At 38.6% G+C, this 72089-nt stretch overlaps 1 protein-coding gene across 1 annotated transcript; it reads right to left on the bottom strand.

Moving 5' to 3' along the window:
• Nucleotides 1-15243: 15243 nt before the first annotated feature.
• Nucleotides 15244-58792, bottom strand: LOC149786353 (uncharacterized). The gene is made up of 3 exons (XM_089978190.1): nucleotides 58712-58792; nucleotides 54562-55245; nucleotides 15244-19776 (listed from the first exon to the last, which is right to left on the bottom strand). The coding sequence occupies exons 1-3, from the start codon at nucleotides 58758-58760 to the stop codon at nucleotides 19496-19498; spliced, it is 1014 nt and encodes a 337-aa protein (XP_089834316.1). The 5' UTR covers nucleotides 58761-58792; the 3' UTR covers nucleotides 15244-19495.
• Between the last annotated feature and the right edge of the window lie 13297 nt (nucleotides 58793-72089).

The raw sequence follows: 72089 nt of genomic DNA, 5'->3' as shown, positions 1-72089 counted from the left end.
GCGAGGATTTTGGCGAGGAAAATCAGCAATAGCCAAACTTGCTAAGGCAGCAAAAGTAAAGCAATCTGTCGCTGAATCGTGGCTATCGAGGCAAGCAGTCTGGCAAATTTATCTTCCTCCGCCTAAGAAAATATCATATGCGAGTTTCTCTGTCAGCGTCCCTAATGAAGTCCATCAGGCTGATCTTATGTTTCTTCCTTACGATACCGTTGACGGAGTTATATACAAATATGTTCTGACGGTTGTTGATATTGCAAGTAGGTACAAGGAAGCAGAACCGTTATCGAATAAAACAGCAACAGATATTGCTAAGGCGTTTAGCGAAATTTATTCACGATCTCCATTAACATGGCCGAAGCTTCTCCAGGTTGATCCGGGTCGAGAATTTCTTGGCGCGGTTACTTCACTGATGAAAAAGAATAATGTTAAAATCCGTCGCGGTATTGTAGGTGTTCATCACAATCAAGCTATCGTTGAGAGATTCAATAAAACTCTTGCAGAACGATTATTCGGATATCAGTACGCGAGAGAATTTATTCAAGATAAACGATCTCACGATTGGGTAACAAGATTACCTCACGTGATTAACGCACTAAATAACGAAGTAACACGAACAATAGCAATGAAACCCGCAATTGCAATTACAAAAACAAAAATACCACTAAAGCGAGATTCTACTATTCCACCTGTGCTAGGTAGCGTTATTGTAAGGTATTTGTATAAGGAAGGAGAAGCCGAGGGTGGCAGAAAAAGAGCAACTGATCCAAACTGGAGTGTTACGACACATAAAATATCAGCTGTAACAAGATCATCAGGAAGGCCAGCGATTTATTTTCTAGATTCACTAGCGCCACAACGCGGATTTACCAAGGAGGAATTACAAATAATACCAAGAGATACTCAATTACCGCCATCTTCGTTAATGTGAAATCTAATCCTACCCAACTGAGATAATTTTCTTACTCGAGACACAGCTAGATAAACTAAATTTGACCAGGAAATTCTATCATCGACAATCCAGACTTGACTATCTACTGTTAATCCCTGTGACGAGTGTATCGTTGCTGCGTATCCGAGTTTCCATGGCGATCTTTCTGCGTTTATTGCATCATTGACAAGATTAATATCAACGAAAATAATATCATTTAAAACTAATATTTTTTCTTCTCCGCATGGCAAAATAACATTGATATTTTGTTTCCTAGTATCAGTTGGCCTATAACACAACGGCACCTGCAACGTTGGAAATTTCTCACAGTGAAGCTTAAATAGTATTTCTTGAATATTATCACGAATAATTTTTCTGCTAGCAACGATCAAATGATCTGGACGCCACAAATTTAGAAAATTATCCATCGAAGTTTCGTCAATTATTTTTCTCATCACATCACATTGAAATTTATTAGGTTGCAATCGAATCATTTTTTTAAACTCGGTCAGTAAAATATCATTAGATCTATAATCAGCGTCAATTTCTTCATAATAATCTACAAAATTTCTAAGCCACCTGTGAGGAGATTCACCATCAATAGGATCAGGTTGGCCGTGATCTCCGCACATTATTACTGCGGTGTTTTTCTCTTCCAACCAACTTAGGAATGATTTTAGTATAACTAAATTTACTGTGCAAATTTCATCAAATATTATAATCGTATTAACGTACTTGTTTCCCATTCGAGCTGGATCCCACAATCCACCACTATATTTGAAATAACTGTGATAAGTACAAGAATTAACGCCACGTTGTTTTATTTCTCTCGCTAGTCTGTGAGTTGGAGTCAACACGATCATATCAGAGTTTGAAAATAAGTTTATTGCTCGTGTTGTTTTACCACTACCACCAGGACCATTTAGGTAAACGAATTTGTTTCGTGAAATTGGATCAAACACTGATACTGCTGTTGATACTTCATCACATTGGTCTTTATGAAACTTATCGCAATCTTCTACATCCGCGTCCTCACAATAATCTAGAATATCCTCGTTTTTTATTCTCCAAGTTCCCCAGGAACCATCGGTGATTAAATTTTCCAATCTACATTGAAATTTCTTATTGATATAAAATGAATCCGTTGCAACCCTTACCGCGATATCAGAAAATTTATTTATCATCGACAGCAAATTAATACTCACATAAGCGAGCATTGATGATCTTAAATGAGTATACTGCGCGGATTCTCCATCGAGATAAGTGATCACTGTTCCTAATTTTTCTCCATCAATAATAATATTTTCTCTGTTGCAGAATATTCCGCGCGATACTGTATCGGCAATAATAAAATCCACCTCGGCATCATTGATAAATAACCTAGCATGGCGATGTTTATGATCAACTGATCCTCCTTGAGTAAATTTACCAATTATTTTTCTTCCAATATCTTTCGCGTTTTCACAGTCCGTGGGTAACCACACTTCAGTTTGTTTCCTATACGATATAATTGCTTCACTTACCGTCAATGATATTAACATCGACGAATCCAACATATATCTCAACAATACCGTAGGGACCCATCTTCGCTGAGATAAATGCCGACCAAACCAAATATAACAAATTTTATGCAAATTTTCAGCAAGTTCGAATGAAGTAACATGAGCGAATCCGGTCATGACAAAATCGGGTAACGGTCCGTTAATTGCAACTCTCGTCATCTCGTTGGTGGGATGGCCGAATTTAGCAAAGTAATCTGCACAATCACCATACCCAAGAAAACTTCCAGGATAGCAAGCGCTCATATCAACAGAAATCATATCTTCGAAATAATATTTGGTATTCCACAATCCTCCATGGCCATATTCGATACAACTAAGTTGAATATCATTAAGAAACTCATTCCTCGTAGGTTTCCACGAATTTCTTTCTCTAGCAGCGTGAGCCGCAACAGACGGAACAGTAAAGCAGTTTGTTAATAATCGATCTGGATCTGACGAATATTTCTCCGCGATATTTTTCATCGATTCGTGTAATATTTCATCTCGGTAAATATCTCCGCGTGGCAATATAAATTGATCATATCTTTCTTCGCTAGAAAATAACCAAACCGATATTGGATCGGACTTGGTTAATAATTTGATATACCTGAACATTGCATCAGAATTGTCTTTGGATTCTTCCACGGGATAAAATTTAACAACACGATCTCGTGGAAATATCATCACTGACTGAGTCCACGCATGTGAATTATGATCAACAATTTCGATTGGTGTTCCTCGAGAATTATACGGCGACGAATATAATATTTCACCCGATAACGTTTTTACTGTGATAGGAAATTTAAGTTTCTTGCTCAGCGCAGCAACATCATCGATTGATGCGCCATCAGTAACTGTCTTTGCCCATGAATTAATTTTATCCAATCTCAATTGAGTTAGACCAGATCCGCGACGAGCATTTTTCATGTGCTCGATAACTCGCTCAGCTACACAATTTATTATCGGAGATTCCCTCATCGCAGGTAGATTTTTCACATCAGGATTATTATTCAGCCGATAAATTCCATAAACAACAGCACTAGAAGGATACGCCCTAGCATAATAAGGACCATCAATCCCCAGCAGCAATCCTGGTTTCGAATTTTTATCAAGAACAACATTTTTCTTACCACCGCGTACCGGATCTCGTTTATCACGAATAATCCAAATGTCATCGGGCATTTGTGCAATAAATTTTATTCCGAAAATAAATCTCTCTTCTTTGTGTTCAGATTTTATATGCTCAATTATCTTCTTCGCTCGCTCTAGATTCATCGTAGCATTAACGAAGTTAGTTTTCCACGTCGACCAGGTATGAATCGCTCCATCATCGAAAAATTCCTTCTTCGCACTATCAACTTCAGGAATGATATATTCTGCCTCATCAAGATCAAATATATCCATTATTATATTTTAGACAAATGTTTAAATTATAATGAAGCAATGCGCGTGGATAACAGTCGGATCAACAAAATCATGTGACAAATCCTGCAGAGGTGAATATTGTGGCGCTCATATATACGAAATTCGACGAGGTAACAAAGGACCACAGCGATGTTTAGTTTGCCAAGTTGGTATTCGAGGAAAGACTCGATTATGTTTCTCCTGTGGAGGGAAAAAATATCGTGAATTACGAAGATATTATGAAAAAAGATCTTCCTCGGTAATAAAATGCGAAGAAGATTATATTAATCGTTTCAAAGCAAATTATGATTTAAACAAACAGAATATTGTATATGAATCACAAATCAACGATCCCTGCAATGAAAATCTCACACGAGTATAGATCTCATCCTACCATTAAGAATTACGAAGCATCTGCCGATGGTAATATCAGAAATATCAAAACAAAGTATCATCTCGGTAATGTTTGTAATTCGGGGTATTTGGCGTGTAACTTCAACGAGAATAAAAAAATAAATTATCTTTCTCACAGATTTATATTCGAGTGTTTTCATGGAATCATCAAGGATAATTTGGTTATCGACCACATTGACGGAAATAAACTTAACAACAAACTTTCTAATCTTCGCGCGGTAACTCCGAGTGAAAATGCAAGATTTGGTAATACCAGTGGCGGACGGCGACCAGCTAAGGCGGTTAAATCGATAAATCGAGAAACAGGTGAGGAGATCGCTTTCGAATCGATGAAATCAGCTGCGAAATATTATAATATTAGTTCAGCATCAGTGCGGCGAGCGGCAGAAAAAATAATCCACGCTACATTTTCATATAATCTCGGCAATTGGATCGAATTTTCTTATATCCCAATAATATTTGATTCGGAGAGTGACGAAGAATAATTGAATATCTCCGCAAAACAAAAAAAAAAGATTAATTTTTTGAAAATTCTCCTGGGTTTTATTTATTTTTTTCGCCCATTTTTCCCCCAGAAATATTTCTGGGATACAGATTTGGAAAATCTCACTTGCGATTTAAAAATCAGAGATTCTCACGATTTCACCAAAAGATTGATACTTACAGTTTCTCCTCGTATATCAAGTAAATTTCCTTTCTGATCCGTTAGTTTGAAATTTATTCTTGTCAATAATCGATTATGACATCGCAGGTAAAACGGATTCATTGGTTCTTTTATTATCAAATAACCGGGAGATGCGCTAGGTGAAAATGAATACAATATAAAACCCTGATGGGCTTGATTTGACTCTGACGCATCAGCATTATAACTACCCTCGACAACGTCCGCGTGAAGATAAATCGCGATAACTTCCGTTATATTAACGATACCCGGCGATATATGTCGTCCACCTTTGTCAGGATCATTGTTGTGTTTAAGAATCAATTCTGAATGTATTTTTTTGGTCCATGCGGCATGTAATTTCGGAAATAAATCATCAATGGTATCAGTGACGGATTTTCTCATCGCATCAAAATCAGAATTGGGAAATTTGAAATTTGGCAGTGTTTCCTCGGTTAATTCAAATACTCTCATGAATTTTTGTTTCTCACCCGAGTTCTTGATCAACTCGAATTTGCTAATAGGAAGAACATAGTCGGCAATTGATATATCGTCGACTATCGCCCGAATAAACATATCATGATAATATTCAATATCATTCGCAAGTTGATTTAAAATTTTCACGTGCTTTATAATTTCGCTACATGAACCAGATTTATTTAGGATGCATTCATGAAATGATCCGCGCAATAAATTTAATTGTAATTCGTGTTCTTGAATAAACTCGTCTAGAGTTCTTCTTACCAATATACCGTCTATGGGGGCTATTATCCTGTTAATGTGGGTAGCGTCGAAGATTTTCACATCTGGGGGGATTTTAGGAAGAGGCAACCATGAGAGAATTCTTTCGTTAATAAAAGTGAAAGCGAATATTACTAGGTTAATTTTGTGGTTATTCATGAGATTGATGGCGCTGTGGATCAGAGGTTTGTGTTTGATATCTCCATACCATCCTTCGTCGGTTGTAAAATCTTCCTTTTTTGGTTCCGGTAGTTCTGGAAGGGTTTCATCATACCAACCTGGAATAATAACATCCGATTTCTTTGGTTTTATCAGAGGTGCGACCTCGGGCCAACCTAATATATTCCTGATCGATGATTGGTAAATATCTACCACGTACGGTGATTTCACTTCTATCATTGACGATAGTGTTGGATCATGTGAAGATATCTTTATTCCCGGAGTAGCATCGCCGGTTAAATTTGATATTCTAGTGGTAAACTCATTATTCAGCTGATCAATTTCATAACTACCCGTTGGTATACCAACGACGATCCAATCAGGTGTTCCATCGGGTTTATTTTTATTTGCAAAAACAAGTGAATTATTTGGCATCAAATTACCGAATGATTTCGATCTAACATTAGGCCAGCTGTTGTAGACGCGCAATTGTGTTAATGCAATTTCGTTAACGCTAATTGGTGTTGAGAAATTAATACTAAACTCGGGTTTCGTTGAACTTAGCGATATTAACGTTGTTGTCGGCGGTGTCGTGTTTGTCACGATCTGGGCTAGCTCGGACATTATTAATATTCATTTGTTCAATCTCCGAGTAAATACTAATCATTGAAGAAAATTCTAGATCGGATATAATACCATCGTTGAGGCTCTCAGAAAGTAACAATGATAATTTCGAGTACGCGTCATTTACCTTAGTTAGTTTACTTTTGTACGAAGATAACTTTTCACTTGTGCACGAGGATATCTTTTTTGCAATGATATTAAGAACACCCGCGATTGCTGTTGTTGACGAGATTATTATTGTTGCAACGATTGGCGCTATCATTGTTACCGCGGATAGAATTATTCCTGCACCAGCGACCACAGCAGATACCGCGTACACTGCAACATCAATGATAACTAATTTGCGCTGGTATTTATTTATTTTTGTTTGATAATCGTCAAGTTGTTTTCGCAACGAATCCTGCCATGATCGCGCCTGATTGTAACGGTAATCAGATGCGGTCATTTATTAATCTACGATATCAATTGCATAATTACTCCCTATCTTCGGATAAAAATTCGAAAATTACAAAATAATAAATCTCCATTTTGGTTCTATCTGGTGGTTCTAACACAAATATATTCTCATAACCTTTGTGCATAATACAATTAAAATTTTCTCCGTAAATGCCACGAATATTTTTTACCTTAAAATTTGCCAAAGATTGAATAAATATTCGATAATATCCGCTAATTGGTGGGTTAAATTTAAATGTGTTATTCTCGGGTGTCCACAGTGCCTCTTTTCGTACCTCTACCACAAGTGGCACACTGCAGGGTAGATTATTTGATTCTACCTCCGCTGGTATCGAAATTCGCGATAATCTTCCAAGGTTCATTGACGATATTTTTGTGTTGATATTGTTAATTTTTGTGGTTGTTTCGATAATTTCCTTACCTAATTGCTTTACGTCAGTGACGTGACCAGTTTTATCGACGGATTGGTCAATCTTTGCTATTGTAGCAAGAAGTTTCGTGTTTAAATCTCGAATTTTTTCGTCGTACGTTGATGTATCTAACTTTTGACGCGCTAATTCACGTACCGCGTTAATTTCATCGTTGATGGATTTTATTTGTACTTGCATCGCGTTAATCCCCCTGGTAAATTCAGGAACAACAACATTGCCGAGTTTAATAATTTCCTCGTTGATTTTTTTGTTGAGATCGTCGATCGATGGTTTCTGACCCATCGAGATATTTACTTCGTTAATTTTGGCAAGAATATTAGTAATTTCCTCGTTGATTTTTTTTATTTTTTTGTTGAGATCGTCGATTGATGTTTTATCGATTTTCTGACTCATCGAGATATTTACTTCGTTAATTTCGGCAAGAATATTAGTAATTTCCTCGTTGATTTTTTTTATTTTCTCGCTGAGATCGTCATCGGCTTTCTTATTTGCTAGTTCGTTTGCGGCGGAGGAAGTATCACTGGATGTTTTTATATTCTCGTCAAATTTTTTGCTAAATTTATCTAAAGCATCGTCAAGTTTTTTAAGGTCGTTATTTAGCCTATTAAGTCTTTTTGTCATTCTATCCTGAAGATCGTCGTGTAATGCTTTATCGGCCTTCAGGGGTAACTTTGCTATAATATCGGCGATATCAGCAATAGATTTTAATACCATCTCCGATTGGCGAGTAAATTGACTAATGTGATCGCGGTATTCGTCTCGCTTGATTATATCAGTTATTTTGACGTTGCTAGTTTGTAATCGCCCTTCTGTATTTTGAAATACAGCAACTTCACCAGGATCAACTTCTGACAGTGATAAAAGATTGTTAATATCACTCTTGGTTGCAAACTTTGATGTATCGATGTCGACTGCGTCTTTTTTTTCTTTCCTAAAGAGAGATCTACCGTAAATGTCAACCATGATATTTATCTACGGTATATTCAAATAAAATTTTGCGATAAGGACGAGATGATTTTGAAATTGCATCAAGGACATTAATTGACTCTGGACCGCATATTGGTGGATCTGCTAATGTTTGTGTTGGAAGTGTTGAATACCAAACCGGAAGTTTTAGTTTTGACACGTATTTGATAAATTCATTTGGCGGTGCTAATCCGTATGAGTCGAAGTAAATGATTTCGCGAGGATTAATCGCATACGCAACCCAGTGAGTGCCAGGGCCGGAATTTTTATCAAGATTTATTATTCCTGTCTCGGTAGGATTTGGTTTATCTGGTAGTTGATCTCGCATAAATACGCCTCTGAAAAATTTTATTTTCTTTTTTTTTGCTTCACTGATTAAATCTAAATTTGAGGCTGGTAGGCTCGACTTAGACCGGATCCGTACGGGGGTCGTCTTAGGTAAAGGCCGGATCCTTGTTGCGGCTGCATCAATTTTGCTAGAAGAGAGAAGGGGGAGATAAATCCTCCCTTTTTTTTGCGATATCTTCCTCCGACGATCTTTTTTCCTAATGCGGTACTTATCCCACCGAGTGCACCTAATCCTATTGTTTTTGCAATCATGGGGGCCGCTGCAGCTATTAATCCTGGAATAGCGGCGAATAAAGGAAAAATACCACCTACTTTGATCATATCTCTGATTGCACCTATCGAGAGATTCAAGCGAATACCAGTATTTGCTGATCTGGCTCTGGTGAAATGTCCGTGTTGATTTTTAGTTAACGATAGTTTGTTAGGTCCACCGTGAAGTTGATTACTTTTTAAGGTTAAACTTAAACCTCGTCGCGCTGTTGTTGCTGCATGAAGTTTTTTCACCTGACCGGGGGTCAGAGTTACGCTGACGTGATCGTATGGCATATTAATAATCACTTAATCTAAATTTAGAATTTATTACATGTTCTCTACGGGTGCGTCGATAACTCTCATTCTACCACTGATACCCTCCAGGATCATTGTTCTATCACTAAGAATAACCGCGATTGCTCTTGCTGGTCCTCCTGTGTTAATTCTGGCTTTGAAATGAATATCGACAACCGACTGCTTTACTAAATCGAGATGTTCCAGGGAAAAGTAATAGATAGGATATAATGTATTAAAATCTAGTTGTGATATTTGCAATCCGGTATCAATATTTTGATCGCGTCCCATAAAACTTAGTAATCGATGATACGCGCGTGCCGTCGAATAATTTTCAAAATCGATGGCTATTTCCTCAGATGGCTCCTGTTGGCCATTTATTCTCAACGATACGTTTGTTGCCTCTAATTTATCGAATATCATGTTACTATGTAATTGATCGTCTCTGATCATGCTTTGCAGAGCAACAAAGATATGTCTAGGTGCGGAAGAGCCCTGCTGTGACGCAATTCGCCAGGTAAAAATTCCGTCCATATTAACATTTTCGTTGGAGTCAGTCATTGTTGTCAACCAAGACATGATGGATTTTCCTCCTTGATTCATAAATGATAATAATTTTTCTTCTATGATCATTGATGGAACTATTGCTGGCATCCACAAGGTAATTTTTTCAAGGACAACTTTACCAGGATCACCAGGATCTCTCCAAATGGCTCTGTCATCATTGGCATCTCGAACGAAAGATATCGTATGCTTCGCTCCGTAAATAACTTTTCTGAAATGTCTGCAAAATCCAAAAATATGAGATAATGGAATTGCACAGGAGAATTTTCGTTCATCTCCCTTCAACATATTTTTTCTTATGGCAAATCCAAGATTGTAATTGCCATTGGGGGCAATCATCACTGAACGAACATCAGCGGGTTGGCCATTGGGGTCTACCGGTCTACCGATATCAAATGGTAAATGTTCAGGGTAGTTGGAATTATCCTTGGCAAACATCATACTAGGACCGGCTGATCTGGTAAAATCATCCGAGTATCTCGCTAGACCTATGATAGTCGTTGCTATATCAACGTTGTTCGTAATTGATTCAATCTCTCTTCCATCAATCATGTAAGTGGCATTCTTGAATAATGCCATGATACCATTATTGACAAAACCAACACCAAAATCCGCATCGTAGTTGGTACCATCAGCTGCCTTTACAATTTTACCAACAAATTCGATATACGCCTCAGATGGAAGAAAATATCTTGTTGTATCGTGGACTTGAATTTCCTTCCGATTTCTTGAATCTGGCTCAACTACATCGTACGAGAAATACTGAAAATCTCGCACTGATGTGTCCCTACCTACTGGCTCGTCCATATCAAATACTTCATTTGACACTTGTGCGAACATTTATTACTAATAATATCGTTTAAAACGAAGACCACTACCTGAAACAAAACTTGTATTTGCTAAATTTGTATTAGCAACATTCTGCGCTAGATTTGTATTAGCAACTTCCTGCGCTAGATTTGTTATAGCAGCTTCCTGTGCTAGATCATTTATTTTTTTATTTGCCGCATCATTTATGGCCTTACTGACTTCAGGTGGCATTTCTCTGGTAATGGGTAATTTAACAGGTTGCTTTTTACGTACTAAACTTAATATTTTATTTTTGATAGCGTTGAAGCCTTTACTGGCCAAATTACCGATACCAGAAACAGCAGTCTCACCTATCTTTCCTATCGCTTTCAACCCAAATTGCTTAATCACGGGTCCAATTTTAGGTATTACTCGCGTGACAAGACTTCCAACGATATCGCCGAATCCATTACCGTGAATATATTTGTATACTGGCAATCGAGAGTTTACTATGCGGACCTGATTAGGTCTGCGTTGATGTTTATGAATAATCATATTATTTCAATTGTGTTGATTTAATCGATGAGTTCATCGACAAACTCCTTGTAAATGTGAGAATCGATGATACCACCACGGAATAATCGCTGACAAATATCTGATGCTTCGTTGACTATCTCACGAGAATTATTTCCTGCTCGCTTTCCTCCGATTAATACTTCAAGACGAGATACATCGTTGACAACACTGTCTGGACAAACTGAATATCCACTTCCTGTTTTTTTTGTTTCTGGAGATTCCAATGGCGTTACGTAAAATAAATCGTCTGACGGTGTTGAAGATTTCTTCTCCTCTGATGGTGATCCCGGCGATGTCCCCGACGACGTCCGTGGTGAATATATTTCTGGTGGAGATGGGGGAGTCCCAGCCGGGTGTCTTTCTAGTTTTTTACCCTCAGGATCGTATAATAAATATTTCTCAGTGGGACCCCTGTAGTTTGAAGCTGTTGGTTCCGGAGGTGGGTCCATATACCAGGGGCGTTCTACGTGAGGATAAAACTTTTCACGTATTTCAGGAAGTTCAATGGAGTGGCGAATATCAAAGGAGGATGAATCAGAACTTTCATCTTTAGGTGACGAACTTTTACTTTTAGGTGACGAACTTTTACTTTTGGGTGGCGAATCCTCAAATTTGGATAGTGAACCCTCAAATTTGGGTGTTGAAATTTTTACATCTTTTCTTACTTGATAATTAACAATATCCGACAAAAATTTTGAAAAATCATCATCTTTATAATTTACTGGTTTTCCTAAACTACCAAAATAAACTATCGCATACCAAACAAGATCGTTGATTTTATCAACATTAATATCTTTTTTCAAATAAATTTTTTTAGTTTTCAAATCAGTTTTTGAAGCAATTACAACTCTCGCAACATCATCTTCACGAATTACATGTATGTTATCTTCATCCAAATAATTATCAGCAGGTAAACTAGGATCAGGAATAAACCAACCAGATTCATCGTATATGTATTTAGGTACAATTATCGGTTCATCACTCTGATCTTTTTTCTTTTTCGATTTTCTCTCTTTTTTCTGTGGTAGAGTTCTCTCTTTTGGTCTAGCTCCTAATTCCTCTGGTTGAAATATTGGCTCCTGTGGTTGAATATCTTCCTGTGGTGCTGCTTTTCTTCCTCGTTTTTTAGGTGTTGGTCTAACTTCTAATTCCTCTGGTTGAAATATTGACTCCTGTGGTTGAATATCTTCCTGTGGTGTTTCTTTTCTCCCTCGTTTTTTAGTTTTTTCCTTCTTCTCCTGTTGTTTTCTTTCTTTTTCCTCTTGTTTTCTTTCGTCCGCTACTTGCTTATTAAATCTTTGTGTATCTCTTGCCGCTTCTAAAAATCTTCTGTAACGTGGATCCGTTACTACACTCACATGTGTTTTTCCCGTATAAACTTTATATACCATGCTGTACCAATTATCACGAGTCCCATATCTTTTTTTTCCTATTGGAGTCAAATATTCATTTCGATCGCTAAAATAATTTTCCGCAAAATCACCAATTTGTTCTATAGTATACAATGCCGAGAGAGGTCGCGATATCATATTCCATCCCTCCTCGGTAAAATTTTCTCTTAAATTCTCAATATTAAACTTTCCTTTTATCATTAAAGGTTTTCCTCCAGGTTTTTTTCCTCCAGGTTGTCCTCCATCAGCAATTGCAAGTTGTTGCGCCGCTGCTGCTATTGCTAATCGCTCGGGTAATGTTCGTGATTGATCCTCAATACCTTTCAACATAGGAAAGATTCCACGTTTTCTAGCATCTGGATCTTTTTCGTCGCCATATACAACCTGCTCAATTGTTCCGGTCACTGGCTTCAACCATTTTGCCGAAGTTTCTGAAATTCCATGTTGCATATCTTCGTAACCACGAACATTTCTCTTAAATAATTGTTTTGTCGGAATGAACTTCTTTAATGCCGCTAATTGCTCTCGCGCTAATCTGGCCGAATGAGGTTCTCCAACTGTGCTAACTTTTCGACTCATCTTATTTTCAACGATATTGTTTTAATGTGAAATAAAATTAGTATCCGCAGCCCACCATAATTCAATTATGGCACAAACAAATTTTACAATACCCCCCCCAAAAATTGCTGTTTTTTTTTATGCCTAAAAATGCAATTTGGGTTGAAATTTTGCGGATTAATTTGCGTAGGAGGGTTTATTTTTGCTTTCTGAGGCTTCTACGGAGAAATGTTTGGTGGGAGGCTTAAATTTATCTGAGCCACCTGGTCTGTACACCCTCCCTGCTGCTGTAACGGAGATCGCTTTAGACCACTCGGCCACTCGGGGCCCCTTTGATAATTGCAATTGAAAGACTTCATATTTTTCCCACATTATGATTTCAAACATTCAATGACAGAAACAGAAACACATTTGCAGATGTCAACACGCTTCTCCCTAGCTTATTAAATCTCATGTATTTCATGTGGAATTGTCACATACAAATCCAGTCCATAATAACGAAATTTCCTTGAATCGAGAAAAATACCAAAATCTATTCATTCCAGATCAAATGGAAAAGTTGTTGCAATGCACATTCATTCTCAATATGACTCCAAATTTCAATTTTAACTAGACACGCCATTTTCTTTCGAAAGTTATGTCGAGCGCGCGACTAAGTTCAAATTTATCTGGGCGGAGTTATGTGCGCAGTAATAATGTTGATTTGTGTAATGATGAATATGCGCTTGTGTATTTAGTTTGGAATGCGGCGTACATTCATTTACGTTGTTTCTTGTAGTGTATTGTGTTTATATAATTAAACCTTAGGTAGAATTAAAAAATGAGCATATAATAAAAAGGTTACTGCATTTGTATGGGAAAATATGAACTCGTTTTGTCGGAAGGATATACTGCAACCCCAAGGTCGTGCAGTATTCTATCCAAAAACTCGTTCATATTTTCCCATACAAATGCAGTAACCTATAATTCTACACACTGTGAAATGGTATTGCATCCTTTACTGCACATTCCTGACATTCTGTCTTCCATTTGTCATTTAAATGACAAACATAGAACCTTCGTATGGACATCTTGTGTAATGTGACGGTAGACTATTAAGTGAACAATTCTTTCTATTCATGCATTTGGTTTAACTTTGATTTATTTAGCTTGTTACCAACGTTGATTGATGTTTTCTTACAAAAACACTGGACTCTTAGAATATTTAAAATATTGTTTGTTTTTAGGGTGGTTTTTTGTTTGTTTGGGGGGGGGGATGAGTATAAAAACGATATAAAAACACAAACAAATGTTGTATGCTTGATTAAGTGTCATTGATATTATCAACAAGGCAGTAGGAGAACCATTTAACGGAAGAGCTTAACTTTCTAATATTGCATCATTTCTTTAATCCTATATAATCTATGAACTGTTTCTGATTTATGTCAAATTTTATCGTTCCTGGTTTTGAATCTCAAACAACTACTTTATATACTGAATCAGTAATTGTTATTTAATTTTGTTCTTCACAAATTATATCCTTGTAGTGAATCATGTTATCCTGACCTTAAGAAATGTATATCTTAACATTATACTGTAAATTTAGTCGAGTATAAATGTTTATTAATATCAATGAGTAATTTAAGTTTTAAAATCATACTTCACTATTTAACTATCTTGCTGGTGCTTGTTTCTATGTTGCCATCAATAAATGCAATATGTAAAACAGCATCATTTCTAAACCATCACATACTATCTCTCTTCTGATGTTTAAAATGAACAAATCACTATTTGTATTGTAATGTATTTTATTTTGTAACACAACTAGCTTTCGGTCACACAACAATCCCTTCAAAACAAAGCACATTATCTGTTGATATCGACATTGTTGCTTTCATGTTAAACTCATTAAATATTTATGTCACCTTTCTGGAAACTGATGAATTCATTGCAAAGTAGCTTTGTGCCATTATTGATGTTATATAACAAGAGAATTCAACCTCATATTTTCTAACTGTCTTCATAATATGACTGAAATGTATTTTTTTCATTTTTAATTACACAAAAGTACGAGTTGTCTTTGTATGTGTGTGTGTGTGTGTGTATTTGATTTTGTAAACGTTCAAGCATCTTTATATAAGATATGAAAAACAACAATAACAATAAATTTCTATTTTCAAATGCCTTTTATTTGACCGCAGTGAAAACTACTTTTATAGTCTGTAATTGCATACAAGCCATGATATTGTCTGGTTTGGCAAAATTCATCAAGTATTTGTTTCTTCTATTTTAAGCAATTTGAGAAAATATCAAACATGCTGTGAAAGTTTATAATGAACTGCATTACATTAGTAATTCGCATAGAATTTAGCAGCCCATGGACCAATAGGCGATCGGTTTGGAGATAAATTGCTAACAAGCAGAGCGAATGCGTGTTTGTAAAATTTTGATGCAATGAATCAATAGAAGCAACATTCAACTACCTGCCTCATGGGAAATAAAAAGTCCAGAATTTATGTTGTATTGGGAAAGTGTGTCAGACTGTCTACGAGAAACCAACGCCCCTTCTCGATCATAACACGCCTTCATACGGATCATGTCCGTCAGAATTAAAAACAGTTCCAAAACAGGAAAGATCATTTTTAGCAAAGATAAACGAATTTCACACAGGAACCATGAGACAGACCACTAGTTAAATGAAGTCGAGTGCGATGCTGTGTGCTGTAACACACATCGACCAAAATGAACGATCTCGCTCGACTTTTAAAAAGGGATGACGTTAGCGTGCCAATCTATGGATGTCGTCCACATCATTAGATATCACTCTGGACACCATGGACAACACAGTCTCATCCATAATTACGAAGCAAAGAAGAATACACGTTTTCGGTAGTTTTCCTTGTCTATTGTAAATTTGCAAGTCAATTTCAGACGTTCCAATGGAACGGGTCAAAATATTTGGAAGGAATCACCACCAAAAGTAGTATTTCCATGCATGTGAGAAGGAAATCAAGAACAGTGTTTACGCTTTTGGGTAGCAGTTTAGATTAGAGCTTAGATTAACATTCCAAAAGGTCTCCGTTCAGTCCATATCCTGCTTTTGTCGGGCCAGGATATGATTCAGATTGGATACTTTAGAAGATGAGTGGAATCTTAGTTTACCTCTTTAATTGTGTGAAAGTATCTACCACTTCATTATACAAGTAAAACGCAAAGAACAATTACATCCTGAATGACATAAACCCTATAACCATGGGTAGCCTGAATGCGACAGAAACAAAACTGACTGAAGCAGTCTGTATCATAGTTGGAAAGAGATTTTGTGTCAGCGTGTGACGAGACTCGCTATAAGACTCGCCATGACTACTACAGTCAATCCAATGTTACACCAGATTTCTCGGAAGGAAGTCAATAACACCATTCAACATGTATTAGATTACCGGCTACATTCGAAAGAGCTTATTTCTTTGAGCAGGGGACAACATTTCGTGTGTGTTATCCACTGAATTTCTTTGATGTTGTTTACCAGCAGAGCCTCTGTAAATAAATTATCACCATATAATCCAACGACATGACAACCAGCACTTTATTTGTGAACGAGAAACTTGTTATATTAAAATTGCTCTGATTAGTGATGAATATGCGTAGATAGAAGTGGTAAGTTCTGAAAAACACCGGAACTTATGAGTTTCATTAGTGTATTGGGAACTCTGTTTGTGTGTATCGTATCAGTACCTGGATAATAATAATAATAATAATAATAATAAAGGATCTTATACGTAAAAAACAAAACATCATGCGACCTACTGGACTAGCACTGTACACTGATTTCCAGTCAACAAATCTGTCGCGAGCCGTAAAGTTGATAAGCTGGCAACAAAAAATACAACTGATTCAAACCATTCATTGATAACAATTGTTAAGGTTCACACAGCGATAGATAGATGAAAGATGAATTTGCGATAACTAACACATCAGATCGAGTCCATCTTATCGTTAACAGGAAACATTTTGGTCAAAAAACCAATCGAAATAATCTCCTAGTTACGTAGAACTTTATACTCCCTGTAGAGTAGTGGCATCTACAGACAGCTAAGATGTTTTGAGTCTTGTATCTACACTTGTCGCACTTATTTGTTATTTAGACAAAAACGATACAATCTGCTCTCCATAAAGTTAGATGACACCGTTTTGAGTTTACACAAATATTGACATGAAATTGTATATTTTGTTATAGTAATTACTTCAAGTCTATTTATATTTAACATATCAAACTGGAAGAAAATGAGATGATTCACAAAGCATTAAATCCGCAACAGATACTATTTTATATGAAAGAAGTATGGAAACTTTTACAGTTAAAGATAAAGGCAAACACACATACTCTTTTAATCGTGCCCTTTTCATTTTATATTTTAAGATGACTAAAAAAGGTAAATGTAAATTTGGGCTAATCATAAATGTTTTTTTTTTTCAAACCTTTTCTGCCAATTGATACACTTTTATTTGATGATCTGTCCTTTATATTATCTCACATGAACGCAAATTATAATTGACACGTATAAACAAAATATGTTTCTTTTGTAAAAATGTAAGGTAAGCCAAAGTTTTAAAATTATTCATATCCTGTCATTCCTTTAACATAAAACGTAAATCGTTCAAAACAGTATATAAAACATAATATTTCTAAATACTGTACGTATCAGCTACATTTAGTGAAAAGTCCTAAGTGTATGTATGTATGTATGTACGCACACACGAACACACGCACGTACGTACGTACGTACATATGTACACGCACGCATGTATGTCTGTATGTATGTATGTATGTGTGTATGTGTCGACCTGAGTGGTTCGAGTGTCCGCTTCCGTATCGGGAGGTCGCGGTTTCGAACCCAGGCCAAGTCATACCAGAGACTTATAAAATGCTATTAGCAGCTGCCTAACTTGCGCTCAGCATTAAGAGGTTACTTTTAGGACTGGTCGGCCTGGTTTCAGGTGGTACACACAGCTACTTGTATGCTGCAAGATGCCCCAGTTCTGGACATCACTTTGAACTGCTAAAATGCAGATATCGTGGCGATATGAGTGAAAATATTGTTTAAAACTACGTTACAAATTAAAATATCAGACACACATACATATACACATACATATGAAAATAAAACATAGTGTTGGCGGTCTATTCCTGGGGCTGTGTGTAAATTACAGCCACATTTGCATTGAAAATTATAATTGTTACGTTAAATTACATCCACATTTGTATTGAAAGCTATAATTGTTACGTCAATTACAGCCAAATTTGTACTGAAAGCTGTAAATGTAACACGACTGACAATATGATCGGCAGCAGTTCACTGAGATCACTCTTAAGCTATAGTTGCCAAACATTATTAAAAGTGCTTCCTCCAATATTTACTGTTTGCATATGCATAAATAATGTCATCTGTGTCTATACTGAATTTATCCTACAGGTGGGCATTGTAAAAGACAAACTGCTACCCATGGAGGATGTTCCATTCAAGTATGCGACAATGATCACTTTACATTGTTCAGTAAAGCAGACACAGATACAAACAGACAAAAACACAATTGCATGTGACAAAGATCGAGGACACTGAAGAAAAATACACAATGTGAACAACCCATCCTCGCAATAACCTGTCAAAATGACCTAACGTGACTGGAAGTTAATACTCTGTGGTATTTAGCTGAGGACACTTTATTACTGAACGCTGATGTTTGACCTTTTGATTCGGACGCTCATTGTAAGAGTCAAGGTCAACCACTTAGGATTTTTTTTTGGCTTGAGATTACACAAAGTCTGGCATGGCAAGCAAAAACATATGAGCTTAATGTTTTCATTTCGACCAGTCACAGATTTAATTATTAAAATCCGTTTCTTACTGGCTGATAGTGGAAATTTATTTTCAACCTCAAGCACATGTCATGTGATATCCAGATCCGAACTTGATATTTTCTTGTCGGTCAGTCGCAAAGCACTATCCTTTTACAATGCCATCTTTGAACAATTGAAAGTGAAAACTCAACCTCAAAGACCAACACAAAGTTTTGTTAGTGCAATGCCTGTTCCTGAGATCTCGGAAACCTGTAAGATTTTGTAATTTCGAGGCCTGATCCCTAACGCAGTATCCAAGTCAAAAAGTCAAATGTAGGGTGTTTAGTGCTAAGTGGTCCCCAGCAAAAATGACACTGTAAAAGGGTTTTTACACATCATAGACGCAGCTGTTCGGTTAATATATTTATTATTGTACACTGCTGATGAACTACTCTGAATACATTGCTATCAAAGAAAGGAAGGGTCTTAATCGTTTTCGCATGAATCATTCCGTATTTGATATGAATATATAAATTAAATTTTGTTTCGGTATCAAAAATGCGACAAGCTCATTTTGTCGTTAACAGCATTCATCTTTAAGAGTATAGTACTTTGCTTCTGGATAACTCTGAAGGTCATAGTCATAATTTTTGTCGAACAATTTGCAGATCTGGTTCGTCTTGTGGATGACGAATGACTTGCAATTCAGGGTTCGACTGCACAGGTCGGCACACTGGATGGAAGAAGCGGTGGACATCATGTCCAGGGTCAATATGGAACTGTTTGGTGATTTATCCTTGATGTTGACTTTGTAAAAGCCCTTGGTTGCAGTGCAGCTATCGATCTCTGTGCTAGTCGAAGCTGAAAAATAGAAATATTTTTTTTAATTCAAGTAGATATATGCGATATTATTATTCGGACATGAATATTGTACAAATATCTTACAAACACATTAATGATCATGAACTGCAGCAAGACTGGTAAGGGCGCAATAAAATTCTCCACGTTATGATTTAATTCCTCGTCTTTCTTCTCTCTTCCTGCTACTAGATATATTATAACTGCTGCTGCTCTTGTAGTTATAGACAAAATGAATATGTGTTTCTCATCAAAAGTTCTATTAACAATATTTTAAGATGACAACCACTTGCCATCCACTTACGAACATACATACAAAAAAACATACAATATCAATATGAAACGAACGATGCAACAAAACGAAGCTTCAAAGTGGGAAACAAGTCTTTCCCATTAAATTGAGAAAGTCCAGAACACTCCAACCTTCACAAAAGTGGGCTGGCAGAACATATTTACATATATTTGAAAAGGTATATACATATATATATATATATATATATATATATATATATATATATATATATATATATATATATATATATATATATATATATATATATATATATATATATATATATATATATATATATATGTCAGGCGACTGTTATGAGCTATCTCGTCTTATTTACATATATTTGAAAAGGTATATATATATATATATATATATATATATATATATATATATATATATATATGTCAGACGACTGTTATGAGCTATCTCGTCTTATTCATAATAACCATTCTTATATATCCTTACAGTATAGGTGTGATTGAAGGTAAGAATCTAGTGAATTTTATCGAAGATAAGAATCTAGTGGACTGTATCGAAGGTAAGGATCTAGTGGACTGTATCGCCAGAATTTAAAATTTACACCGAATGATCAATAATACAAAAGTGTCCTGAAAAAAATAGTTATGGATTCCATCTATCAACCATCATTCTTTTACTTCAAACAGAGTTCACGTTCTACATCGCCAACTAACAATATTGTTTATTGTAATAGATATAATAGTATAGCTAGTAATGCTACAGAACTGTCTGACAAACATAATTAATATGTGCAATTTTGGATTAACAGATATCATATATGGATGCTTGATGTGTCCTTTTGTTTAAAACATCAACGTCTGGTAATACGTGATGCTTTGCCAAGATTAGTAGATGCTAACTGGGGATTTGAATCTGGACGAAATGTAGAGTTTAACAAATGTGAGCCATGCAACGGATGGAGCGGCATACACCCCAGAAATAACATTTGCATGCAAATCTTTTCGCTCTGTTGCAAAACTCGATTTGTCTCCACCCGTTTATAGCGGCGCACGGTGCGTTTGTGGGCTAAATCGCCCTTTTTTCTCTTAATTTTACTTTCTCACTTCTTTAAAAAAAGACTCAAAGATACCCTCTATCGAATCGCCCATGTTAGCCTCCATAATCAGATCGTTAATAAGGATCTGAAGTGTTCAAATATTACGGACAGGCCGTTCTAAGGCTTTATAAATGTGGGCTTGAGTTGTCGCACCAACCGTAGGCTTTGGTTCACGTATTGTCATTTGGGCCTTGATGGTAGCGGCTCCACAAGGTCATAGGCCTTGGTGGTAGCGCCTCCACAAGGTCATATGGGCCTTGGTGGTAGAATCTCCACAAGGTTGCCCATGATAAAATTCATAATAGAGCCAGCCTGATTGACCCTACTGGTGATGCGCCGTCGTAGGTCCTGTTCGACGGAATTTACAGATTCATTCAACCGTGTCCAGTTTCAGTTGGTAATTTAAAATAACAACATAAAAATGAAGTCATTTGCAGTCGCATGGTTCTTTAGAGTTATCCAAGTTAAAGTGAACTTGCACTATCCTGTATGCATTACCCTTTTGTACGTTGAACTTTGAAATTTAAATTTCTCCTGAAGAGGTTCAAATTTCGCCTTTCCATTGTTGAAAAGATAACATTTAAGAACCTGCATAGTTTACGTTATCAACCAATGTATATTTTCATAACTTGTATACCGCTCATATGCGACATAATACGGTTTTAGATATAATAGATTTGACGAAGTAGATACATGTATGTTTCCATCGACGAGCGTTGTATTGTTATTAAATACTTGATAAATGAGATGGGGTTTAGTTTTTTATTTTACATTTTCCCCAAAAGCAAATTTACCGCATTTACCACAATATTATTCGCTAGGTGTATTTGTAAATACTAGTGCCAAAAGTATCCATACAACTGGATATAGCCATTGACAAGTACTACGGTCCAAAGTATACAAGTCGTCCACACAACTGGGTCTGGTCATTGACAAGTACTGCGGTCCAAAGTATAGAGTATCTCCACACAAGTGGGTGTGGTCTTTGACCAGTACTACGGTCCATAGTACACAGTTTGTCCATACAACTGGGTATGGTCACTAACATGTACTACTGTGCAAAGTATACAGTTGGTCCATACAGCTGGGTGTGGTCATTCACAAGTAATACGGTCCAAAGTATAGAGTTTCTCCACACAATTGGGTGTGTTCAATGACAAGTACTACGATCCATAGTATACAGTTTGTCCATACAACTGGGTGTGGTCAATGACAAGTACAAGAGTCCAAAGTATATAGTTTCTCCATACAAATGGGCGTAGTCCTTGACAAGTACAAGAGTCCAAAAAATCACATTTCATTTGTATAAAGGTTTAATCATAGCAATTAACAAACGTTTTGAGGAATTTTGTTTTATCTACGTTAAAACGGAATAATGCCACACAAACTTCAAAACAATGTATGTTATATCGATGCATTGTGTTCATAATTAATACCATTTATCCTGCAGTTTTCTTATCTTGCAATTTGTATTTATCGATTTAATCTCCTCAAATTTCATGTGTCTTCTTAAGACACTGTTTGGGTGTTCAATGTTAGAATCTGGTATAAAACAATATTTGGGTGTTCAAAGTGAGACTTTGACGTAAGAAAATATTTGGGTGTTCAAGGATAGAATCTGGAATTAGAAAATATTTGGGTGTTCAAGATTAGATTCTGGCATAAGACAATATTTGGGTGTTAAGGTTTAACATCTGGCATAAGACACTATCTGATGTTCAAAGTTAGAATTTGACATAAGAAAATATTCGCGTGTTCAAGGTTAGAATCTGGCACCAGACTCTATTATTGGGTGTTGAAGGTTAGAATCTGGCATAAGACAATATTTGGGTGTTCAAGGTTAGAATCTGGCATAAGAAAATACTTGGGTGTTCAAGGTTAGAATCTGGCATAAGACAATATTTGGGTGTTCAAGGTTAGAGTCTGGCATAAGACAATATTTGGGTCTTCAAAGTTGGAATTTGGTATAAGAAAATATTTGAGTGTTCAAGGTTAAATTCTGGCATACGACAATATTTGGGTCTTCAAGGTTAGAATCTGATAATTTAAAACGATAAATTAATAATGATAAATAATAATGATAAAACAATAATAATAAAATAATAATAAAATTGTATCGTCTACACAGTGTTTATTTTGTTATAAAGAAGTCATAAAATAGTTTTAGGGAGAACACTCTTTTCTGCTTTGAACATAACTTTCCTTTCAGTGCTAATAAACGCCGTGATTCATTTCAAATTGGTTTGTTTTTATTAACATCCTTGCTAAATGTTATATTTCATTTGTGTTAAGCCGTTTTTTTTTTATATGCAAGTCGTTCCGGTTCGTCAACGTTACCTTTGCAGAGACGCCATGCCCTAAAGACATGATACATTCAATGAGCTGTTACATCGTGGGTCTGAAACAAAGCATTTTTTGCACCTCTTCTTTCCAACATGTGCAGTTTGCTAACATAACACGAAATATTTAAAGGAAATATTTTCTCTTACTACAACACTTATTTTATCACAAATACGATCGATATATTCAATTGCAGAATTACTTGGATTTCTGTCGTGTAAACAGTTTAAAACGTCAGTAAGTGCTTATTTATCGGTGTTGTCAATAAAATTCATCCTATTTCATATGTCACAGGGAAATTGCTTTCCTAACAGCATAGGTACATTTGTTAGAATTTGCTTTGAAAGCTGAAATCAAAGCGTTGAAGCTGCACGTTAAAGCCATGAACAACGTATCAATGATTCATTACTGACCCACTGCAAGCTGCCAGTCACGTGCGCCTAAAAGGCAGTTTCCACTGGTTTCCAAATTTTCTTGTCATCCATATTTTAATTATCTATATACCATAGTGTTCAGTTTGGGAAGATTAAACAACAATTATTTTTGTTCTTGTGGCAGTCGATTAAATATTCTCCTCTAAAAATCTCTTCTATAGGTCAAAGAATAAATTACTTTCTCAACAATGTCACAGACTTATAAAAGTCGATCTTATGAAGTAGTGAATTAAAAACATTTCACGTGATGCTTCTTTTGTGGTGTAGTCTCAAAGTTCAGTTGAATTTTTTTTCTTAATATGATAACCAATAACACTTACAAAATACTTTTTTTAATTACATATTTTACAAAATATAATTCAAAGAGCAACCATCCTTCCACTTAATAGAATATTCAACACAAACACCATCATTTTTCAAGATTGGGTGTATGATGGAAATTCCTGCGCGGTGTTCCATATTTAACTCAGTCAGGTCTACTGGAGTAATAGATGAGCCGTATACATGATTTCAGTGAGACTACCTACAACATTTCCACCAAAAGGTGTGTCAACCCTACAATGGACAATCTATCTTAGATGAAGGATTCGATATGGTAGAAGAAATATTATTCCATTGCAGTTATTTGATATTTGTCTGAAAGGGATGCTTATTTATATGCCGTGGTGATTTTGCATTCACAGAGATCTATAGTTTTTCCAGACAATGTTTTTTTGACCGGATGTTTGCATTTTGTTATTTTTATTTTGAAGGATGCTCTACATGGATACATTTTTGTCATTCAATAGACCACTATCTGTCGACATTCTCTTTATATGAGAAGTGAGTTTATTTACTTCTACAGACTATAGTCTGACGTTTAATCTAATAATGTCCATTTCTGCTGTAAAGATGACCGCCATAGTGTTGATAGCAACAGTAAAAAACCAACAAGCCCCCCAACAAATTTACCCCCCCCCCGCACCACAAAAGAGCAAAAAAAATAAAAAAAATCCAACCAAAACAAACAAAACAAAACAACAAAACCCCTCAAAACAAAACTAAAAAACCCGCAGAAAACAACAGGGATAGGGAAGACGGGGCATGAAAAATCCGCACAGTAACAGCTGTTTAGCATTGAAAATACTGTGCAAGAAATTGCATGGGCTTGTTCGGACCAATGCGATTCTCCTAGAGATTCATATGTAAGGTATTGATATATGATAAATAACAAACCACAAACACTGGATAGTAAAGTGTACCAACTATGTGATAACTGGATATAAGTATTAGGACATAGTATTTTAGTAACAATAATAAGATTGAAATTTTCTCTAAATTGTATCAAAATTAATTTTTGGTTAAATTATTTTGAAATTAATTTTCTATTAAAACATACTGAGATTTAATCCATTTAATTCGGTATTGCAATTATATACTATTTAATAAAGATTTAGCTCTTATGCGCAAAAGATAAAACTCTCTATACATTTCCCTTGTATCATAAGTCAGCAAAAACTACACTCACTAAGTTGAGTAACTTGCTGCTTTAGAGGATGACTAAAATTCCTGACTAAGCTATAAACTCCACGCACTGATGTGGTAGAATTGTCTGTCTAATGACCTACATAGACCCAGACAATAGTCTGCAAGAAATGATGGAGCCTCACTTTAAGAATTTGGCCATGTCCTAGGAAACTGAATAAAATCAGGAGATCTATTTGACGATCAGTTCATTCGTCGGAATCTCAAAGAGGCTTGTGTCGAAACAGGTAAGATTATCGTCTATGTACAATTTATTATAAAGTATAGGGATTTTTAGTGTTAAGATGTTAATCTAACATCGGTACGTTGCAACATTGGATTATTTTAATATATCTTTACTATTCTTTAATATAATGTATTGGAAAGTTTAATTGTTTGAAGAACTTATATTTACTTGTAATTATATTATTGATTATATTTTTTAAAAAAAAAAAAACGACGTTCGCTACCAACTTCATACTCAGTAATAATTAATTTAGAAATAAAATACTCTAAGCAAGAAAGGAGAAGAAAGTTATCAGAAAAATTCTTTTTCATAACATAGTTAACGAAATGGTGGATCTTTGTAAATATTGAAGTGTATGCAATTTAATACCAATTGTAGGGGAGAAGGAGCATCTAGTATTTGCAAACTTTTGAAATTATAAAATTTGTATAGACAAAAGTTGTCTTACAGTCCGTCTGTTGCCCCTACAATATAAGGTTAGCTAGAGCCGAGGTAATTTAGTTGGTATAGAGTCGGATTCCTACTCCAAGGGTCGCGGGTTAGATACCGTCCAGGTCCGATTGGTTAAAAAAGTTTTCTCACGATCGCAGCCAATCAGTAAAGAGAATACTGCACCATAATTTCATAGGCTTATTTTGACAATCAGAATTACATAACGTGATATCGTCACATGTTATGATATCAAAAATATTAAACTGCACACACTATAGGCAAAGTATACCAAATATGTGATAAATGCAAATACAGTAAAGTAAAATGACTTCGACAACCATTCAGAAGCCGGTTCACTGATAAAATCGTAATTCTGCATATCAAATGACTTTGACAGCAACTGTCATGCCTATTATTACATTATATAATGAGATACTGAAATGTATCAATGGAAGCCAAATTATATCGCCACAGTGGTCATATCACGTTTGGAACTACTTACTTTTCTAATTTAGAAAATATAAATGTGGTAACGGAAATAAATATTATTTCACTGAAATAAGCTCCACCATCGTGCATGTTGTTTAACAAAGCTACATGAAAAGTTTCGAATGGTGTGGTGAAACAAGCCCACTGGTAGAAATTAAAACCTTTTTTTATTGCAATAAGTGAATACAAATTATTAAATCCGATTAGCTGAAAATCTCGGGCGTATGTTGCAACACACATGATATTTTTGTGAATAGTTGTACACATATGCCATCGACATAAGATGCAAATAGTTCCACATATATTATGCCATCGTCATACAATGCAAATATAAAAAAAGAAACATTTCTTGATGTTTTGCTGATTCAGAATAATCTATGTGAAACTGAAAAATGTTTTATATATTGTTTCCTGTCAATTGACAATGATTAAACCGAATACTTGTTTGGACAAGTCTGGATTTTGTTGGAGATTGATGATTGTGTATATTATCTCATGGAATTTCTTTGAATGTGAGGATGATTGTATTTTAAACAAGGGATCAACTTTTGATAAAATTTTCAAACCTCTTGTAATCATTTAGTTACAAGATATTACGCCTTGCAGGCTCTGGCTTATTCGTTTAAAGTGTAATGTTAATTATACTGTAATGACATTCACGGTATTAGTACATGCTATAGATACGCAAAATGCAGAAGATCGATCGCTTTCATTTAGCATAAAATAGTTTTTACATAGACAAAAGAAACCTTTTTTTAATCACTTTAGATGCAGGAGAGAAACTTGTACAAAATGTTTTTGTGCTGAATATTTTTATTTGGATATCGGAACTTCTTCAAACAATGGAGTAATACAGTTTCAGTTCTTGCATATCGACATTTTCCACCGTCAAATATATAATAAAACAAAATATACATTTTTAAAATATGATTAGAAATTATTTGACGAGCTATTTGGAAGTATTTGGTATTGACTTGCGTCCCTAGAAACAATATTAACCTGTATGAAAAATAAAATAAAAAGTTTATAACAGAAATACTGTTACCAAGTGTTGCTGTATATTATTATTATTATTAGTAGTAGTAGTAGCAGTTGTAGTAGTAGTACTAGTAGTAGTGATGGTAGTAGTAGCAGTAGGACCTTATTGAGGAAAGGTCCATTGACTATTATTGCAGAACATAGATGGGAAATAAAGGTTTGCCAAGAATGGTACAAACGCCTATTGTTTGAAATTATATCGGTACTTCACTGAATTCAGTAACAATGAAAATGTATTGCAGCCTTTTTCTACTAAAAACTTATGTCTGTAAACTAATGTTTTAGCTTTCATCAATATTCATTTTATATAACATCTCACAAAGCGAGACCTTTATAAATATAAAAGATAAAAAGCCTCGAGCACATCAAAACAAGGGAGATTGTTGATTGTCTCAAACCATATGATGTCAATATTCACCATCAGGTTACAATAGAGATGCAAATATTTGACTGGATGTCCGTAAGATGCAAGAGCCACAATGGAGGATCTCTAGCTGTAATGCCTCAATCGGAAACGCTTGGACATAAGTTTTGCAAACATTACTCAAACCGTTATTCCGAATAAAATTTGTGATATAAAAATTAAAAAAAGTTGGTTTTTATGTTTGTACACTTTGAGTGTAGAATGTTACGGATGAATGCGTAAAATCACCTCAAGCAGTTTGCAGTCCAAATTTGGCCTACATCATTGAAGAAAACAATATGTACCATATCTGTCTCGAGAACGAGAAAGAGATATCGGTCTAATATCAATCTTTATCCCGAAAATATTGTCAAATAACAAATATTACAATTCTTGAATACGAAAAAACTGATAGAAAATTGGAAGGAAAGTTAGTGTTTTTATTAAGCTTTTCTGAGTATTGCATAGGGTAGGGTCTTCAAGTAGATAAAATGGGATGAGGAGGGGGGCGGTTGCCAGTAAGAAACCAGTTAGTCATTTTGTTTTTCCTTCTCCCTTTGAAAACCCTTTCAAAGTGCCATTGGTGATTTAGGGGTCTCCATTGATTTACTTTTAAGACTATAAATCATGTAAAAATTATGCTAAGTAAAATTGCTCTAATCAACAGGTTTCAGGTGCTTATCCATTCACATGTGTATCTTTATCTATCGCCTCTCTGCTACCGCAACACCTTCCCTAAATATGTATACCCCCCCCAAAAAAAAAACAAAAAACAAACAACAAAAATAAATAAATAAACAAAATAAAGAAAGAAATCAAAACAAAACAAACCAATAATCCTTTCAATTCAAGTCCTTTATGTGATCATAAACCAATCACGCTCATTACATTCTCAATAAGCTAGAATGACTGCATACAGGACTAACAAAATATTGTTTGTCAATGAAGCAGTAGTTTTTTTGTCGCCCAGAGCCCTAGAATGGTTTCGTGAGATATTTGCAAGTCTTACAGAATATGCGACCGTTTATCACATGACCTTCATCCAAAACTTTCAGAAATGAGGTGGGGTAAAAATGACCGATTTGATGAAGTGAACACTAAGAAACACGACCGTTAAGACAGGTTTGACTGTAGTTGAAATTTACTCGACAATTTTGATAAGCATTTTTGTTATAAAATTCATGTTGCAGTTTGTTTCTGCACTTAATTTACATGAGGCTCGTTGTCCAAACTTGGTCAGTAGAAAGAATCTTCTGTGATCTAATATCAAGAGATCGAAACATGTCATTCATTTTGTCTTGAAATCCAAGCAAAATATAGTGTTTAGTAGAAGTGATAATTTTCATTCAAAAAAGATACTATGCAACATAAGGAATGAATCAATCACGGGATCTAATGGGAAGTGGATGCATCTGTGCACAAATAATACAGCAGCTGTCAATCGTGTCCTTGTTTAAACAATGGATACTTAAAATATCATTTGACTCTCTAGAGTCGGTTTTAATAACTTTCCAAATCAACCATACACTCGGGCAGTTTGTGCATTGTCTTGTTCTACAGAAGCTGTTTTATTGATATTTACCTCTCGTGTATGAAGAAAACTTGATATGTTAAAAAATAATAATAATTCTTTAATCCGATCGAAGCATAAGAAACAAATTGCAACAAAGAGTTAAACCGATCCTGACTGGATATGTGAAACAGGTTTTTGGGGAACTCGTAATCGAACTAGTGATGGAAGCAGAGATTCTTGTTGATGGTATAGACCCACGGGGATCAAATGCACGAATCTCGACCCGCAATGCATCCACGATCGGTTGCAAACGCAAGTAGGAAGTCGCCAGAAAGGCCATGTCGATGTGCCGGCTCATCGATTACATCATGGACCCCAAAACGTTCCTCCTCCTAATGCATGAATACATTGAAGAATTGAAGATATCGATGATGTGAACGCGTGAGCAACACTGATAACGTGTTTCGAATGAACTGAAATTTCGCGAAGTCAATGCTGCATGGAAGCGCGTTCTTTCAAGTACAATTCCGAGCGTGACTACGATGATTACAGTCTCGTCTCCAAAACATGAATTTCACAGTCGATTATTCATACCAAAACCAGGGTCCCTGATGAACGTGAACGAGCACAAATACAAGTGCACCAGACATCTATATACTTTCTCCCATGTGTATGGGGCCTTTTGTGAAATTGATAGAACTTTTGTACAAGATGATGGGAACAATTACTCCCATGGTAACATGGTTGTATTTGTCAACAATGGCACAGTAGCTCTATTCAACAGCGCAAGATAACTCATCAACGGAAAGGAAATCGAAGCTTGTTTAGACAACGTTGTACTGACAATTAGCGGGCTCACCAAAAACAGCGACAAGACGATTATGCGCTATCCGTTGGCTCATTTATGCCCTTTCAGGCAGATCATGCAGATCATTTACAGTATGTACATAGGTGACATAAAATCTTACAAGCGATGCAGACGTAATTACTAACACCAAGGGAAATTGCATTCGTGAATTTCTTCAGCGTCAGCGGCAACTTCATGGAGCCCAATTGCTGTGTTCGTGTGCAAATCCTATCAGTCATATATTCGGATTTTGCAGAGATATCCGCAAAGTTATTTTTTGATCAAAAAACCCGAAACGGTAATGACGACAATGCAATCTAGTATGATGTTGGTTTCGCTTTTGGTCATGTTGTTTTGCCGTAATTGATATCGTGGAAGTCTGCAATAAAAATTCGGTGGTCAAAAAATGCTTTGTTGTCATTCATTGGGTTCGTAGCCTCGTCAACATTATCGTTTCTCGTGCTCACTAAAGACTTGACTCAGAGCAACATCCATCAATTTTCATGGCAAATAGGTTCCCCACAAGGTATCAGCGCGCCATAACACATGTTTGTAGTGTTTTAAACTACGGCTCGGGTGGGTAGTGGACAGACTAGTGGAGTGATGATTTTTGACAAGTTTCAGAAGTTTCTTTGTGGTTAAGTCGACATTAGGAAACAGCGGAAGAAATTTTGCTTGATTGGAAAGCTGCATGTGGATATCAAAAGCAATGTTCTTTCATGTGCCGTGGTCAAAAGATCGACACAGGTCTACAGATTTTCCAAAAGACTTCACTAATTTGTACTCGATTTATTGTGTTTTGGGAACAAACGTGCCTGTTTAGACAGTCCATGATCGACGTGTACTTTAATGTACATGTAAAATCAACACACCGTTCCCAATTACAGGTGAAGAACTGTAATTCTCTCCGATACCAACTTGAAACTGGAGCGCTCAGATGGTTGAATCAGGATCATTAACGCGCCTGTATAGAGCCTCGTCAAGTTTTCCAACAATTAAACCTTTAATGTTTTAAAGAAAATGTCTCAGCCGTGACCAAAAAGCAAGCAGGGGTTCGTTTGAAAGATTCTCCTGACAAGATATCCGGAACCACCCTACTGGTGCTCACATCTATACAGGTGTAACGGTTCGAAGCAGCCAGACGTCAAATTCGCCAGATAACTCTCGAGTTTTGCGCGGCCATGGTTGCCACGATCAAACACGAAGGCGTAATATTCCAATCCCTAGCGGTTGTTTAAGCGCTAACACGATTGCAAAAGAGGCCGCTTGACGGGCCGTCGACAGCATATGCAATTGCTCCTTAAAAGGCATACGGAGTCAAAAGAAAAAAGATAAAGGTCCAGCCGCCATTGATCAGTTTTGATAAACTAGCATTGCCAAAATAGATTAAACATTTCTAAGATGTATTCACGCGAAATTAAGTCAATGAGCCTCAATCTGCACGCGGAACACCGACATTGTCAGCTTGGATTATTCGACAGGATCTAGAAATCATTGGTTGCATACACATTAGGGTATCGACATATCTCGCATTATGATTCGTACTGGCTTCAGCTGTCACGTGAAGTCATTAATTATCTAAGCAGACGTGGAACGTCAACAAGCGGGTTTTCTGAAGGTCGAGGTTCCGTACATCTATTTATTTAAATACTGCCGTTGAAAACTCAAACAGACGGTCAAACATATGGGCTCTCGACTTTGTAGCACTGCACGCACAAGGAAAACCCCGGCCTCACTAGCGTTTGTCGATTTAGCGCTGTCACTTTTCATAGCATACATTCGGAGGAATATTTGCAAGCGAAGAGGAGGGAAAATGACGTCATAGCAACTGATCTGCTTCTTTTCATTAGTATCGGGAATGGTGCTGACATTGTTAGACTTAAATATTACATCACAAAGGTGTGCAAGTCTGGATATATTTGTGCATCTTAATCGGATTTAGAATCAGGTGGGGACAACGACAATGGGTAATGTCCACTTTTTTATATACATATACAGTATATCATTAGTAACAGGAGATGAAATTCAGTTTGAAGTAATCAAAATCTATCCGAAAACGTCTTTAACAATTCTTGGCATCTGTGTTCAAGATTTGCCTTTACATAGATGTGATGGATCCAGATCAGCGACATAATGACGATCTTAAGGAATTTACTGGTATTGGATCAGCAAATATCGATAATTTTATGTCGCTTGTTGACAAAATATTTACGTGATAGCGACTTTAATAATCTATCTGAAATAGAAATAGGCCACTGAGACTACCTGATGCGCCTCTATCAATTCAAGGCCAGCTTGGAGTCATCGCATTATCACGTGAGAAAGGCCAGTCGCATGAAGGTACCTCACAGTCGAGAGTGAAAACATCCAGAGTTAGTTTTCTCAACGACGAAGTAAAATTCAACAAGTCCACCGCGAGAAACATACATTGATTTACATCGAACAAACAATGAGAATGAATAAATTGGACTGATATCCAACAAAGACGCCCATGTACGCTTAACAGTTAATGGAAATAAACGAGAACGCATAATTGGTGACACCATGCTGGGGCGTAATAACTAATGAAAACTAAAAGCTTGAAAACAATCGCCGAAGACATGCATCATTTCCAGGAAGATACTTTCTGTGATTAAATGGTTGTTATAGCAATGAATAAAAAATACTTCGTTTTTAATACTTGTGCGTCGTGCAGCCAACAGCGAAGTGGCCGGAAAAGGCCAGCCTGTCTAACTATTGCCTTACGCATTGACGTTATTTATACAAGAATTACGATACAAAAAAATGAAACCGCCGAAAAGGCCACTGTACTAGCAAAATATACAAATGTGTGTGTTTTTATTAAGGTTACATGCGGAATTGCCGCCGTGACAACCATTGGCCTAGGTGATTCTGGAATTGCTACTGCGCCTACACCAACGACCATAGATCCAGCTGTCGGAATTGTTGTCGAAGCTACATTGAGATCAACCGTGTGGCGGGCGAGGTTGTAAAATAATTTCATTTCGGCAACATAAGCAAATACGTATCTAATCGGAAAGGAGTGTCAGAAATATTAACAAGTTGTACTCGGTGGCTATTTGTTACCATGTCGGAGTTCGAGATCTTGACAAACATATTGACAAAAACCCGTCAATAGAAATTAAATCAAATATTTCAACATGTATTAATGAGATTGCTAAAAATAATAATTCCGTAATTGAGGAGTTTGATACTTTCCCTCTTAACATGCGTACACCTCAATTCTACATATTACCCAAAACTCATAAAAATCCTGACAATAATTTACCTTTAAATTATCCAGGACGACCTATTATATCAGGCTATAATTCATATACTGAAAACCTATCCAAATTTATTGATAGTGTTTTACAACCTTTAACGAAATCACTTCCTTCATACATTAAAGATACCACTGATTTCATTGAAGTCTATTCCACAGCTATCGGATAACTCAATCCTTGTATCATTAGACGTAGCATCACTATATACCAACATTCCGCATGCAGATGGTATTGAAGCATGTAAATATTTTATTGATAACAATCTTAATAATAACACACTATCTAGTGAAGATATATGTAAAATAATAAAACTTATCTGGGAAAACAATTATTTTCAATAATATGAATTACATACAAATAATGGGTACAGCAATGGGTAGTCCCATGGCTCCTTCATACGCTTCCCTTTTCACGGGTAAATTAGAAAAAGATTTTCGTCAAAACGAAAAGTTTAATCCATCTGTTTGGTTTAGATTTTTAGATGACATATTTATGATCTGGAACCATTCAATTGAAGAACTAAAAATATTTATTGATCGCCTGAATCATTTTCGTCCGACAATTAAATTTACTTATACTGCATCAAGTACGCAAGTTTCATTTTTAGATGTAAATGTAATAAAAAATATTGATAACACAATCTCTACAAATAATCATATCAAAGAAACTAATATCCACCAATATGTAGAATATTCTTCATGTCACCCCATGAGTAGTGAATGGGGATACCCTGGAGACAATGGGAATTACCATTACAGGACCCCTTGGGACAATCTGGAGACAATGGAAATTTAACATGGGGAAAAATCATGGGACAATCTGGAGACAATGGAAATTTAACATGGGGAAAAATCATGGGACAGTCTGGGGACAATGGAAATTTAACATGGGGAAAAATCATGGGACAATCTGGGGACAATGGAAATTTAACATGGGAATATATTGTGCGTCTGTTGAGCGACAAAATGGAACAGGGTCGGGACCCTATTTTAATAAGGTCCCGACCTGAGGGGTCTATGGAAAGGGAACAGGGGAGAGGGATAGAACACACACACACACACACACACACACACATATATTAAATAAAAAAAGGGTAGGCAATTGAAAGTCAATATCTTTTCGAGACCTATGAGTGACCCTGAAAAGGACCTTTGGGTTTCTTCTTCTTTTTCTTCTAACTCCTCCACTTCTTCCACCAAGTCCTCACTTTTTCCATTATTCCTTTCTTCTTCTTTTTCTCCTCTGGCATCCAGTCTGGATGGCCCAAGGCTCTAAACTTTTCCTGGACTTTGATCCAATTCTGATTGAGCCTCTCAAAATCTGCCTGTTTCTTTTCGTTTTCCTGATCTTTTCTTTCTTTATTCCATCTCTCTTTAATCTTCTTTACCTCTACCTCCATCACTTTTCTCATCAACTCCTCTCCTTTCTTCAGTCTGTCCTGACCTCTCTCCACAAAAGAGCACTCTGTCCCATGTGACATATTTTCAAGAAAGCACCTGACTTTGCTTGCATTGTCAAGTGCTTCCTTTAGGCTTCCCACTCTGACATAGGTGGGATTTATCATACCTCTCAATCTCTTTTCCTCCTCTTCTATCATTTCTGCTATCACTTCTTTTGCTACGTTTAGGCATTTAGCGTAGTCCAGATACTCTGCTATCTTCCATTCTTTTTCTAGTCTCTCCACTACATAGATACCATCCAATATCCAATTGTATATATGTACCAAGTTGTTGAACAACTCACTTGCAACCACCATCTTCGTTTTTATTATTCCGTAGAATGGTTCGAACATCAAACCTTGTGGGTTCTTATAGTTAAAGCGCGTACGTGAAGGAAAACATCCCCTAAAAGAAAATTGATATTACCTCGATTATCACTTAAAACGCGCGGACGTGAAGGAAAACATCCCCTACTTTTCTCATTTCATATGATCTACTATCCACATACGTGAAACAGCAATAAACAAACCCCGAATCTACTATCCACACACGCAAAGCATTAAAATGAAACCCTAATCTACTATTCACACGAACTAACTTAAGCTCTTACATAACCCAATAATCTACTATCCACACAAACGTACCTGAGCGCTTACAAACACACACACACACACACACACACACACACACACACACACACACACACACACATAAACTCATACACTCACAGTAGGAAAAAAAGAGTCAGTGTTTATATTCACACTACTCTACATACACACATTGGCAAATGGATTAATATTTCTTTTCTAGAGATTTGGGTAGCCCTGAAAAGGGTTGTTTGTTTTTGAACTCCAGTGACACCTGGTTAATGATGGCACCTTCCAGGCCTGGCACCACACACACATCTTCTTCCCCAGTCTCTTTTCACTCTTTTTTGGGGGAGGGCAGAGGCGGGATAAGTGGCTTCAGAACCCCAATCTTCTGTCTCTGGGATTCTGAAATTTCCTCTCTCCTTTTCTTCCTCTTCTTTGTTTCTTCTCTCCTCCTCCTCTTCTTTGTTTCTTCTCTCCTCCTCTTCTTTGTTTCTTCTCTCCTCCTCTTCTTTGTTTCTTCTCTCCTCCTCTTTCATCCTTCCCTCTTCTACGATGGCCTCTGCAGCCAGCTTATTCACTATACGCCTGGCATATTCCAGGTGTACATGAAGTTCAAGCAGTTTAGCTAGTCTGGTGTTCATTCTGGTGATGTTGATCAATCAACAAGGGTAGCTAGACTGCCGAACGATTTTTAATTTATACTGAAAGCGCGGACGTGATGGAAAACATCCCCCTAAAACAAAATTGATCTTACCTAGATCATAACCAAACAAACGCGCGGACCTAAAAGAAACACTCACTTTTTTATACTACCCATCACTAGTCTAAAACATTTTTTAAACCAATAATATACTATCCACATACGCAAAGCAATCCAATCAAACCCCAAATCTACTCTCCCCACACGTCAAACAGCTAAAAAAAACATGATCTTAATCTACTATCCACACCAACGTACGTGAGCACTTACAAACACACAGTCATATACACAAACACATACACTCACACTATAAAAAAATAGTCAGTGTTTATATTCACACTATTCTACCTACACACATTGGCAAATGGATTACTATTTCTTTTCTAGAGGTATGGGTAGCCTTGAAAAGGGCTGTTTTTTGTTTGCTATGGCAATCTTTTAGTTTCTAAGAATGCGATGTCCTCTGACGATAGACTTTCTGGCGATAGGTCTGCTTCTTCGGAAAGAGAAGAAGAACTCTTTGGTGTCGATACGACAATCGACAAAGCCTCTGTCAGGTTCAGGTTGCTCTTCTTTCTCCCTGTTCACTTCTTCTCTGAAGAACTCTTCTATCAGGTCTTCAGTGACTTTTAAGATTCTCACATTCTCTATCTCTTCTGGCTTCGGTATCAGACTGTGTCTGACCCTATGCAAATTCACGTAGGCTTCGTTTAGCTTAGCTAGTTTGGAGCACATCTTCGTAGGAGGATGAGTCGACAATGGATGGTTAGACTGGAGGCTACCCCCGGCTTTAAAGTCAAAGGGCGGACGTGAAGAAAAACATCCCTCCACGGTTTTTGAGCCGCAACGTTCAATGAGTGTCATGAGAGGGATAGTAAGAAGTTAAAGAGCATGAATCAAAATTCCTATAGCCAAACAAAAGACTAAGGCATTTTTTTCGAAACAACATTTTTTTTATTCAAAATCACTTAACACTAACAAACAACTATTACATTTTTAATAATAATCCAACAATATAACATCAAACATTTTTTTCAAATCACAAACATTTTTTTTTTCAATTAACACTCTACTTTAAACAGGGCTGACAACGTCGTGAATGAAATTCTGATTTCCACTGTTGGAAGTCATTAGGCCATTGATGGACACTACGTTTCCTAGCTTGAGACAAAAGATAAGCATAATGGTCACAAAACCATTGATCTACTTTCACATCGTTTCTAGAAGAAGAACGAGGATCAAAATGAGTCACTAAATGTTCTAAGGAATAGCCCAGGCTGCGATGATGCAGAAAATACACACAATATTGTCCACACACCAAAGAATCGGTGCCTTGTAATTTCACATTATTGAATCGGGTGGTCTGAGCATTTCTTCTCATAAAGTCAATGATATCGTCTTCCAAAGGGGGCAATCCATGCGAATCAAAATATTCCACACATCCTTCTTGAGGAAAGTAGACGGCTACCCAGTGGGTTCCTGGGAGATGACGGTCGTCCGTGTTGATGACATAAGCTAGATGGTCTTGAGGTTTGCGATGAGGGAGTTCATCTTTAGAACAGACGACATGATTCCAAGAAGCCGTGTACGAACTGTGGTTCAAAAGGTAATAAAGTTCCCAGGTATCCATGTTTTGTGTGTTTTTTTCTTCTTCACAGGTAATAATAAAGCATCAATTCGGTCCTGACTTTTTGCTTGAAAATATCTAACAAATAACCGTTTCTTCGCTTCGTCTCCCCACTCTGATTCAGGAGAGCTTCGATACGATGGATCTCTTGAGTGGTTAATGGTGGACAAGAATGTTCACGCAAGTCTTTATACCACTGATGCAACACGACTTCGTCCGAGATGAGACTCTAAGCTTCCTCCAGATACTCGTTCAATTTTTCTTCTTGACTCAGCATCAGGCATTTATCGTGTTGAATTTGACTGGGATGATCGTTTTGACATCCATAGCAATCTTTCTTGATCAATTCCGTCATTTTTTCGACCAAGTGTTTGGCAAAACAGGAGACTAAATGGGCTTCTTGTTCTGGCCATCTTGACTTCATCATGATAACTTCTTCGTCTTTGTCTTGAGATTCTTCTTCCCCGGTCTCCTCACATTCCATCTTCAAAGTTTCTCCACTAGGTAAAGAGGGATAACAGTCTTCCATGGCTTCTAATAGTCTAGAATGACATCTCTCAAACTGTTGATTTCTATGGTATTGTCAAATTCTGCATACAGGAGGACGTTCACTGTGTGATCTGGAGGTGGATTTGCAAACTGAAGTTCCACACGAATCTGACCCGATTTTATAGGGTGGAAATGTCCCTCGTCGCTGCCTTGGTCTGGAGTGAAATCAAAACCCCACAAAGCATAGCCTCCTGCATAATCGTCGTACGAAATACCGTGACTGGTGTTGGTTCCTAACTGTCCGGTGCTTCGTACAGGGACAAGTACGATCTCAAATAATTCTTCGCGACACCAAAGTTGGGCTCAAAGGGTCGGGTACACAAGGTCTTGCCGTCGCGACTGACTTCGATCTTGGACACATTGTAATGTTGAAACTCAAAAGGATTTTGATCGTGGGTTCCGTTGAAGGCTGAATTCCTGACGATACCAACAATCAAACGTTTGGGTAACTGTCCTTGGAACAGATGATCTTCGATCATAGATCGTCGCTGTCCAGCGGAAATGGTGAACGTTTTCACTTCTACGCGTCGTATCGGATACTTGGCGGTCGTTCTGCTCAACGTCTGACTGACGTCGTTTCCCACTTTAGGTAACACTTCCACACGACGCACGTAAAGTCGGGCTTCATGAATGATAGTTTTGTATTCATTGGCATGGGCCATCAAATGGAAAGCGGCACTGCTACGATTCAGTCTCAGACGGATATCCACCCCGTTCAGCAAATACTTTTCTTGTAACCACATGTCCAAATGCAAACGATCCATCAGTTCTAAACTTCGCCCTTGCAGAATTTTCTTACGACGGTCGTTAAACCCCACATTGTGAGGATTGTCATCTTCTGTCAGGACTGTGTCGCTAAACGTGCCTACACCTGCCGTGTCAGGTTTCCATACCACGCAAGCATCCAGATGAGTATTCTTGGCTTCTTTTCCGTACGTCAAGAGATTTTCCAGGTAGGCACGATATGGGTAAGTATCCATGCTGCTGCTGACCAGTTTGTTATTCAAGTACAGGTCCACTTCGCTGAACAAGGAATGCATGAAATTGTTGACAGGAGCAACTCTAGCATCGCCTCCTGGATTGGTGTTGTCCGTTTTGATCACTTTCACTTTCAAATACAGGTAACTGCTATTCAGATCGATGTAATCTTCCGGTTGTTCTTTGATTTCAAACTCGATGAGAGCGGAATCCGTCAAAGAGGAGACGGGATGAAATTCCACCCACTGGGATTCTTGCATGGTCATCATGGTGGGGGGCATGGCAAACAGATCCAGTTCCGACTTGGAACAGGCGCAAGACTCTCGGTGCATCATTTTTTTCTCTTTCTCAATAATCGAAAACGTCTAAGTCTCGAACGGTTCTTCTTTTCTTTGCCTTTCTAGCTTTAGACGTGTGAAGTCTGGTGAAAGGGTGTTTTCTTAGTCGTCTCTTTCTGCCTTGTCCTTGCTGAATGCTTGACTCGGTAGCGTGCAGGGCATTTATAGGTGTGTCTCGTCGGCCCAAAAGGTCTTTACCCGTTTGCAGCAAGACATTTTTGCCTGCCCTCATGAAGGCTTCTTTAGGATTTTGTTTGTCGATGATGACATTTTGGAGAAATTATTTGCCTTGCGTCAGTGCCGCATCTTTCAAGGAGTGCAATCCGCGTGTCACCATCGGTTTCAACACCGGGGCCACCGAACGAAAGGCCGATTTTAACATATCTCCTAAACCGTGTCCTCGCTGTCGAGCAACCCCTCGGTACACTGGATACATGACTTACGAATCGTGAGAGAACCGTTTTCGAAAATGGAGTTTCACCGTGACTTTTCCTTTGGTGAATGAAATATTTTGTCCCAGATCTCCTTTTATAGCAATGTTGACCGTGTCCAAATACGACTTGCTGACAGGCAAATAGTGAGGATGTACAAATTCGCGTTGAACATGGTAAGTGTTTCCACCTTCCTCGTCAGTGACCGTGGCAGAATCCACTTTGAAAGGAATGACACGCAGTAACGGCGCAGAGGTGTGTCCCACCACGTTATACTCCACCACATCGGATTACACAAAGATCAAATTCAGTCCTTGGTTCAGTTCTACCGGGGCACGAAATAACTTGCTAAAAGACTCGTTGTCGTAAATGACTGGCAATTTGTTTTTCTTCATCATGGCCTTTCTCATGTCCATGTCTCCGCCCAACATGTCAAACAATTCACGACAAAATAAAATGGACACGATTTTACTCCCGTCAAATTTCATCAAGAAGCGACGAGCTGCTTTGTGGTATTCCATGGTCAAACTTTTTTTGACACTTTCCAAAGCTTTCAGAAACACGACATTAAACCTGAAGGCTATGGTGCTCACCAAATGTTGACCACTAAAATAATAGCCTGGGGGAACGAACAAGTGATAGGTGGTGTACTTTTGATTTTTTGTGCCAGGGGTTTTCTTGTCATATTTGCCATGGGTATCCAAGTACTGTTGCAATTGTTCGTCATGAACTTCCACATCAAAAAAATTTTGATTGGGAAGGACATTGAGGACTTGGGTCGGGTGAATGATTTCTACTAAAGCCACTTCCCAATGGGCTTCGTGATCTAATGGGATGGTCTGAGGTAATTTGGCCGTGTAACAGCACAACGTGTTCTTGGGAAACACCTCCATGGAACTATCACTGGGTAAGGTTAAGTAAAATTGGTGTTGGTGACTCATAATTCCAGAGTTCTGTGGCTGTCCGAGGGGTTACTGGACGTCAGAGGCGTGTCTCCGCTCAAAATGGGGTTATTGTTGTTGTTGGAGTGGTGACTGACACTGGCACTGGACACAAGGTTCCCGTGGTTCCCGTTCGAGCTGAATTTCAGGGAGGGATTGGGAAGCAGGTAACCGATGCAACTGCTCAATAAAATGGTCCACAATTGTTTGTCTCCTTGTTGCAAACTCAAATTGGCAATGGCTGCCCCGATGACACAATACACCACGAAGATTTGGCAGAAAAAGACAATTTGCGTTTTAGGCACACGTTCTCCACACCACACCCACAAGGGTTGTTTTGTAAATCTTGCAGAGAAGAACTAGGTGAAGGAGGAGTGGTCGACGTAGCTGCGTCTGCTGTGTGAAAGGGCATGATGGTCACTTCTTTTTATAGTCGATGACTTGCGAAGCGTCGATCCAAGAATCAGAACTGGGTGGATATCCTTTCCAACGTACTTTGACTTCTTTGACACGTCGTTTGCCCACTTTACGGGTTCTGCGTTCGAGAATGCTTTCGATGTCGTACACGTCGTCTTCTTTTTTGGTGACACGTTGTAACTCGGGTAAGTAAAACGTTCCTTTGAGCACTTCTCCGTTCATGTCTTCCAATTTATAGACGGCAGGATGACGGCCATGCACTCGTCCAGTGACACGAAACAATTCGGTCGTCCAGTTAGGTAAGTAACCTTTGTCGAAAGTGCGTTTGGTTTTGCCAATGCGTACCCAATCTCCTACGGTCAACACTCCACTTTTCTTGGGGGCAGCCCTCGTCGGGGACGTACCAAACAGGCGCTGAAACACCAGCACTTCGTTGTCGGGAGTCACGTCTTGCGGGGCACGTCCGAAGCTTCGATGGTAAGATTGGTTGTACGCTTGCACCAGGTGCGGTAAGATGTCGATGTACTTCAGAGTGTGGTGATGCGTAAAATAGTTCCACATACGTTCTTTCAAAGTGCGTTGAAAACGTTCCACGATGCTGGCTTTGGTTTCGGGATTCTCGGTGGTAAAAAAATGAATGTCACGTTTCTTTAATTCTTTTTGGAAAGCTTGGTTCAGAAATTCGGTACCTTTGTCCGTTTGCCATCGAAGAGGTTGACGACCGCTTTGTTTCAACACTCGTTGCAGGGCTTGCACTAACTCGCTGCTCGATTTGGAAGTGAAGGGTACGTCCCAGACAAATTTGGAAAAGACGTCGATGACACAAAACAAATATTTGTAGCCACTATTGTAACTGGCCAAATGAGAGACATCGGCTAAATCGGCTTGCCATTGATGATCGATGCCTTCCACTTGGGCGCGACTTCTGGAAAACTTGCGTCGAATGGGTTTGTGTAAAGTGTAGGTAGCTTGTTCTTGTAACCATCGTTGCACTTGAGGTAAACGGAGACTTTTCAGTCGCATTTTGGCAGCACGATACAAGTTTTGAACTCCTGCGTAACCTGCAGGATGCGAGGGATCGTAGTAAATGCTGGCTAACACTTTTTCCATTTTGTGTTTGTGTGTTAATAAGGCACCCACTCTTGGAAGATGCTACTCTTTTTCTCTTGGGGTACTTTCTTGGATTGCAATGCTTTGCGTGTGCGACCAGCAATAGGTGTCGCAGAGGAGGATGTCTGAACAGGGGATATCGGTTCTTGTTTCACTTCTGTCTTCACTTCTGTCTTCACTTTCTTTTTCTCTTGTGATGAAGAAGGGGTGGTCATCATCTTTTTAATCCATCCAATTCTGGAGTAGGTGTTGTTGTTAACTTGCGTACTTTTTCTGGTGGAGTTTGAAACCCTTCTTCTTCTTCTTCTTTTTTTGTCTTGGTCACTGGTAGTGGTGGTGGTGGTACTGGTGATGGTGCTGGACTTTTCATCAAGGTCTTAAAATCTTTCAGAGTGGGTACAGCTGTTTCGTCTAAAGCTTTCTGGTGAAAGAGTTGTAGTCGTTGCAAGAGTTGACCGTACTTTTGCGATTTTTCTGTTTCGGACAAATCTTGGCGATCCATCAAGGACTGCAATTCGTGTTGTAACTGGGACATTTCGCTCAAATGGGGATTGCTAGGTAAATGCGGGATGCATTGTTCTTGCCAACGATGGTATTCCATCCATCGTTTGTAAGGCACTAAAGCTAGTTTTCGTCCTTCCATGGGGTTGTCAGGGGTCAATTCTGAGATCTTGGGACTTCCGAGGGCCTTTTTATCTTGCTCCCACCAGTCCTCCCAACATGGTTCCCAAGACTCCTTTCAACAAGGGGCCTAACAAGAGGAGTAAAATGCCTCCACGTTGGACCAACATCTTCTTCTTTTAACGAAGGGGGATTTTCTTTTGAACCATTTGGCGAAGAACGTGACGATGTTTGCCTAAGCATTGTTTCTGGTGTTTGGACAAAGGGATCGTGCCTTTCAAGACGTTCAAACAACATTCGCACACGGTATCGATGACCTCTTTGGAAGCTGATTGAATGAGTTTTTTTTCGTATGGGTGGAGAAGCTTTGGACAGGACAGATAACATGTCCCCATGTTTGACTAAACGTGGTGGCAGTCCTTTCCTTTTCTTTCCTTGGGGTTGTTTAGAAGAGGGATGTTTTCTGGAGGGTGACATCTTCAGGAGCACCAAAACACTGATACCCTACTTGGTCACACACCTTTTTTATACTGGAACGCGTCGCCACTGATTGTCTTTACGTCGTATCAACTTCAGGACAGGCATGACACGTCGTGCAGGGGCACGCAACGGACTAAATCGAGCCAGTTCTTGCTTGGAGAAATCCAGTAAAGTTTGTAACATGCCCGATCTTTCTTGGACTTTGATTTTGGGAGAAGGTTCTTTGTGAGCAGCAGCCACTGCCACTAAATTGGAGGGTCCTGCTACTGGGGAAGTTCTTGCGGTCATCAACGGAGAAGTTCTTGGTGTGATCAACGTCTCTAAGTACTCTTCAGTTCTTGGTGTCATCAACGGAGAAGTGGATGAACTTGAGGCTGCCGGAGACGCAGTCACCGCCGTGGCAGGTCGTGGTTTGCGAGTGTAAGGTTGCGTCCTGGCCGAAGTGCCTCTCTTGCGACTAGTTTTCTTCTGTGGACTTTTCTTTTTCTGGGGACTTTTTCCCTGTTTCTTTTTCTGGGGGCTTCATTTCTTTTTCCGGGGTGGTGTAAGAGGAGGGTCCCGCCACTGGAGAAGTTCTCCTTGGGGACCTGGTCTTTTTCTTCTTCTTGGAGGTTCGTTTGATTTTTTTCTTGGGGAGAACTTTGGGGGCATTAGGATCCCATCTTAAGAGAGAGCGAATGATGACCCCTCCTAGAGTACCGCTCCCTCCAGGTTTCAAAATGATTTGTTTTTTTGGTTTGAGTGTCGATGCGGGGATCGGCCAGTTGGGTCAAAGCGACTTCGTTTCGATCAAAAAAGCGTTTGGTTTGATGAGGAATCTGAATGATCCCTTGGAGTAATTGACGTGCAGTCACCGGGAACCATCGTAAGGCTTCTTTGAGACTAGCTTCTAAGACACGAGCTCGTGTTTGTGGATTTTTTTCTCGACTGATGCCATACAAGGCACGAATCAATTTTACGGAAAGATGCGACTGAAGGGACGTCATGTTCAAGATGTGTGTGAAACAGACGAAAAGGGTCTGAGGTTTTTATAGATTTTTTTTTGTGGAATGAAGTTAAGTCGAGGACGGAGACGTGTACAGGACAGGCCCTCCGTCTTGGCACCAGTGGTGAAACAAGTGGGTACGAAATCGCAAATCATCGGGGGTCGTAGGTTTCAAATCGACGAGTAAATAGGCGTGTGGAGTTTGAGTGGCATCGTTGTACGCCTGAGTCAGCCAAGGTGTCCCTAACTGTTTGGCTAAGACTTGCACTTGCGACTTATCTCGAGGGCTTTTAAACAAGACCACGTAATGCGCATTGAGACTGATGGTGCGATGGGCTTTACTTTGTTGAAACAAATTTTGAGTGATGTAAACGACACTGGCATTACGATGATGCCCTTTGCGCGTGAACCACAGTTTAATTTCTTCTTCGTCTTCTCCTAACATGTCGTCAAAAATGACCAAATGGGTTTGACGGGAGTCAGAGACGATGCCGTCGTCTTCTTTAGGAATGCCTTCCACAAACACGATGGAATCGCCTTGACTTTCTCGCAAGAGGCTGTACGACAATTGCCACTCTTTGTAACACGACACGATGCGACGAGGTGGCCGATCGATCAAATGATGTTTATGTTCGATCAAGCGTTTGACGAATTCGGTTTTGCCTGAACCGCGAGGTCCAGCAATGAGCATGTTAAAGGGATGGCGAAGATACAAAGCCTCCCAACTGGCACGATCTAAGTGTTCGTCGATGACTTTGACAGTGGAGGAAGAGGGAGCAGAGACAGCAGAGGTAGCCATAGTGTGAGGAATGTCACTTGTGACACGAAAACAAACAAGACGAGAGTTTATATACCTTTTTCAGGACACGTTTATTGAATGTTTTAAACATGAATACGAAAGACAAAAATACATAAAAGCCAAAGGCTTAAGTACAACGATAAAAGGCACATGATAACCATCAACGTGGAATAAACACAAGTGTCTGTACGACATGTTTTGGGTAATGTTCTGACCAGTTTTATAGGGGGTAAGGTCACACAAGTGTCCTCCCGAAAGGGTCTTTCAGGGATGTCCACGACAGTCCTGTCTTGGGTGACGGGTTCTTCTGGTACTGTCACTAACACAGGTTGAAAAGTCGCAAGGCTCACAATCGCATTCCACTTCAGAAGCCCCCAATCTTGAATTGTGCCTTTCTAAACTTGTTTTGTGTTTCTCTGAAAGTATTCATCTTGTTCCCTTGGTCTTGGTAGTCACAATGAACTATCGATCTTGCCTAGGGTTCCTTTTTATATACAGACCAATACCGACGTGTCCATAAAGTAAGGTGAAATGATTGGGAAGTCGCACTCGCTTCTGGTACACGATTTGATAGACTTTTTCCAAGGGTCGACTAACGATGTGGTGAGTGGGTAAACGTGCAATCTTGTTCGGTTGATAGGTGGTCACTTTAAAGTGTTCATCTTCTCCAGATTGCAAGGCTTCTTTCAATACCCCAAAGTTGACCACACGACTGGTACGATAATTCAGAGTCAATCCTTTCACTTTACACTTCGTGTGCACTTCTCCTTGTGGGTCCCGGTATTCGTAGCCGTAATTTTTTGGACCGCCACTGACGAAACTTAGAATCTTGTCGTCGGGATGCTCGTCTGTCCAGGTTCCTAAACGGTCTCCTTCGATGTTAGGGTGTTGCTGACCAGGTCGATCGATGTAAATGCAACTGTCCGTGTCAAAGTACAGGACGCGTTCCCTAACAGTTCTAAAGCTTCGTACAATTTTAAGCGAGCGTGAATCATCTGAAAGTAGCGGGAAGGTTCTGTCAAATACTCCGTCTTGGGTAAACACGGACGTTGTGCCATTTTACCCCACAAGCAATTTAACATCACTTTGGCAAACGATCTCCTGCCTTCGTTTTTCTCGATGTGATCTAAAGTAATGCCTTCTTGTGCCCAGTATTTCTCTTTGAATGTCTTTTGGTCTTCGGGAGTGTGACACCAGGAAGGATAGCCACTGGCTTCTTGTTTCAGTTTCAAAAAGGCATGGACGTAGTCAGCGAAAATGCCTTTCTGCGTGGGGTCACCCTTGTGGTATTGTTGTGTCTTGGGAAAGTGACAAATTTCGTACACTTCTAACAGTTGATATCCCATGTCCAGAGCTTTGAACAATTCTATGCTGACCCACGTCCCCGTCAAGGCGCGTTCTTTCTGGGTGTGCTGGCAAGGTTGAGCTTGGTTGCGCGTTTCGGCACAAGTACGGCACAAAGGAAACATCAGTTTGCCTTTACAATGGTGAGGTAACACAGGATGGTACAAGTCCGTGGGAGGCAAAACTTTGCACTTGATCAAACCTTCGTATTCTCGAATGTTTTTCAGGTCGATGTGTTCCGTGAACAATTGTGGGTGCCCTGCAGAAAAGCGACAATATTTGCACACGTAGGGATACAGCGAACACACGTCCAAGTATTTTATTTCTTCTCCTTTCTCTTCGTCGGCTTGGTACAGCAAACAGGTGGCATTGGCTCTTCCTCCATACAAACTATCCGTCGGGTTCGGCGGGTCCATGAACTGGTAACTTTCCACGAGGCGTTTAAATTCGGGATCGGTTTTCAAACGGTGATCGTACTCGTGTTCCCACATTTCCACCACTTGGTATCCTTCCTGTTCTAACTTTAGGCGTCGCTGATAAGTGTCCTGGTACAAGTCTTCCATTTGTTCGTTGTAAAAACTGATTTTTAGTGCCACGGTCAGGGTAACAGACGGTACATCAGTGAAATAAGCAACAGTTAAACTCGTACACGATCTTGGGGTTTTCTAAGTCCCAGCCATCGACCGAATGCGTTCCGATGGTCTTTTCGCCTCCTGCGTTGCGGGCATGCTGAATCCATTTGTCTTCCTTGTCGCACAAGTAATGTAACCAGCGTAGGGCTTTGACCGAGTATTTACGTTTGACATAGATGGTCGTTTGAGGATTGATGACAGCCACAGTGTTTTCAGGCATGAATCGTTGCCGGTACACTAAGGAACACGCTTTGGCAATGGTGCAAGCTTCTTTCAAAGGATCGACCCCTCCGTGTTCCATGAACAGTTCTCGAAATTTTCCACAGCAACGTCGTAAAATGTCCACGTCGGAACGACAATACTTTAACATTTCTTCCTGAAAGTCGAATGGGTCCGAGGCATCAGCCTGGTACCAAGCGTAGAAAGCTTCTCGTTGTTCGGTACGCATGTTGTCGGGGTCGTAATAGCAAGCCTCAGGTAAATGGGTTAGAACGGCGTGTTGATTGGCTTCGGTATTGAAAAAGTGTGGAAAGTACCCTTTAGCCATTTCTGTCATTCCAAACGTTTTAGGCATTCGGCTCAAAGGCATGGCCAAGTACCTCATCGAATCTTTAAACTGTACTTGTCCCACTTGCATGAAAATGATTTTGGCTCCGTTCAAAGTGACTTTAGGACGCTCGGTTCCTTGTTCCGTATAGAATCTCAAAAGAAACTGTCCATCGTATTCGAGAAATTGTGAGCCATCACTGTGGCATGACGATGACAATCTCCGTAACGTTCGATGTCCTCTTGGCTCCATGTCTTGTCGATAGGGTCTAAGACCCATTGTGCAAAATCGGCTAACGTGTTCGGTCCTCGAAAGATTTTTTCACGCCCTCCGGGAATCTTGCTGCAATGAGGGCAATGACTGAAGATAGGTTCCTGAATGCACTTCTCGCACGCTCGATGAGCCACGCAGAAATAAGGAATGTGAATGCCAGTCTCTTGCATGCATTCGAAATCAAAAAAGATGAAATTGCCTTTCTTCTTGTGACCGTCCTCTTTCTCTGGTGGGGGTTGGTGTTCCAAGTCCACGATGTGGTGACAAATGTGACATTTTTTCTTTCCTGAACATACGTGTGCCTTGGCACTGTTGGTACGTATGCCTTGTCCACACGTAGGGCACAATCTCAGCAGTTGACAAGCGCATTTCTGCTGTGAACCTTGCGTCTTGAGATGTTGCTGGTAACAGGCAGGGGTGACAAACGTGCGCAGACAAGCTGGACAATGCACTGATTCTTCACTCAGACAGGGTGGAGAGGCCAAACATCCTGAGCATTTCGAGCCACAATGCTTGTGTTGCTCTCGATTGTTATAACCATAGTCACATTTCTCACAGTAATAACCGTATCCCAGGAATGCAGTGATACTGGTAATGGTATAGAAATGGTCATCGTGATAATAGACGTGAATGTATTTTCCGTCCTTAAAGTCTTTCCCTCGAAACAACAGAGGTCCGCGCACTTCTTGAGGGTACACTTTCAAGGTGTATCGTGGAGCTAGGACATCTTGCAATTTTTGCATTTCAGGAATGCCACAGGGTTTGTCTTTGGGCAAGTCGGCTTGTTGCAACAGGAGTTCTGCTTCACTTCGTTTTTTGGCTCGGTCCGATGTTTGAATAGTTTTCCAGGCTCTTTTCCATTCTACCGTGTCGTTTTTGTTGGCATAGGTTCGTCCCACCACGATAGCCCGGGCTAAACACATCTGGTCTTGAGGGTTGAGAATTCGGAAGAGACTTGTTTTGGTGCTGCGAAGCTCTTCCACGAATAACATCTTTTTGCGTCCAGTCCCTTGAGGAGGAGAGACGTGGGTCATGTCCAGTGTGGCTTTTCCACCGGTGATGTCAAACTGGTCATTGGATTGTTGTACGTGTTGAATCTTGTCCATGACTTTGGAAGCAGTCAATTCTGTAGGGGTGCTAAACTCGATCCAAACAGGGGATTTCAAACCGTCGTGTTGTATGGAAAGTCTCAAGCGATCGTCTTCTTTGGGTTGACATTGTCGCTTGAGTGTGGTGAGCAAAGAATCCCACACCCCGGTGATGAACCCTTCTGCTTTCTCTAACGGTACTTCAGCCTTGAAATCTTTAAACTTCACCGTGTATTTGTAAGCCGTGGTTCTAAATTTTCTAGAGGAGCGCTTTTCTGTCTCTCGAATGGAATAGTACTTTTCAGGGTTAACTAAGGGTGGAAGATAGCAGACAGGTGAAGAAAAAGAAACAGGAGAAGAAAAGAAGAAGGGAAGAAAGTGAGGAGGAAGAGGAGGAAAAGACTGTGACGGTGAAGAAATTTAAAAAACAGAGAGACTAAACAGTGAGACAGAAGAAGTGAATGTACTTTTTAAAGTGCTCTGTTGTGAATTGTGAATTGGATTGTAACTATTGATAAAAGAATACATTAATTATATAAGGCAAGTGTCTTTGAGTTTTGATTTTACTCACGCACTCATATACACGTACTATAGGGGTAAAATGTTTTTTTTTTGTTGATTTTTGAGTTATTGGCAATTGAAAGTCTATCTCTTTTCGAGAGAAGTGGGTGGCCCTGAAAAGAGCCTTTGGTTTTTGGCGTAGGGGTGAGTTTAAGCAATCAACTTTAACTGCCTTAAGCCTTTGCTACGGCCGAGGCCTACTTCTGATGATGATGATTGGGTTGAAATCACTAAGGGTGGTACGGTAGGCTTAGTCACAGGGTTGGCGTGTTTAGCTCGGGAAGGTCGTATTCTCTTCGGTCGTGATAAAGAAGTCTGATACATTTGTTTCAGACTTCTTAACTCCGCTAAAATGTCTAACAGTACCGTGATCGTTTGATTTTCACCCTCTTGTTTCTTTCCTGTTGCTTCTTGTTGTTGTTGTTGTTTTTCTCTTACCTCTTCTTGCTGTTGTTGCTGTAAAAGAAAAGCTTGTTCCGCTTCCTTTTGTCGTTGTATAAATTTCTCCAATTCTTCTTTCTGTCTCTGTCTAATATTCTCCACGTGTGGTAATGAAGGTGACGAAGGTTCCGGAACAAATTCTTGCCAGGTAAGAAAATCCACAAAATCCCAATGTACCTCTTCCGAAAGTAAGTCCGGGTTCCCTTGTGTAGTCTCCACTGCTGGTGCACCCCAATGGATCGTTTTCTGAGTTTCCGTCATGTTGAATCACTGTCTCGCATCGATTGACTGCACACAGGCGGTAGCGAATCTATATAGACCACGTGACGTCACAGACTGTTCTCTTCGGATTGGATGCGAGCTGACTGAATTTTGTAACGCGTGTTTGGATTGGTGAATGAACTCAATCCGTTTCAATCCTTCCTCTACCTATAAATAAGCGCAGTTCACTGCATTGATTCACCTGTTCTCGTCGCCTCAGCATGTGGACTGACGTTGAATCTTCCACCCTTGTGTCAACAATGATGTTCAGGATCCGAATGGACAGTTGTCCATAAGACCGCCAGCAACCAATGGATACGTAGGATTTACGTGGAGAGGCAAGGATGCCTCAAAAGAGTCCTGATTTACGGTCCTACAGTGAGACGAAGCCTAAGGACAAGAAGACGTCACAGATGCCCTTCATGTTAAAGGCATATATAAACCCAAAGGACCTTTTCAGGGCCACCCACATCTCTCGAAAAGAGATCGACTTTCAATTGCCTACCCCATTTTTTTATTTAATATATGTGTGTGTGTGTGTATTCTATCCCTCTCCCCTGTTCCCTTTCCATAGACCCCTCAGGTCGGGACCTTATTAAAATAGGGTCCCGACCCTGTTCCATTTTGTCGCTCAACAGACCCACAATCTATTCCCATGTTAAATTTACATTGTCCCCAGATTGTCCCATGATTTTTCCCCATGTTAAATTTCCATTGTCTCCAGATTGTCCCAAGGGGTCCTGTAATGGTAATTCCCATTGTCTCCAGGGTATCCCCATTCACTACTCCCATGTCATGTAAAAACGGCATACCATATAGCCAGGCCAAAAGATACCGACGCATTATTTCAGATGATTGTCAATTACAAAATTCTTTGAATAAATTACGAACTTATTTCCAAAATAGAAATTATCCTACATACATAATTGATTCTGCACTGAACAAAGCCCTTAATCTTACTCAACATGAGGCTTTAAACACAGCAGAATGTAAAATAGAGAGAGATGTATTTCCTTTCACAATACAATATAATCCTTCATTACCTAATATAGGTCGTATAATTAATAAATATTATAGTCTCCTAAATTCATCCAATAAAACTAGCGTCAAATCACTTTTCAAAATTAAACCAGTTCTCGCTTATAGAAGACCCAAGAATTTGCAAGATTTTTTAATCAGAACTAAACAGACAGAAAATAAAAAATACACTTTTCGTCATCTAAATGTAACAGACACCGGTGTTCTCAATGTGCAAACATAAGAGAAAGTACTTCTTTCAGTAGTGCTAATACAAAAGAGGTATTTTCTCTACGCGATAACACTAACTGCATATCAACTGATGTGATTTATTTAATAACCTGTAAAAAATCTTGCATGCAATATGTTGGACAAACACTACAACAAGTCTCTAAGAGAATGAATAATCATCGCTTTCATATAAAAAATTATAGAGATCCTCAGTTTTCCTCTAATGTTTCAACACACTTTAACACCAATAATCACTCTCTACTTGATTTTTCTTTCATGCCAATAGATATTGTGCATGGTGACATGAATAGACTCATAAAAGAAACTTATTGGATTCATAAGTTAGATACTCTGTATCCTAATGGACTTAATGCTAATGCACTATATAAAATTGTATAATTTACATTGATATTGTATATCCTTTATAACAATATAATTATATGTATGACTGTTTGTCTCTAGTTTATTTTATTAGTTTTTTACTTGGAAATTCCCAGACTTGTTTGGAGCTGTGTATTGTTTATGAACATGACTCACCGACATCCTAGTTCTATTACTGAGGCTTATTTTTTATATGATGTTATTTACTTAAAAATATTCATCCGTCCCTTAACATCTGCAGTCAGTCTATTGTTTGCAATCAGTATTTGATTTTCTTGGATTTTTTATTCAAACTATCATTCACTGAAATTACAAAGTGCTCAATAAAATTCTTCGACTCAAAATTTAATTTGGAGTTATATTGAATATCGACATGGCCATTTTGAATTATATTATTGAGATACATGAAATAAAACTGTTTACCACATCATCACAATCAACGCGATTGGAACATTTACAAGTTTGAATCTGCAGGCACGTCAACAGACTCAATATCATAATTTATTTCGAATACAACTAGAATTCAGTTGGTACTTTAATTAACACTATATTATAAATTCTTTTTAAATTTTCACTTTGCGTTCTAGGAAAATAAATTATTTGTTGAATTTTGAAAAACGTGTTGGTGTTCGCTCTTGTCTGTCATTTATTTAGAGCGCTTTAGATCACTCGGCCACTCGGGTCCCCCTATTTATGAATGGTAATAAACATCACACACACACACACACACACATATATATATATATATATATATATATATATATATATATATATATATATATATATATATATATATATATATATATATATATTTATATACCAATAATGCATACCTATATGATGTTTATTACAATTCATAAATAGGGGACCCCGAGTGGCCGAGTGGTCTAAAGCGCTCTCCGTTACGGATCATTGCCATCTCACCTCTGTCTGCGTGGGTTCGAGTCTCGGATTCAGCCAATGTGGGTATGTGAGAAAGCTTGCCAGTAGCTTCTCGTGGGTCGGCGGTTCTTTCCGGGGTTTTCCCGGGTTCTTTCTCCACCATTAATACTGGCCGCCATGTATCGTGTGCTCAAAAATTTCGTTAAATCCTACAACAACAACAACAACAACAATAACCATTCATAAATATAGATTGTAAAGGTAATTTAGTTTATAACGTTTTATATATTAACTTTCTTATCAATAGTAAGTTGGTATCAAGTGCGTAGATAAATTAAAACGCATTAAATCAGTGTATATATTACGTGCTGTGAATGAAGTTCATGTTTTTCTTTTTAAAAGGCCAGGGTGTCCTAATTTCTGATAAGCAATCGTAACCCAGGTGAGCTTTTTTACGGGTTCGACGTGCAATGTAAATTGAGTCATTTAGTTGTTTTTTATGTTTTAGTAACTACGTCTTAGAATTCTATCGAATGTAATTCTTATGCAGAATTAGGCATTCTTAGTAGTAGCACACGTCTTTGAAAGTTATTCAGTTTCATTGGGAAGAATTCATTTATTTAATTTACTCATTCGTTGGAATTACAGTACTCGAACGGAAATACTATTAATTCATTTCAAACGATTGGTTTATAGCTATTACGGAATTATGTTGAATTAATTCAAAGTCATTTGGATTTAATGTTGTCACAAAATTTCTGTGAATTCATATAAACACATTTTGGGATTACGTAATAGCGATTCTTCTGTACTGTTGATCCATTAGTACATTACTGACCATCAATCGGAATACCCAAAAAGGTGCCATAAAATGTTTTTATGAATACCCCAAAAGGTGCCATAAAAATTGTTTATGAAAACCCAGAAAGGTGCCATATATGCACAGAAATAGATATTTTACACATGGCCTACACCCATCATTTACACGACTGAATTAAATATTTCGGTAGGCTTCACAAGCAAAGACACACACACGCACAATAATAATAATAATAATAATAATAATAATAATAATAATAATAATAATGCTAATAATAATAACAATAATATCAATAACACTAATACTAATACTACTACTACTACTAATAATAATTAATAATAATAATAATAATAATAATAATAATAATAATAATAATAATGGAAAAACAAACATCAAAGAACTTGCCTGGCAAGATGGGCCAATTGACCACACTACATGTGTCTCGTATTTTTGAGATTTCACTCGCTTTATTGAATACAGTGTCCAGAATATTCAAGCACGTGATTCGACCAGTGAAGTACATACTCTCGATGTCCTGAGAACCCCCAATCCGCAGCGTTCCTGGCAGTACTGTGTCGATGTTGTCTGGATAATAGTCGTCATCTAATGCTAACGAGGAATTAATGATGATTGATAATTTACCGTTACTCTTGTCACGTGATATAGAAAGAGCAATCCATTGGTCGGATCCGATTTTGCCTGGGAAAGAAACAGTTCCGAAGTCGATGGTACCATTTCCTCCTGTGAAGGAAACCAGTAATGAGCTTCCATCTAGAGCAATCTTGATGTCGCTGTTAAAGCTTGACCAGGTCGATGCTTTGTAGTGCAAAATAGTTCCTTGCAGAGGCGCTTGAGGATACACAAATAACACAAACGTTATGTCGTCAGTGATTAGCCCGATTGGCATAGGTATATCAATGTAAGAACTTCGGCACCCTTTTAGCAAGAAGGAGTCATACTGTAAGTCTGGGTGACCACTTGCGTATCCAACATTTCCCTTGATCCCAGGTAACAGTTTGCCCTTCATCTCCATCACTTCTATATTTTTTCCGAGTGGGTATGTGTAGGTAGATTCAGAAAAGTAAACATCTGGAAAAAATATTTTGAAAAGCATTAAAAGATACACTTAACTTATTCGGGAATTATTTCAACAAGATCATTACCAGACAATTCGAAACCTCATTATTGATAACATTACTTGTATGGATCCGAATAGAGGAAAAGTTAACCACAAATGAAATAGACTTAAATATACAATTTTCTATGTATTAAAACGAAATATAATCCACACACAGGTTAGTTACATCTATACAGTCAGACATTCTGCCTTTAGTAAATATATTGTTTAATATTGTATAATGTAACTTATTTGAAATAGAGCGCTGAATAATAAATATATATCTATTCACATGCAAAAAATGTGGCTTCCAATATATTGAAAAAACCAGTCAACAAAAATCTAAACATATGGACCAACATAGAACAGACTTTAAAAATTATATCGATCAATAAATTTCATCTCATGTTGCCGAACATTTTAACAAGAGTTCCTATACTTTGGAAGATTTCTTTCTTCAAACTATTGTGAAAGCTGATTCTGAGATGGAACGTCTGCTAAAGGAAACCTTTTGGATTAAACGTGCTAATACGGTATATCCAAAAGGTCTAAATTCCAAAACACTGTACGACATTCATTAATCAATTATTTTTGATAATTATGTCTCCTCTATACAAATAGTTATGAATATTTTTTATATTATTTTAATTTACAGTACTAATAACATAAAAATAAGTTTACTAACTATTTAAAAATGATAGGGCATTTTAAAATTAATTCTCGATATATTATGATTAATTATTTGTAAAATACTTGATTATAAGTATTATGCACACCATAAGTTTTTATTATATAAATTGAGTTCTGGTGAAATATTGAACATTCGTTGATAACATATATATATATATATATATATATATATATATATATATATATATATATATATATATATATATATATATATATAATTTTATATAATTTTTAAATGAGTATAGTACATAATAAAAATATTTAAAACTGTTTATCTCTATTTGTTTATAAATTACATATATATTCAGAAGTATTTCGAATAAGATATTGTTTGCTTTAAACGTTTAGTCTTTCTCGGAAGGAAAACAAATAACAAATCCTTTAAGATATATATAATTTTTTAAAATTATTAATGAAAAACATTGGACAGCGTGCGGATGAGATAGGGTGGAGCGGTATGGTTGAAATTGTTGACAGGTACAAATGGATTGAGATTTTTGACAGGTACAAATTTAATAGCTGGTGCATGAATCAAATTCAAGACTTGAGATAAAGAAAACGTTTTAGTGCGAATTATTACTTGTGATAATTGTTGCAGATAGTTATGTAAATCTATAGAACTTATTTAAATTACTATTCTTTACATAAAGTCAAATAGAACAACTGTGGTTGTAAAACACGTCTACCTTCACTTCAGAAGAGAAAATGTGATTAAAAAATAAAAGCTTCCGAAAATGGAAAACTTTATTAAATTGTACAGAAACACCTACTCCAGTCATCCTCATATGCAACATGTATTTAAAACCTCATGTGCCCAAGTCGTGTGGTTCTATGCAATGGTGGACAGCGATCAGGGTCGTAGAGAGCTATCACGGGCCCTGGGTAAGAAATGTACGGGCCTCCTAGTTCTTGTTCAAACAAAATTTTCTTTTATGAAATTAAAAAGTTGTTCGGCTAAACCCCCTTACGGGCCACCGGTTAAAGGGATATATCCCCGGTTGCTTCCCCCTCTTGTCGGCCCTGTCAGCGATTCACAAAAATACAATCGAGAAGGAAAAAACTATTTATTGATTGAAAAAAATCATTCAAAAAGTTCAAAACTTATAATCTTACCATTTACACATGGATAGAATCCTGCCTACCAAATTTAATTTGTCAAGGTTGGGTACTCGTTTGCATAAGCTCGATAACAATGTATACAATAAAACAATAAAGGTGTCAGAAATAAACCAATGATGGAAACAATAACATCTAATTCAAAGAGATTGGAATATAAACAAGACGCTCCTACTAAACTACTGTATTTAAACAAACAGTGCCAACAAACTTCCGTGGACGGATCGGCTCATACCAGATGATGGGATGGTGTAGGAGATTGCACCTTCGTTGTCACTATCTACCATGCCTGTACCCCCTGCTAATAATCATTGCATTCTTATTGGAGCTTTAGTGTTATAGGTTTTTGAGCATACATTCAACTAGATCATATATATACATATATATCGCTGAAAATTAAATAGAGAGGGTAACGTATTTTAGGGTAAGCGTCGTGGCACACTCCAGCAGAAGACATTTGAACTCGAAAGTACATGGTAAAATGTTGCTCATTCGTCCAATGTTCAGGTATATAGGTCGTGTCAAGCATTGTATATGTAACCTGAGCGGGAAACTCAAGAAGAGCTAGAGTAATTCAAAGACACTTTTCGTGAAGTAATTCCAAACTATTGTTTCAACTTTTAATTTGCGATGAAGAAATAAGATGTTTTCTTGTAAAATTCCACAGCGTTTTGATGGAATGAAGCCAGAAAACAATTGTATTCAAATTGTGGTTAAGAGTCAGCGTTCAGGCCAGGCAAGTACAGTAGTTTATATTATATTAGTCAACATCATATCCTCGTTGAATTGAGGAAGATGAAGGAACACAAAAGGGGATTGATACTGGGGATATGTTGAAACTCGGACAGACAGTTAATAGCTAGACAAAAGAGGTCACTATCCATGCATCCACAAACAGATCGAACTATCTAGTCATCATTCCACCCAGTTATCAAGAAAGTAAATGATAAAAGAAAGGATCTAATAGTAATGGTGATTATGCTAAAAAAAGGTAGAAGAAAGATAACAGATTGCATGCATTTTGCCTTATCTACCGTACTTTAACGACTAAACTGGAAAAGATTGATCAAACCGGTTTTATGCAACTTGACTCATTTCGCTTCACGAACATTTTCCTCTTTGCTTCCTAGACTCTTTGATACAGAAGGTATCGATGATTAAAATTAGTTACATTTAAAGATTGTTTAAATGTACAGATTTTATTCAAACAGAGAGTGATTTTGACCGAGTTGTGTAAGTGTAAGTGTAATAACCCTTTAGAGTTTAAAAAAAAAACGACAGTTGAGTTAAAAGTCCTTTAAGCAGTTGGAATTTGTTTCTTCTTCATATTCCGATTCTGTTAAACAATTGAAAACAATCGAGAACTCAAATGTCATCTGAGATTTCTGTATTTCGGATTTGACTAAGTTTACTTTCCTTTTCCCAATATAGAGGACCAATTCGATTTTCTGTATTATGATTGCAATATTTCCCTCGCGAAATGAAATGAATATATCAAAGCAATATAAACTCTATTGAACAATGCCATGCACCTGATCTAGTAGCCTGATTCTAGCTAAATGAACGTTCAACATAATTACAAATGTCAGTTAGAGTATTAAATATAATGCCGATCATTTGAGTTAAACGTACCTCTTACTGACAGCATCAGAAGCAGACGTAAAAGCCCCATTCCATCCATTGCATTCTAGATCTATTCTTCAGCTCAGGAAGCTTTTCACTCTTCTCGCCAGTTCTGGTCAATATAAATTTAACTCATACTGGGCCAATGGGACAGCGTGCAATATTCACGTGACCTTAGTTGTCTTTCGTCAAACACAGCTTCGGGTTCAACTGGTTTTGGAATCGTGATTAAATTTATCAGAATAGTTAATCAGTTAACTATAAAGACACGCGTCTTGCGATACTGTTACAATTAACAAGTATGGAATTTAATGGTAAATAAACAGGCATTTGTTCTAAATTCTTTCTTGATACATAACCTGTAAATGAGAAATTACAACAACACTTAAAAGAAGCTCAGAGCAATATGTATGTATGTATGTATGTATGTATGTATGTATGTCTGTATGTATGTATGTCTGTATGTATGTATGTATGTATGTATGTATGTATGTATGTATGTATGTGTGTATGTACGTACGTACGTATGTATGTATGTATGTATGTATGTAGTATGTATGTATGTATGTATGTATTGGTTATTTTTTTTGATTACTTGCTTTTATGAGCGTGATATTTCAAACGATGGCTTTAACAAGGCACCAAAGGAATACGTATAAGTCCTAGTTCTAGCTCAAATATTTACAAATATTCAAAAATTTGTTGGTTATTAAATATCATGGCAAAAGATTGATTAACATTTGAAGAACTTAAAATTGCAATTGATCTTAAAGTTAGATTTGACTTCATACGCACGTGCTGATGACGTCACAGTTGGCTATTAAATATATATATCGTGCTACACATTTGAATTAATTTTAGAACATTAATGTGATCCACATGCAACAACCAATCTGATATTTGTACAGAATATAATGATACGAATTAAGAACCTATTACAATGATATTATTTTAGTTGTCGCATGTGGATCATGTGATAAAAGAGAAAATATTAGTCCGTCAGCATTCATTGATACTGTCCATCCCTATAAGGATATCTAGCATTAACAAAATCTCAACAATCATGTCTGCTTAACTGAACAAGTAAAATTATTTCGACATAAAACACAGACATTCTTATAAACTTGCTAGCGTTATAAATGAAAAACTTGTGACAGACAAGATTTTCCCCGACATACTTATGACTTGACAACAGATATTACCTTATTTACGAATATGTAATAGAAATAAAAAGGCAATATTGGATTAGGACCGACTTTGGCCTCCACATTGGCGACAAATTTAAGTGGTTCTACCAACAGTTGTTGTCATATGTAGCACATAAGGGTCAAAAATGATACTTGGGGGTCAAAGGGAAATCCTAATTTAAATGAGCCCAAGGCTTTACAAATGGGGGACAACTGACTCTAAAAGATGACACTTTTGGGGTCAACAACATCACATGCTAAAGAGGTCCATATGCATATTATGTGGGGGTGGAAAGTGTTTATAGGGTCAAAACGTGTTTATATGGTCAAAATGATTTATAAGTGTTCAGGCGAGAAGGATAAGGGTAATGTTTTCAAGTTTTAGTTGCATATATATATATAGCTTTAAAAATGTATGTAGCTTTAAAAAATTGTCGAAAGTGTTTATAGGGACAAAACGTGTTTATGTGGTCAAAATAATTTATAGGTGTTCAGGCGGGAAGGGTAAGGATAATGTTTTTAAGTTTTAGTTGTATATATATTGTGTGTTTGGTTTGAATTTTAAATGTAGCTTTAAAAAGTGTCCAGTCATATCCCTATGATGTCTGCAGTGTGGCAGTTTATAGTGATGTTTAGCACTGGGACATCATGCCGCAGGCATGTAGCATCATGTCCCACCCAGCCACATTATCCTGACACCAGGCCGCCCAGTCCTAACACTAACCTCTTATTGCTGAGCGCCAAGCGAGGTAGCTGTTAGTACCCTTTTTGTAAGTCTTTGATATGGCTCGGCGCTAGTAGTGAATAGGGATACCCTAGCCTCAAGGGGACTTTAATGTTAAAATAGGAGGGTTGTACCCTAGCCTCAGTGGAAATTTAACATGGGACAAAGTGAGTTTGTACCCTACCCTCAATGGAAATTTAACATGGGAATATGGGATACCCTGGCCTCAACGGAAATTTAACATGGGACAAAGTGAGTTTGTACCCTAGCCTCAAGGGGAATTTAACATGGTGGGACTGTATAGCATCAAGGGAAACTGAACATGGTGGGACTGTATAGTGTCATTGAACATGGAAGAGGGATAGAATACAGACAATATACATTAAAAAAAAAAGAAATTTAGGTATGAAAGTTAATTTCTTTTCGAGGCATATGACTGGCCCTGAAAAGGGCTTTTGGTTTCTCCTTCTTCTTCTTCTTCTTCTATTTCCTCCACTTCTTCAGCCATCCCCTTATCTTTCCCACTATTGCTTTCTTCTTCTCCTTCTTTTCCGTCTCTGGCATCCAGTCAGGATGACCCATCGCTCTGAATTTCTGTTGGATCTTGATCCAGTTCTTGTTCAGTTGCTCTAAGCTTTCTTTGGTCTTTAGGTTTTCTCTTTCTTTCCTCTCCTTTGTCCACTTTTCTTTGATGTTCTTTACCTCTTGGGTTAGCACCCGTCTCATCAGTTCCTCGGCTCTTATAAGTTGGTCTAAACCCCACTTCACATAGGACCACTCACTCCACACCAAGATATCTTGTAGGATGCATCTCACTATTGTTATATTATCCAGAGCTTCCTTTAAGCTACCTACTCTCACATAGGGAGGGTTAATCAATCCTCTTATCTTTTTCACTTCTTCTCCTAACATACCCTCAAGCAGATCCATAGCTAATTTCACACTTGTGACTTGTCTGGTCACGAAATCCTTTGTAACTGGATATTTCCATTCCTTCTCTAGTCTCTCCACCACGTACATTCCATCTACTATCCAAAAATAACTATGTCTCAAGCTGTTAAACAATTCTGTTACAGCCACCATCTTCCTTGTCGTTATTCCGTAGAATGACGCGAACGACGATGCTTTAATGTTCTTATATGTAAAGCACGGACGTGAAGGAAAACATCCTCTAATTTTGTCATCTCATATTATATACTATTCACACAAAGGTAATGAGCCACATAATCTAACCTCATTATATACTATCCACACACGGGAAGCAACAAAACCAAACCCAAAGTCGATAATGGATGGTTAGACTTGAGATTACCCAAATTTTATGGTCAAAGCGCGGACGTGAAGGAAAACATCCCTACACGGTTTTCGAGTCGGAACGTTAAATTAGTGTCATGGGAGGGATAGAGAGAACTCAGAGAGAACTCAAAGAGCATGAATCATGATACAAATAGCAAAACAAACGACAAAGGCATTTTTTTCTTCAAAACACAACATTTTTATTCAAATCACTTAACACTAACAATTAACATTAAAATTTTAACATTAACCATTCAATATAACATAAAACATACTTGTTCAAATAACAAACATTTGTTCTCAAATAAATAACACTATTTTTGACATGGCTGACAACGTTGTGAATGAAATTGTGATTTCCACTGTTGGAAGTCATTAGGCCATAGATGGACACTACGTTTCCTAGCTAAAGACAAACGATAAGCATTATGGTCACAAAACCATCGATCTACTTTCTCATCGTTTCTGGAAGAATGACGATCAAAATAAGTCACTAAATGTTCTAAAGAATATCCAAGACTGCGATGATGCAGAAAATACACACAATATTGTCCACACACCAAGGAATCTGTGCCTTGTAATTTCACATTATTGAATCGTGTGGTCTGAGCATTTCTTCTCATAAAGTCAATAATATCGTCTTCCAAAGGGGGCAGTCCATACGAATTAAATACTCCACACATCCTTCTTGAGGAAAGTAGACGGCTACCCAGTGGGTTCCGGGAGATGACTGTCGTCCGTGTTGATCACATAAGCTTGATGGTCTTGAGGTTTGCGACGAGGGAGTTCATCTTTAGCACATACGACATGATTCCATGAAGCAGTGTACGAACTGTGGTTCAAAAGATAATAAAGTTCCCAGGTATCCATGTTTTGTGTGGTTTTTTCTTCACAGGTGATAATAAGTGATCAATTCGATACTGATTTTCTCTTGAAAAATGTCTGTCAAGTAAAGGGATACTAGCACCGACTTCGGTCCCTGGTTCACGAGATTTTCGATGTGACGGATCTCCAGAGTCCGTTAATGGAGGAGAAGAATATTTACGCAAGCCTTTATACCACTGAACAAACACGAATTCTATCTCGATGAGACTCCAAGCTTTTTCCAGATACTCGTCCAAGTTTTCATCTTGACTCAGCATCAGACATTTTTCGTGTTGAATTTGACTGGGATGATCGTTTTGTCATCACAGCAATCTTTCTTGATCAATTCCTGAATTTTATCTCTCAGGACTGTAGCAAAACAGGAGACTAAATGGGTTTCTTGTTCTGGCCATCTCGACTTCATCATGACTTCTTCGTCTTTGTCTTGGGATTCTCTCCTCACATTCCATGTCCAAAGTTTCTCCACTAGATAAAGAGGGATAACAGTCTTCCATGGCTTCGATTAGTCTAGAATGACTTCTCTCAAACTGTTGATTTCTATCGTATTATTGAATTCTGCATACAGGATGACGTTCGCCGTATTATCTGCGCATAGATGTTCTGCAAACTGAATTTCCACACGAATCTGGCCGGTTTTATAGGGTGGAACTGTCCCTCGTCGCTGCCTTGGTCTGGAGTGAAATCAAAAGCCCACAAAGCATAGCCTCCTGCATAATCCTCGTACGATATTCCGTGACTGATGTTGGTTCCTAACTGGCCGGTGGCTTCGTACAGGCACAAGCACGATCTCAAGTAATTCATCTCGTCACCAAAATTAGGTTCAAAGGGCCTGGTACACAAAGTTTTTGCCATCGCGACTGACTTCGATTTTGGACACTTTGTAATGTTGAAACTCAGAAGGATTTTCGTTGTGGGCCCCGTTGAAGGCTGAATTCTTGACTATACCAATGATTAAACGCTTGGGCAACTGTCCTTGGAACAGATGATCTTCGATCATGAATCGTTGTCCAGCAGGAGTAGTGAAAGTTTTCACTTCCACGCATCGTATTGGATACTTGGCGGTCGTTCTGCTCAACGTGTGACTGATGTCTTTTCCCACTTTAGGTAACACTTCCACGCGTGGCACGTAGAGTCTGGCTTCTTGGATAATGGTTCTGTAATCGGCAGTTGCAGCCATCAAATGGAAAGCGGCACTGCTACGATTCAGTTTCAGGTGGACATCCACTCCGTTCAGCAAATACTTTTCTTGTAACCACATGTTCAAATGCAAACGATCCATTAGTTCTAAACTACGACTTAGTTTGATTTTCTCTTGACATCAAATAAATCCTTTATTGTCATCGTCTGTTTCGTTGAATTTGCCTGCCGTGTCAGGTTTCCATACCACGCAAGCATCCAGATGAGTGTTTTTGGATTCTTTTCCGTACGTCAAGAGATTTTCCAGGTACGCTTGATAAGGGTAAGTATCCATGCTGCTGCTGACCAGTTTGTTATTCAAGTACAAGTCCACTTCGCTGAACAAGGAATGCATGAAATTGTTAACGGGAGCTACTACCTCACCGTTCCTTAGATTGGGACCATCCGTTGATGTGTCTTCCACTTTGACTTTCAGGTACAAGTAACTACTGTTCAGATCAATGTAATATTCAGGCTGTCCTTTGATTTCAAACTCAGTGGGAGCTGAGGCTGTCAAAGAGGAGATGGGATGAAATTCCAGCCATTGGGATTCTTGCATGGTCATCATAGTGGGTGGCATGGCAAACAGATCCTGTTCCGACTTGGAACGAGCGCAAGATTCTCGGTGCATCATTTTTTCTGTTTCTCAATAATTTAATAATCGAAAACGTCTAAGTCTCGAACGGTTCTTCTTTTCTTTGTCTTTCTAGTTTTAGCAGTGTGAAGTCTTGTGAAAGGGTGTTTTCTTCGTCGTCTCTTTCTACCTTGTCCTTGCTGTGGCGTCAGGGAAGTAGGAATGCCTGACTCGGCAGAGTGCAGGGCATTTATAGGTGTTTCTCGTCGACCCAAAAGGTCTTTGCCCGTTTCCAACAAGACATTTTTGCCTGCTCTCAAGAAGGCCTCGTTAGGGCTTTGTTTGTCGATGATGACATTTTGGAGAAATTCTTTACCGTGTGTCAATGCCGCATCTTTCAAGGCGTGCAGTCCGCGAGTCACCATCCTTTTCAACACCGGAGTCACCGAGCAAAAGGCTGATTTTAAAATATCTCCAAAACCGTGTCCTCGCTGTCGAGGAACGCCTCGGTACACTGGATACATGACTTATGAGTCGTTAGAGAATCGTTTTCGAAAATGGAGTTTCACCGTGACTTTCCCTTTTGGTGAATGAAATATTTTGTCCCAGATCTCCTTTTATAGCAATGTTGACCGTGTCCAAATAAGACTTGCTGACACTCAAATAGTGAGGATGTAGAAATTCGCGGTGAACGTGGTAAGTGTTTCCACCTTCCTCGTCAGTGACCGTGGCAGAATCCACTTTGAAAGGAATGACACGCAGTAACGGTACGGAGGTGTGTCCCATCACGTTATACTCCACCACATCGGAGTACACAAAGATCAAATTCAGTCCTTGGTTCAATTCTACCGGGGAACGAAAGAACTTGGCAAAAGAAGCGTTGTCGGAAATGACTGGTAATTCGTTTTTCTTGATCATGGTCATTCTCATCTCTATGTCTCCACCCAACATGTCAAACAATTCAGGACAAAATAAAAAAGACAACATTGTGTTCCCCTCAGGAAATTTCATCAGGAGGCGACAAGCTACTTTATGGTACTCCAGGGTGACAGTTTTTTTGACACTCTCCAAAGCTTTAAGAAAACGACATTAAACCTGGAGGCAACGGTGCTCACCCAATGTTGACCACTAAAATAATAGCCTGTAGGAATGATGAAGCGATAGGTCGACTTTTGAGTTTCTGAGTTATTATTTTGTTATCATATTTTACATTGGTATCCAAGTACTGTTGCAATTGTTCGTCATGAACTTCCACTGAAAAAAATTTTGATTGGGAAGGACATTAAGGACTTGGGTCGGGTGAATGATTTCTACCAAAGCCACTTCCCAATGGGCTTCGTGATCTAATTGGATGGCCTGAGGTAATTTGGTCGTGTAACAGCACAAAGTGTTATTGGGAAACACCTCCATGGAACTGTCACTGGGTAAGGTTAAGTAAAATTGGTTGTTATTGTTCATAATTCCAGAGTTCTGTGACTGTCCGAGGGGGTACTGGAAGTCAGAGGAGTGTCTCCGCCCAAAATGGGGTAGTTGTTGTTGGAGTGGTGACTGGCTCTGGCACTGGACACAAGGTTCCCGTTGTTCCGTTCGAGGAGAATTTCAGGGAGGGATTGGGAAGCAGGTAACCGATGCAGCTGCTCAATAAAATGGTCCACAATTGTTTGTCTCCTTGTTGCAAACTCAGATTGGCAATGGCTGCACCGATAACACAATACACCACAATGATTTGGCAGAAAAAGACGATTTGTGTTTTAGGCAAACGTTCTCCACAAACACGCACAAGGGTTATTTCTGTAAATCTTGCAGAGAAGAACTAGGTGAAGGAGTGGTCGAGTAGCTGCGTCTGTGTGAAAGTTCATGATGGTCACTTCTTTTTATAGTCGATGACTTGCAAAGCGTCGATCCAAGAATCAAAACTGGGTGGATATCCTTTCCAACGTACTTTGACTTCTTTGACACGTCGTTTGCCCACTTTACGGGTTCTGCGTTCGAGAATGCTTTCGATGTCGTACACGTCGTCTTCTTTTTTGGTGACACGCTGTAACTCGGGCAAATAAAACGTTCCTTTTAACACTTGTCCGTTCATGTCTTCGGTTTTATAGACGGTACGATCACGGCCATGCACTCGTCCAGTGACACGAAACAATTCGGTGGTCCAGTTAGGTAAGTAACCTTTGTCGAAAACGCGTTTGATTTTGCCAATGCGCACCCAATCTCCTACGGCGAACACTCCACTTTTCTTGGGGACAGCCCTCGTCGGGGACGTACCAAACAGGCGATCAGAAATCAGCACTTCGTTGTCGGGAGTCACCTCTTGCGGAGATTGGTAAGATTGGCTGTACGCTTGCACCAGGTGCGGTAAGATGTCGATGTACTTCAGAGTGTGGTGATGCGTAAAATATTTCCACATGCATTCTTTGAAAGTACGTTGAAAACGTTCCACGATGCTGGCTTTGGTTTCAGGATTCTCGGTGGTAAAAAAATGAATGTCACGTTTCTTTAATTCTCTTTGGTAAGCTTGGTTCAGAAATTTGGTGCCTTTGTCCGTTTGCCATCGAAGAGGGTGACGACCACTTTGTTTCAACACCTGTTGCAGGGCTCGCACTAACTCACTGCTTGATTTGGAAGTCAAGGGCACGACCCTGGCAAATTTGGAAAAGACGTCGATGACACATAACAAATATTTGTAGCCGCGATTGTAGCTGGCCAAATGAGAGACATCGGCTAAATCGGCTTGCCATTGATGATCGATGCCTTCCACTTGGGTGCGATTTCTGGAAAACTTGCGTCGAATGGGTTTGTGTAAAGTGTAGGTAGCTTGTTCTTGTAACCATCGTTGCATTTGAGGTAAACGGAGTCTTTTCAGTCGAGTTTTGGCAGCACGATACAATTTTTGAACTCCTCCGTAACCTGCAGGATGGGATGGATCGTAGTAAATGCTGGCTAACACTTTTTCCATTTTTTGTTAATAAGTCACCCACTCTTCGCTGATGCTACTTTGGATGGGGCGAAAGGGTGGTTTGGAAACGGATTTACGTGTTTGATGGGCTACGGGAGTTGAAGTCAAAGGTAGTGGTGGAGGTGGCAATGGAATGGCTTTGGTCTTCTTTTCTTTTTTCACTTCTGGTTTCCCTTCTTTCTTTTTCACTTCTGTCGAAGGAGGAGTGGACATCATCTTTTTAACCCAAGCTTTCATGTCTTCTCGTTTGGTTGTGGGGGAAGGGGTCAACAAGGATGCTGCAATCTTACTGGAAATGGGAGCTGCCGACGGTGTTTGATAAACTTCTCGTATCTCTTCTTCCTCAGGCCTTCGTGGGGTAGCGTCTCTGGTGACCCCTGGGGATGGTAGTAGTGGTTGTGGTGGTGGTGTGGGGGATGGACTTTTCATCAAGGTCTTAAAATCTTTCAGAGTGGGTAAAGCTGTTTCGTCTAAAGCTTTTTGGTGAAAGAGTTGCAGTCGTTGCAAGAGTTGACCGTATTTTTGCGACTTTCCTGTTTCAGACAAATCTTGGCGATCCATCAAGGTTTGCAATTCTTGTTGTAACTGAGACATCTCGCTCAAATTTGGATTGGGAGGTAAATGCGGGGTCCGCTGTTCTTGCCAACGGTGGTATTCCATCCATCGTTTGTAAGGCACTAAAGCTAGTTTTCGTCCTTCCATTGGATGTCAAGGGTTACGTCTGAGATCTTGAAACTTCAGATGTCATTTTTATCTTGCTCCCACGTTTGGCTTTTTTCTTGGGGAGAACTTTGGGAGCGTTAGGATCCATCTTAAGAGAGAGATAATGATGACACCTACTAGAGTACCGCGTCCTCCAGGTTTCAAAATGATTTGTTTTTTGGTTTGAGTGTCGATGCGGGGATCGGCCAGTTGGATCAAAGCTACTTTGTTTCGATCAAAAAGGCGTTTGGTTTGATGAGGAATCTGAATGATGCCTTGGAGTAATTGACGTGCTTTCACCGTGAACCACCGTGAGACTTCTTTGAGACTAGCTTCTAAGACACGAGCACGTATTTGTGGATTTTTTTCTCGACTGATGCCATACAAGGCACGAATCAATTTGACGGGAAGATGAGACTGAAGGGACGTCATGTTGAGACTGTGTGAGACAGATGAAAAGTGTCCGAGGTTTTTATAGATTTTTTGTGGAGTTAAGTCGAGGACGGAGACGTGTACAGGACAGGCCCTCCGTCTCGATACCAGTGGTGAAACAATTGGGTACGAAATCGCAAATAATCAGAGGTAGTAGGTTTCAAATCGACGAGTAAATAGGCGTGTGGAGTTTGAGTGGCATCGTCGTACGCCTGAGTCAGCCAAGGCGTTCCTAGCTGTTCTGCTAAGACTTGCACTTGCGATTTATTTTGAGGGCTTTTAAACAAGACCACGTAATGAGCATTGTGATAGATGGTGCAATGGGCTTTACTTTGCTGAAACAAATTTTGTGATATAAATGACATTGGCATTATGATGATGCCCTTTGCGCGTAAACCAAAGTTTAATTTCTTCTACGTCTTCTCCTAACATGTCGTCGAAAATGAGCAAATGGGCTTGACTGGAGTCAGATACGATTCTGTCGTCTTCGTTAGGAATGCCTTCCACAAACACGATGGAATCGCCTTGACTTTCTCGCAAAAGACTGTACGCCGATTGCCACTCTTTGTAACACCACACGATGCGTTGAGGTGGCCGATCGATCAAATGATGTTTATGTTCGATCAAACGTTTGAAAAATTCGGTTATGTCTGTATCGCGAGGTCCAGCAATGAGCATGTTAAAGGGATGGCGAAGATACAAAGTCTCCCAACTGGCACGATCTAAGTGTTCGTCGATGACTTTGACAGTGGAGGAAGAGGGAGCATAGACAACAGAGGTAGCCATAGTGTCAGGAATGTCACTTGTGACATGAAAACAGACAAGACAAGATTTTTTAGACTTTTATCAGGACACGTTGATTGATGTTTTGAAAATGAACACGAAATACTAAAATACATACAAGCCAAAGGCTTAAGTACAACGATAAAATGCACATGAAAACGATCAACGTGTAATAGAAACAAGTTTCTGTATAACATGTTTTGGGTAATGTTCTGACAAGTTCAACAGGGGCTAAGGTCACACAAGGGTCCTCCCGAAAGGGTCTTTCAGGAATGTTCATGACAGTTCTGTCTTGAGTGACGAGTTCTTTTTCTTCTGGTACTGTCACTAACACAGGTTGAAAAGTGACTTTTTTCTTTGGACGTTGAAAGGAAGGATCACAACTCTCGAGCATACTGGGCCACTTTTTGGGTCCAAGCCTCAAATCCCATTTTTTTCCATTCACGTACATCTGTCCAATGGGGGTGTAAGTCACAAGCTACATACACTTCGTCATACACGTCTTCGGTAGCTAAAAGTTGACGAATCTTTTTTCCCGTAGAGGTCGAGAAGTATCCAGATGAAAACGCAAGGCTTTGAGCAAAATGAGTGTTTCGTGAACATTTAAGGCTATTTGGGTGGTAAGTACTGTTCGTAAAGAGTCAAGAAGGAAACGACTGATAAATGAAATCCCAGAAAACAAGTCACTAACACACACATCACTTGTCGACCCAAATTGAACGGAAACAGTTCTTGTAATAATTGATGGTAATGATCCACGGTTTGAATATGGTCACTGAGTTCCTTCCACGGAATCTGTTCAATCACATGTGATAAAAGCCTTGGCATGGCAGCCTGTTGTTATACTCTCTATTTTTCGGAAGCAATAAATGTACTTTCTACCCAGAGATCTTAGTTCTCCAGTTGTGAATCTCAATGCTCCAAACTGTAACCTAAACTCCAGAGTTCGTTTAAACGTTTCCTCTTCCACTAAACAGAGGTTGCATAAAAGATGATTGTAATCATCCTCAATTCGTTGCAGTAGGTGAATCTCGACGTAACCAAAATCAAGAACACGTGGATCATTCGTATTCTCAACGTATTGAACAAGGTCTGGCTACTGAAACAATTTCTTACGAATCAGTTCTCTTATACCATTCAGGTACCAGTGGTTCAAACACCGGTGACGTAACGGATGCAATTGTTCTTTACACCGGTGACGTAACGGATGCAATTGTTCTTTACGTTTGACTTTTGTATTTTGACCAGTTCTCGGTAAATGCGTTCTCTCAATTCCACAGGTAAAGCACGAATGTTCTCTTGTAAAGTATCCATGATTAGGTCATACTGAATCCTCTTTTGTCTGACACAAGAAATGTACTGTTTGCACAGACATGGTTTTACTTCAGTGTCGAATCTAAATCGTTTAGTCACTAATTTGCACATCACAGTTCGTTCAGAAGTTTCCTCTTTCACTAAGTTGACACTGTGTAAAAGATTTGGTAATTCGTTAACTCTTCCTCTGGAATTCGATTCAGTAAGTTTACATTGTAAGAAATAGAATCATCAATAACAAACCAATCCTTTTTAAAACCATGGGGTAGTTGATGAAGGTCTGACAAATGAAACACTTTCGCCTGAATCAGTTCTTTTATAGCATTCAGGTACCAGTGGTTTAAACACCGGTGACGTAACGGATGCAATTGTTCTTTACGTTTGACTTGTATTTTGACCAGGTCTCGGTATATGCGTTCTCTCAATTCCACAGGCAAAGCACGAATGTTCTGTTGTAAAGTACTAAAAAACATTTTTTTTGGTCGTAGACAATAAGTGTACTGTCTACACAGACATGGTTTTACTCCAGTGTCGAGTCTAAATTGTTTAGTCACTAATTTGCACATCACAGTTCGTTCAGACGTTTCCTCTTTCACTAAGGTGACATTCTGTAAAAGATGTTGGTATTCCTTTAACTCTTCTTCCTCTGGAATTCGATTCAGTAAGTTTACATTGTAAGAAATAGAATCATCAATAACAAACCAATCCTTTGAACCAAGGGGTAGTTGAACAATGTCTGACCAATGGAACACTTTCTCATGAATCAGTCCTCTTATAGCATTCGGGTACCAGTGGTTTAAACACCGGTGACGTAACGGATGCAGTTGTTCTTTACGTTTGACTTGTATTTTGACCAGTTCTCGGTAAATGCGTTCTCTCAATTCCACAGGCAAACCACGAATGTTCTCTTGTAAAGTATTCATTCAGGGATTACTGATATTGTCCTGCTTAAGTTAAATAGTGACAACTGGGAGACCATCGAGCATGTTCCAGGTAGGCCGAATCTTGTGGTTCCCAGTGGTGAAGTGACACACCGCAACTGAAGCAGTTGACTTTATCCCCTTCGCCCAAGTAGACAAATCCGGCTCTGGTAATTCTTCGGGGGTTGGTCCTCCCAGATACTTAGGCCATTTTCCTTTGAACGATTGAAAACGATTTTCAAAGTTGCAGTATTGAGACAAACGCACAGGGAACGAATATTCGTCTTTCACAGGTTCGTTTCGATGAGGGTAGGGTGACATGGACAGGAGTTTGCTCAGGGCTGGATGACATGCGTAGGGTGGTAGACGTGAAGGTTGACATCCACATTTGCCATGAAACCCAGTAAAGTGTCCAAGAGGACGAGTAGCATCGCT

Source organism: Sinohyriopsis cumingii, chromosome 12 (assembly GCF_028554795.1).
Source record: "Sinohyriopsis cumingii isolate HCF-2022 chromosome 12, ASM2855479v2, whole genome shotgun sequence".
Lineage (NCBI taxonomy): Eukaryota > Metazoa > Mollusca > Bivalvia > Unionida > Unionidae > Sinohyriopsis > Sinohyriopsis cumingii.
Note: the sequence above shows the minus strand (reverse complement) of the source record. Positions and strands in the feature narration are given on the sequence as shown.

Bases quoted from the DNA above. Each gene is read 5' to 3' on its own strand.
- LOC149786353 (XM_089978190.1), bottom strand. From the start codon at position 58,760: ATGGATGGAATGGGGCTTTTACGTCTGCTTCTGATGCTGTCAGTAAGA. The intron at 55,246-58,711 runs GTACGTTTAACT...TATTTTTTCCAG, and splicing joins TCTGATGCTGTCAGTAAGAG to ATGTTTACTTTTCTGAATCT. The intron at 19,777-54,561 runs GCAAGTTCTTTG...TCTATTTTTCAG, and splicing joins CAATTGGCCCATCTTGCCAG to CTTCGACTAGCACAGAGATC.